Source organism: Lycium ferocissimum, chromosome 4 (genome assembly GCF_029784015.1).
Source record: "Lycium ferocissimum isolate CSIRO_LF1 chromosome 4, AGI_CSIRO_Lferr_CH_V1, whole genome shotgun sequence".
Lineage (NCBI taxonomy): Eukaryota > Viridiplantae > Streptophyta > Magnoliopsida > Solanales > Solanaceae > Lycium > Lycium ferocissimum.
In genome coordinates, this window is record NC_081345.1 from 42,923,948 (window position 1) to 42,984,895 (window position 60,948).

The following is a 60,948-nucleotide window of genomic DNA, read 5'->3' on the forward strand; positions in this document are numbered from 1 at the left end:
TGTATATGCAAAATTTACTAATAAACAGATATGCACTTGAGAGGAAATATAATACTTTAAAAGACTTAAAATACATGTCACACCTTCAGAATGTCTTAGCACTCCATATCCAACAACTTGTAACGTGTGGGTTTGATTTCCTCGAAAATGGATTCTTGAAAATAACCAAATGTGGCATATTACCGAAAATAACCACCTTCTGCCCTGCTAGTACTTCATAATTCTAGTCGAGTGCATGTTGTGACTATAATTTTAGATTTAGCCAATACACCGTTGGATAATTGCTAATCTGATATCGAACCAACCGGTATCTTATCGGTTGGCTAGCGGATTAAGACATTTAAAATCCAATAACCGATAGCCAAACCGTTAAGTGTAAATATCCGCCCGACAAGCAGCCCTATTTGTTACAGTGAAAAACATAGAAAAAACTAAGATCAAATTCCTTCTCATTTTCTTTTGTTGGGTTATCTACTTTTGTGAAATCTTTGCTAGATTCCGGCTTCTAGTTTTGTACTAGAAGAGTTTGTTGAATCCTGGGTGATACACCTATACTGAGTGAAATATCCTTGAGGACGTCTTAATTGACATGCCTCAAGCTATGTGAATTCTCTAAAGTGTTCGTGATCGAGTATTTTCCATAAGATTTCCAATATTAATTGGAGCGAGCTTCAACTCTAGTCTCCTCACTACGGCCTGTGTCACAAAATTGTGAGTCACTCCAGTGTCCACTAGTGCACGAGCGGCCTGGTAGTTAATGGTGAGGTCCATGTATGCGGTTTTTTATTCCTCCGTGGTTTTGCGATCTTGCTTCGTGGCCGTGCGCCATAGTACGATCCCAACCGTGCGGGGTCCGAACTCCGTCCCTTGTGTCACTCCTTTTCAGTACCACAGCGTGGGGGCTCTTTATGTCGGGGTGATTTTTGAAGCTATGCAGCTCTCCGCATACCTCTTTTCTCGTTTTGCACCTTCTTTTCGGCATAGCCCTAATGACCACTTGAATTTTTGCCGTTAAACTTGCTGGCATTTTAAGTCTTGGAGTATTGTTGTTGTGACTCCTTGCTTTTGTCACAGTCTTCCCCACTTTTAGAATTGCTACCTCTTGACTCATTACCTTTGTCTTTGTCGTGCTTGTTATGCCTGAAGTCCATCAAAGACTTGGCCTCCACTATGGCCTGGTTTATATGCCTGACTTGCCGGCATTGCAACTCCTGCTTAGCCCAGTTTTACAACCCGTTCATGAAGTGAAACAATAAGTCATTGCTGGCAAGGTTAGGTATTCGAAGCATAAGGGTGGTGGATAGGGGTGGGCACGGTACGTTATAGTACGGTATTTGAAACTTCAGTACGGTAATTTCGGTTTTCGTTTTCTAAAAATACTATACCATTACCGTACCAAATTAACTCGGTATGGTTCGGTATTTTAAAGTTCGGTTTGGGTATTTTACGGTACGGTAAATCGGTACCATAGTTTGTCCGACTTCGACTTACATATACTCATATCGTGGAGAATTATGACTTTTGCTACTTAAGAAACGTCTCAATATTATGTACTAAACACCTTACTCATTAAAAATATTCAAAATAAAATACAAGCAATCCCCTTCGTAAATTAATTACACAAAAAAGACATTTATATCAAGATAGAGTAGTCAAAATTCCAACGTTTAAATAATTAGTTTTCTAACAATACTAGTTTATATATTTGTTAGTATTATAATACTAAGATATATGAATTTTATATGTTATTATATACTTCGGTATGGTATTTGGTAGCTATCATACCATGCCCACCCCTAGTGGTGGACTCCTTGACATAGTCACGTATGCTCCATGTCCGCTTCAACTTTCTAAGTTTGCACCTTGCCTCGTACAAGACATTATTTGGGAAGAATTGTCGCTTGAACACGTTCTTGAACTGATCCCACGTGTTGATTGTGCATAAACTCTCTCAGCATCGGCGACCTTTATTCTCCACCATAGCATGGCAGTCTTTGATGTGTACTACACAACCTTCAAGAACGCTAATGGTGCCCTCCATTTTCCCCAGACGTTGGCTAAATATTTCGATGACGTCCGTTTTCACATTAACCCACATAATGCACTCCTTATCAAGCGATACATCCTCGAATAGGACCTCCACCTCATCCTCGCTCGCCTTAGTGGTAGATGGCTCTTGGGATGTAAGCCCTACGTTTGACACAACCTTTGGCGGCACCTCCTAGCTCTTGTTGGCGACATCCCTCTTTTTGTTAAGGCCCTTCTTGCTAGTGGCATCCTGGGTGACATTGGCTTGGATTTTAGCAGCGTTGATTTATCCATCGTTTCCTATTCCCTTTGTCACAACCTTTGCTCTGATACTACGTTGTCACGTCCTTAGTCTTTAACTAAGCGCACGTGCGGCAGTTAACAACTTGCTCACGATTTTGCTATGCTAAGTTAGCCTAGATCATTATACCTAAGATTGCTAAGACAATTGTAATAAGGAAGACAAGAGAAATTTGCTAAAGGAAGTATTTTGTATTAGAGAGAACTTGATTGATTTTGATTGATGGTTTTACAATGAATGGCCCTCTATTTATACTACTCAACTTGGGACTAATATGAAAATAATAATTATTGTACAAGTTCACAAATAAGCCTCTATGCTAGAAATCTCTACGCAACTAGAGTGTTCTAAGGACTTTCCATGCAAATTCATGGAATTCTAGGGTCTTCCAAGGGAATTCTCCATATGTCTCTAAAATCTTCCCATATTATCTAGTCTTCCTGTTATGTTACTATTCCACAAGGCAAATATATGTACCAAGTGGCACCTATGTGGCATGATGGCATGGTGGGTCATCACAGTAGGGTCTTTAATAGTTTAGGATTATGTAATTTAATGTTGTTTTTTTGAATCCTAGTTCAATGCATGATATATAACTTAGCAAATGATTATTATTGCAGTAAATTTAGTTATTCTTGTATTACTAGAAGAAATTCTATTCGGAGGATGATTGTTTTGCCAACGATGAATTTCGCATCACTTTTCAGAACCGACAACAACTTTATTGATGTAATTGCAGTAACACGTGCAGCTACTGGTCGCAGAGGCAGAGTCAGGATTTGAAGTTTGTGGGTTCGGGGTTCTAATTCTTTAAAGTTACTGGGTTCTAAATTAATAATTTGTACATATTTGACAAAAAATTTAATACAAATATATGGTTCGAACCAAAGCTACTGGGTTCGGTCGAACCCACACTCGAAAGGCTAGCTCCGCCCCTAATTGGTCGTATTATTAAAAGTGCCTCAGAAGTATTTGATCCACACAAATTCTATTTGGAGGTTATGATTGTTCTGCCAGTGATGAATTTTGTACCACATTTCAAAATCGATAGTAGCTTTCGTTGAAGTAATTGTACTAATTCATGCACCTATTGATTGTATAATTAAAAGTGTCTCAGAGGTCTTTGATCTACAGAATTCTATTTGGAGGTTTTGATTGTTTTGTCAATGATGTATTTCGCACCACTTTTCAAAATTGACAGCAACTCCCGCTGGCGTAATTGTAGTAACTCATGCACATATTGCTCACATTACTCGAAGTGTCTCAAAAGTATTTGATCCACACAAATTCTATTTGGAGGTTATACTTGTTTTGCCGATGAATTTCATACCACTTTTCAAAACCGACGGCAGCTCCCGCTAAATTAATTGTAGTAACTCATGCACCTATTGAGTTGCACCTTTTAACATTTCAAGTTTAGAATTCTACCTCACGCTTTTTCCATTACGGCAAAGCATAGGCTAGACAATTGGTACATTGAACACCACCCGATAGTGAGAAAAAAATTCTTGCAGGTACAAAAACTATAACACCTTTGGTTAACATATGCTTTGTTAGTTTTTTTTTTTTTTTTTAATATTACTTCGATTCAATAATTAAGAAAAAACTTTAAAAGGCTGAAGAATGTTGTTATGAACGTTCTCGTGAAATATACTAAGATCGGGGAGGGCGACGAGAGGATATTAGTTACGGGTTTGGACAAACCTTGTAACTTTTATTAAGATCATATATTCGTATTAAAAAATCATTAAATATGTAATTGCAAACTCAGTATACGATGATTATATATTCGGGCTAACATATCCCAATTCAAAGTTCAAAAGATAGGAATTCGAAAGTCACTATACTAGTTTGATATTCATCTTTACTATCCTGCTGGTCCTTTTTTACTTGTCATTTTTTTTTTTACGCCCCTTAAGAAAACATTAACTTATCTAATTCTCATTATTCTTAAATCTCAATTTAATACTATTCTCTTTTTCACCATATTAATCCCCTCTCCATATTTATTGATTAAGAGGGAAGCTTGAAACTAAAAATTAATTATATCTTGATTTTTTAAAATGACAACTATTTTGAATCATCTATTTTTAGTGAGCAGATCAATAAAATGGACTGGACGGAGTACTTTGTACAAATATACCTTGAGTTCCACAAGTATTATTTAGAGAAATAGAAGTAAATTTTGAATAAAGTACCAGAAAAATAATCCAAATTTTTAATGTTGCACCTATGCACGTGACTTAAATCCATTATTACTTCTCAAGGCTTAATAATACTGGAGGATGTCCTTTTCCCACTATGATATCCAAAAATTAAATAGGGGACTCATTTTGAATGAATTGAGAATCCTAAATATGATCTATAGTTTCCTTGGTAGGATAATGTAAACGAAGAACAATTATTTTATTAGGAACTTGACACTTACTTTATACAAGTCTAAAGAGTAATAAAATATATCATGTATTTATTAGTTTTACGCTGCGTAAGGAAAAACTTTTACCAATTGATTACCTAGTGGACAGCAAAATTTTAACTAATAAAAAAATATATCATGTATTTATTGATTTTACGCTGCATAAGGAATAAAATTCTGTCAATTAATTACCTTATGGCTAGGAAAATTGTAACCTAGATTCTATTAATGGTCGTTTGGTACGCGGGCAAAATTATCCCGATATTATAATTCTATGATTATAATCCTGGGACTAATTTATCCCATAAAAAATGACTAAGTTTTAAAAAGAATATGTTCCTTTCGGGAAAATATACCCCTCAAAGTTGAGGGGTATATTTGAACCTTTGCCCTTTGGGAAATTCTGAATATGAATTTAATAATTAAATTCCAGCTCAAACGTAGTTGAGCATCTTGTTTTGGAATCTTATTTTAAATTTGTTTACCCGAGGTATTTCATATTTGTACGCTTCTGGAAAACTTTGTTTTCGAGTTATCTAGAAACTTAACATCTTTAATACAGTAACTTGATAAACAATGTGTTACTACACGCAATTTGCATGCCTGGAAATAGTTTGGCTGCCAATTACAAACTCCAAGCACATTTTGCATACGATCCAATGTATAAGATAACTTCTATCCTTAACGAGGTTTCAAATTCAATCCACGGGCATGGTAAAAGTCCCGATAGAGAGCGGCTTCTCCATTTAATGAAAAACTCATTTATATTTTCGTAAAATAAGCACGTGACAATCCTATAATATGTATCCCAATAAATTGAGTACTTACTAGACATGAGATTTCACCGTACAATTTGTGTGGATGTTCTAATTCATTTGTTCCTAACAAATCAACTGCAAATGAACCAAAAAAGGATCTAACCAGTACATTTTCTGGGTAACATATCTTAATCTTATGCTTGGGACCAAAAAAAAAAAAAAAAAAAAATCTTAATCTTGTGCTTCAAAATAATTCAATGCAGCTCAATTTATGTTATAGACTGAATCACAATTATCTTCCAGGGGTTCCATTATGCTCAGATGTGTACAGCTGATAGCCTGTAGATGTGGACATATAACCCGAGCCACTACTGCTATTAACCGACCTCTCGATATCATCAAGATCTGCAATTAAAGAAATTGGTCTCTCTGGTATAAATGGAACTGGAGTGTCAGCCTCCAACATCTTTACGACTTGACCCATTGTTGGCCTCGCATACAATTGCGGGTGAGAACAAAGAACAGCTACCATAACATACTTTTCCTGAATTTCTTGATGACCCAAATCTGGAATATTGTCCTAAATAACATCTAAAGGTCTCCCTTCTCTAACCAATGACCACGCCTAATCAGTAACAAGTGTCGGCTTTCCATCATTAATTGCTATGACCGCCTTCTTCCCACTCAAAAGCTCAAGAAGTTCCGACTCCAAAGCTGTAAACGTAGCTCCTTTCTGTCAATTGACCATACAATGCATATTCAGGTGCTATGTAACCCATTGTCCCAGCAACACGAGTGCTCAGTTGGGTCATCCCCTAGGGGTTAAACTTTGCCAATCAAAAATCCGCAACCTTAGGCTCAAAATTCTCATCTAAAAGTATAATACTAGCCTTTATATCCCTATGAACGATAGCTGGTTGTGCAAGTAAGCTGAGCCTCTAGCCGTGCCAACTGCAAATTTCTGCCTAATAGGCCAACTCAATTTGTTGCATCTCAACCCAAATAAATGATTATATAGACTCCCATTTTTCACCAAATCACAAACAATAATCCTCTGGTGACCCTCTAAAGGGGATGTAGCAGTGCAATAGCCTCTCAAGTAGAAAGGATAGAAAGGAAAGAAGGAAAATTTCTAAGTTTTTCTCCTTAAGAAATGAGAAGTCAAGTTATCAGCTAAATCAAAGTAAAGAAGGCCAAGATATTTTCCTTTCTTCACTTATACCAAAAAAAAAGATGATTTTTGCATATATAAGAGATTTTTTATATCAACAAAAGATGAAAAAGAACAATACATGGCGAATAAGTTGAGCATTTAAGCAAACCCGCAGTCTAAAAACAGTATCTACAGAGCAAATAAACCTAAAATTTCAGCTCCATCGACTCCCTCATTTAGTGCTTGTGGAGGGTATAGTATCATCCATAATGTGGGGGGTCGTAAAGCTGAAGTCTTTGGTTGACAGCTCACTGAACTCAGGATTTTGCTGAAGAAAAGTACTCACGTCTGTAGTAGATCTAAGTGTCTTTCCCGAAGGAGTGAAATAATAAGCATCCATTTTTGAGTTATCCCTCCTAAGGCGCAATTCTCTCTTAAACCCTGTTGGGGTTTTAGGCTCATTGGGCTTGTCAATGACCCAAGTTCGCGAAGAATCGTACTCAAGGTCTGCTGGATCCTCACAAGAAACATTGGATTTGTTTTTGCAGTGAAACGGTTCTTCATTAAACTTAGACCTAATTTCCTCATACTCTTCTTGTGTTGAAATTTTCCTCCATTTGTAGCATTTCCCACATTGGGCTGCCCATATACTTATCGATGATTTACCTGCCCGCCTCGGTGATGCCTGTCACAAAACAAAATCGACTAATTTAACATAAATTCAGAAATTGCAGTCATTCTAAAAGGAAAATAAAAAAACACTACTACCAAAAAATCAAAGATAATGGTGACACTCGAGATCTCTGTTTCTGAAAAAATCCAGTAAAAACCAGAGGCACCCGTGTGTTTTCTATTATTTCATAACAGTAAATATATAGATATAACGTCTGCCACAAAATAAAAAGCTAGAACGTCCAATTTTATTTAAAGAACAAAAGAGTAGCAAATCATTCTAGAAATGAAAAATTAGCACTATTTCTACCAAAAAACCATTGAGGATGTGACGTGACATCCCAGATCTCTGTTTCTAATTATTAATTTTTTCAAGATTCAGCAAAACTCAGAAGTACTCATGTCATTTCAATTATTTCAAATCAGTAAATCGACAGAGAACTATAAAGAGGAATTATTCGTTAGAAATTTCAAGAAAAATTACCTTGGAAGTTTTTGGAGCCATTTCTGAATTCTGAGTGTAATCAAAACGACTAGCCCACTGTGTTATTTTTAATCTTTTGGTGAGAGAGCCGACTGTGTTACTTCCAAAATGGAGACTTGCTCTGATTTATATAGTGCTCCAACAAAGGACACACGTATGGAAATTACACAGTAGGGTCTTTAATAGTTTAGGATTATGTAATCTAATCCCATTTTTTGAATCCTACTTCAATGCTTGATATATAACTTAGCAAAAGATTGTTATTGTAGTAAATATAGCTGTTGTTCTATTACTGAAAGAAATTTTATTTGGAGGTTATGATTGTTTTGCCGATGATGGATTTCGCGCCATCTTTCAGAACCGGCAATAACTTCTGTTAAAGTAATTGCTGTAAATTATGCGTATATTGATCGTATTACTAGAAGTGTCTCAAAAGTATTTGATCCACATAAATTCTATTGGGAAGTTATAATTATTTTGCCAACATGGATTCGCGCCTCTTTTCAAGACTAACAGCAGCTCCTACTGAAGTGATTGTAGTAACTCATGCATCTTTTAACATTTTGAGTTCAGAATTCTAGCTTGCGCTTTTTCCATTATGATTTTCTCTTCGAAAATACGCGTTTCGTTGATTCTTTCCTGTGTTCGTTGTATTTTGGAAATAGAGATATTTATGCAAAGCATGGGCTAGACAAACCGTACACTGAATACCAACCCGATCTGGAGAAAAAAATTCTTGCATGTACGAAAATTATAACAGCTTATGTTAACAGATGCTTTGCCAGATTCTTTTTTATTTCAATTCAATAATTAAGAAAAAACTTTAAAAGGCTGAAGAATGTTGATATGAACATTCTTGTGAAATATACTAAGATCAGGGGCGACGGGAGGGTATTAGTTATGGGTTTGGAAAAATCCAATTACTTTTGTTAAGATCATATATTCGTATTAAAAATCCATTGAGTATATGTAAATATTTAATTGCAAACTCAGTATATGATGATTATGTATTTGGTCACAAGTTTTGAACCCAAAAACTCTAAATTCTGGTAAAATATCCTAATTCAACGTATTAAATTGACCCGGTGACGTGGCACTTTCCTAGGTCAGCATCTCTGTGTATCTTTATTTTCAAATTTTGCCTTTATCTTATATTTTAATTGTATTAATTAGTTGTCTCGCAAAAATTTATTCTTCCTATGGAGGTTCTAGAAGTGTATGCTACCTTTAGATGATGTGGTGAAAAAAATGGGATTTTCAATTGCCATCTAGATGTTTCTGTTGCCAAGTTCCAGAGGTGGAAAACTTCCATCATGTGTTTTTAAAGTCTCTAGTAGCACAGTTTGTGTGGAAACAGTTTTCTGCACCAGTGGTTATAAACATTCAGGGATTGCAGATTACTCAGGTGATTAATTCATGGTGGGAAGCTCCAATGAATCCTCATGTATATTTTATAAAGCTATTCATGCTATTATTTTATAGGAATTATGAAAGATGAGGAATGCTATCAAACATGGCGGGAAGATATCTCATGTTCAACTCATATACCAAATCATGCATAATTTTGTTCTATTCATGAAGGTAAGGAGTAGCAATTTTAAGTATGCCCCTTATAGGTGGAGAGATTTGGTACCAGTGCTACAATCTTATACCCCTAAATTCAGGATAAGGCAAGTGATGTGGCAACTCCTGATAGGGGATGGATAAAAAGGTAATACTGATGGTGCTTCAAGGGGTAATCTAGGAAGAAGTGCATGAGGTTTTTGTATAAAAGATGAAACAGGAAATATTATTCATGCTCAGGCAGAAGAGATGATTGATTATCAATGCACAAATACCCAAGCAAAAGCAATGGCTATTCTAAAAGCGCGAGATATTTAAGAAGCATACAATCACTGGTATTGGAAATAGTGATTCATAGGACTTGGGAAGAACCATGACAAATAGTGGCATTGATGAATGAGATTTGGGAGATACTAAGGGATATTAATGTCACTGTTACTTACACTCTTAAGGAAGGAAATAAAGTGGTTGATTATCTTGTCAATATAGCTTTAGATCATGGAAGAGTATGCATTAATTATTTTCAACATATGGAGGTGGAGGGGAGAAGATTAATCAACAATGATAAGCTGCTAGTACCATATTTGAGAAAGAAGTCATGCAAGGGATATGTAAAAGCTGGAATATTCAGCTTGAAAGTGAGACTCGGAGCTCAAATGGAACACCATCAATTGGAGTCAACGGCGGCGAGAAAGAAGATCCTATGATCTTAACTAAGAGCATTGGTTCTTCACTTTCCAATTAGGGTTTCCTAATCGCGGCTACTTTCCCCTTTTCCCACTTATAATTTGTTGCTTTCATTTATGTACAAATTCATTTTTATGTTTTATCTATATAAATATATAAAAGCGGGGACATGGCCCCGTGAACGGAAGTGTACAACCAAAACTCAGGAACTCTATTTATCTTTTTTTTTTTTATTATTTTTTTTTTTTATGCTTTTTTCCCTCTTTTATGGATTTTAGAAAAAACCTGTTGTTCCTGTAAAAAGGAAACACATCGTTACGGAAAAGAAGCACCGCTTTCGAAAAGATAAATGCTTTCACCAACTTCTTAAATTAAAACTTCCCGTCAAACCTCCTGTTATTTGACCCACCACGTAATCTTCATCTTTCCATCTTCTCTAGCTCTCTTTTCATCTTTACCTGACATACTTTTCCCTTCCACTCACAAGATGATTGATGAATCTTCCAAAAGAAACAATCAAGAGTAGAATATACACAACCACAAAAAATCACTATTGAAGGTATTGAAGAAATATATCAGAAAGTGTAATGATATTTTCCTGCTCACGTTCGCTGCCCATTTTTTCTAATTACCGGTCAAGGAAATAACAATACAATGTTGAGTTAAGTTTTTGTGCAGGAATCTATGCACGCATGGCTGCGTCATGACAAGAGAACATGGACTTTCTTTTAGCTTCTTATGTTTAAATCATAGGTATTCTCTTTATTTTCCTTTTCACTTACATTGTATTCATTCTTATTAGTTTCTTAATACATTAAAATATTACCATAATGATCCCATTAGCATATTTTCAGTTACTAATCTATTCTTTAAATTTTATATAGTCTTTCTCATTTTTCATGAGTAGTAAAAGGCCTTCCAGATATTTGAAAGTGGAAGTTTTCCTTAACAAATTTTCAAATTGAAGGTCGAGATCACCTGGGGATTCTAAGAGGATAAAGTACTTAATTGTTCAAAGACTGAAGAGATATAAGGCAACTCTTGAGGTTCTTGATGTAATGTTATAATCACAAAAAGTCCATAATACAATTCTAGGACGACTGTTATATTGTTTTTATCTTTATGTAGATTCACAGATCTATCTACATAAGAAAAATTAAAGATGACTCTTATCTTTAAGATTTACGTTCCCTGTTTTTCTTTTGTTAATTTTTCCTTTTCTTTTGTTAGAAACAGTCTATCAATGAAGAAATAATGGAAGAAGGTGGAGTAGGAGAAAATGAAGGGCAGTAAAATCTGCTTATATCATATATTATGATATATCTCTTACTTCTTAGTAGCTATCTTTTTCCCAACAACTTCGTCGCCACTCGTTGAAAAACTAAAGTAATTTCATTTACAATAAAGATTATTTTGTCATAGATGAGTTTTAATAATATTTTAGGTTTCAAGTGATAGCTCAATAAAACAGTGGGCTGCATTTATGCTTTTATCTTTTAAAAATATCTAATTGAAACAAATAACATAATACCTTTTTTTTAATAAACTTTTTTTTTAATAAAACAACTAGCACAAGGCATAGTTGTGAATTTTATAAAATTAAACTTCTGTACAAAAAGAGTAAAGAAAGCAACAAGGCAAAAAGCAAAAAAGATTACAAGGCCAAAAGTGCCTAGAAATCAAAGGTAAAACAGCCTAAGTAGCTATATCTAGCCTAATGTATGCATGACCATTCCAAGCCTTGGCTTGATTCCATTTCAGTCACCTCAAGCTCTCACCAGGTGCTATGTAATCAAATGCCAACAGAAGTATCCTTCCAACTTGCAACTGTGCAAAATCAGGCCTTTTATGCTAGCCAAAGCTGTATATAATCTGAGTCTCCTGACCTTGAATATGAAAGTATTTGAATATGGCAGTTTATCTGTACTTATCCTCTATCACTAAGGAGATTCTTCCAACAGGATGAACATGAAGTTAATACCACACATTGGATAAAATTTTCTTAGTAACAAACTCAAGAGCAGATAAACTTGATCTTGAAATACCTCCACCTTAATATTCCTGTCAACAATGATCTGCAGCTTTTAGAGTTGCTGCATTTGAACTTTTGAGTTGCATGCTTTAATCTGGCTCCCTAGGAATTACTGTTTTAAATCTGAAGCTTGGCAGATGCATTTTATCCATGTTTACAAGTCTTCTAGCTGCAGTTGGTAAATCAGTAAATATCTCAAAATTAAAAGTACCTGCAAAATAAAAAACATAGTTAGTTAAAAAATCAGCAAGCTGGTTGCCCTCCCTCAGCACATGTTTAACTTGTATCAGCCCCTTCTTCCTCCATTCTCTAATCTTCTGCACCTCCATACTAATACTCCATGGAACTTCCCAGTCCCCTTCTACTATCTTCATTAAACCAAGTGAATCTGTCTCCAATATCAGTGGTAGATGCTGTTGTGTTACACAAAATATAATGCCATCATGCATTGCTTTTGCTTCTGCACACAGACAGGTTGTATCTGCAACCCTACTAGCAGTAGCACGAATGAACTCTCCTTCATGATTTGTCACACAAAATGCAGATGCACTAGGACCAGGATTTCCCTGGAGGCACCATCACTATTACATTTGAACTATCCTGCGGGAGGGCTAATCCGTTGAACCAGTATGTACTGTATCTGAGGCCTATATTGTTCCAAATGTTGTACCAGCTGAGGCCAAGAGTTTGGCAGATTTGTCATCCATGGATATCTAGTTTTGGCCAGTTGAATGAGATTAAGATTAATCTTATATATGACCTTATGCCTAGACATATTGCCACTATGTAAAACTGTGTTTCTTCTTTTCCAAAGTTGCCAGAGTATGATTACGGGGAGCTCGCTTGGTATAAAGGTTTCACTTTGAAGAACACTTTGTGTCCCACCATTTCTTGATAGTTTGATTAACTTGAATAAAGGGCCTTGCACACTGCCTTCGCCGAGAACATCTTCCATATATCTCAAAGATATCGACCGTGTCACAAACATATGGTTCATTGTTTCTTGGTGGGGCCGAGCACAACACCGTATATAGACACAATAGATATCCCCATCTTTGCAAGTACATCATCAATGTAACTTCGCTTCCACACTCTCCACAAGAAGAAAGCAATCTTGAAAGGCAAACCTTTTGTCCAAACTGCTTATAACACCAACAGGTACCCTTTGTCTTATTACTTCCTATGCACTACTAACGGTGTACTTACCACTACTAGTGAGCATCCACCATGCCTTATCCATATTTTCTTCGAGGAGTGTCAATGTGCATTTCCTTTCTTATATGATCAATAATATCTTCTGGCACAGTTTGTTGCAATGTCTGATAATTCCAAGTCCCATTCTCCATCACATTTGCAACCTCCTGAATACTGTCATCCATAGGGAAATTAGTCGGGCATAATGGTGGCAAAGGACCAAGTTTAGTCCAAATTGTCAAACCAAAAGTTAGAACCATTTCTTGAATTGTTCCCACTAGATCTCCTTCTATAGCATCTCTTGATTCTAGCATCTTCTTCCATAATTGCGAGCCTCCTTTCCATTGAACCCTGGTTGGAATATGTTTCTTACGTACTTATTCCACATGAATGTTGACCACAAGGTACCGTGTTTTGAATCTCCACCATAGCTTAGTGAATAAAGCTTTTGATACATCAAAAAGGACCTAAATCCCAATCCTCCCTCCCGTTTGGAACACACACTTTCACCAAGCCGATCGGTGTCTACTCTTGCCTTCTTCCTTATTACTCCAATAAAATCTTGCAAAGATTTTATGCGATTCATTTAGTGTGTACTTAGTAGGTGCCATTGCACAGAAGGTACATTGGCATACTTTGTAAGACACTGTTGATAAGAACTGCCTTCCTTCCAAATGATAACAACCTTCCTTTCCAGTTCTGTAGCCTATCTTTCACCCTCTTAATTAGATCATTATAATAAACTTTCCTTTTTCTAAAGTGGAAGATAGACAACAAGATATTTGAAGGAAACATGCCTCTTGTAAAACCAGTTACCTGCTCAACTTCTTGACATAACTGCACCGTTGATTTCTGATACATGTAAAAGAAACTTTTCTCTCTATTTATCAATTGACCTGACAACTTTTCATAATCTCTCAAAACATTCATAGTCAGATCCAATGATAGTTTATCAGTTGATGCAAAGATGATGGTATCATCAGCATAAGCAAGATGATTAAGGTTTGCACTCCATTTAGGCATACCAAAGCACTTATACTGATCATGCTCAAATAAAGAATTAAGTGCTCTAGATAGCACTTCTGCTGAAAGTATAAATAGAGCAGGTGACAATGGATCACCTTGCTTCACCCCCCTTGTAAAGTGGAAAAAACCATAAGATTGGCCATTCAACAAAACTGAATACCAATTATTTGCCAACAACCTCCATATCTGATTCATAAAAATTTCTGCAAATCCCATTCTTCTCAGCACCCTAGTTAAATATAGCCAGGACACTCTATCATATGCCTTAGCCATATCTAACTTAATCACCACATTTGCCGGTTTACCTCTCCTTCTAATATCTGTGACAGTTTCTTGAGTGAGCAAAACATTCTCAATAATGCTTCTTCCCTTCACAAAAAAGATCGGTTGCTAGAGATCAAACCTGGTAGAATCTTATCCAGTCTTCCATGAACCACTCTTGAAATGACCTTGTTTATGAAGTTACTCAAACTTATTGGTCTGAGATCCCCAAAAGTGTGAACTTCTGATTTCTTAGGGATCAACACCAAATTAGTATGAGTTGCGATTTTGGGAGAGTATGACCTTCATAGAAAGCCTGAACCATTACGAATACATCCATTCCTACAATGTCCCAACATGAATGAAAGAAAGTTCCTGATAATCCATCAGGACCACAAGCACTCTCTCCTTTAAGTTCAAAAACAACATTCTTTACTTCTTCTAGGGATGGAAGTGCACAAAGCAAATCATTGCTTTCAGAAGAGACCATCTGTGGAATGTGCTTCAACATGCCAAAATCTAGAGCCTCTTCCTCTTGAGAGAATTGTTGTTGGAAGAAACTAACTGCTTCTGCTGCAAGCTTCTCCTTATCTTCTATCCACTCACCATCAAATATTTGAATTCTATTCACCTGTAACCTTTTTCTCCTTCTATTTACTAAATTGTGGAAAAACCTGGTGTTTCTATCATCTTTAGAGAACCAAGTGTATCCTGATTTTTGTCTCTAAAACTCTTCCTCATAATGTAAATACTTCCTCAGTTCAGCCTGAGCAAGCTGCAAGATTATACTTCTATTTTTTGTTGTTGTTGGATTGTGCGTGCGTATGATCATCTTCAAATTGAATTGCTTTTCCTTAATTCTCACTATATCTTCCCCGATGATAAGTTGTTTGAAGATATCTCCAAAAGCCGCCTACTCCAAGCAGAGAAGAGAGCCCTTTTACTTTCTTGATCTTCTGTTTAAAAACCAAAAAGGATTGCCAATACTCTAAGTCTCTCATACCAATTCAAATTTACTATGTCCAAGAAATCTTTATGCTCATTCCAAAATTTCAAAAACCAGAATGGTTTTATGAAAGTCTGAACTTCCTCACCCAAAGTGATAAGAAGTGGGGCATGATCAGATCCAGTCCTGGATAAATGCTCCACTTCAATGTGACCAAACCATTGTTGAAACAGTGAGTTAAAGAAGATTTTGTCCAATCTTTCAAATATACAATCATCACCAGCCCTGCCATTCCACCATGTAAAAGGACTTCCTTTAAAACCTGTTTCAAATAAATCACATAAGTTGATACAAAAGGTAAAATCCTCATAGTCCTAAAGGACTACAGGGACTCCACTTATTTTCTCCTCTTCATTCATCACTACATTAAAATCTCCCCCAACCAGCCAAGGCATGTCATAGGAGCCAGCTAACTGATAAATACTATCCCAAAGAGGCATTCTTTCTACTTCATCACATTTAGCATAGACCAAAGTTGTTATAAGAGATCTATTGTGCTTCTAAAGAAACAGTTTCAAGGTGATTTGCTGTGCAGTATCAGATAAAATTTCCATATCTACATTCTCCTCTACAAAAAACCAAATCTTTCCACTACAGTTTGCACCAACCTGATGCATCCCTAACCTCCTTTTGAATTTCTGTATCTGCCTAACATGTTGAAAAGGCTCCATTAAGGCAACTAACATAAACCTGTGATGTCTATGTAACATTTGAAGTCCGTGAAAAGCTTGTTGTGTTTTACCGATCTAATATTCCAAATGAATGTTTTAATCATCATTTAAAACTTTGACTTATTATGATCTCTTTGGCACAACCCTGGTAGGTTGTTGTGGCTCTGCACCTAATGGCTTCTTTCCTTCTATCTGTTTCTTGCCTTTCCTTCCACCTTTGCCCTTTGATGTTGGAGAAATATCTACTTGTTTGCATATTTGCTCAAGCTTCTACTCAACAGACTCCTCCAGGTCATCCTCATTAATGTGACAATTCTCTTTTTCCTCCAAATGAACTTTAACATTTTCAGCATTATGGGAAATAATATCATGTAATCTCTACGCAGGGAATCAATCTTTAATAATTGTAAAGGCTCAGCCAATGGACTACTGAGAACAATAGCATTTTCAGTAGTTGGTTGAGGTGAATAGAGTCCACCTCCACCTGGATCATCTATGCCAACACTATCTCCATTCACCACATCTCCTCCCATATCCTTTTCCTCATCCACCCTGTCCGCCCATTTATTAGAAGGAGAAACTTCTAATAAACCATCATGATCTACTACCACCTCCTCTAGATTACTGTGAACTTTTACAGTTTCCCTTTTGTTCTCAGCTTCCTCTCTGTGTACTATGATCTCCTCCTCTTTGTCTATTCCTTCTTCTATATTGGATGTACCTATAGGTGGCACAACTTCTTGAACTTGGTCTGCTGCATTATGGACTATATCAAACTTTTCAGCCTTGTCCTCCTTCTCCTTGACTTCAGTTGCAGGAGAACTATCTTCCACTATATTAGCATTCAACCCCACAGTGTTAACTTCCACCTTCTCTACTTGCAGTGTTAGTTCATCCTCCATAGGTTCTACTCCTTGTTCCATAACCCCTTCATTCTGCAAAGCTTCAAAAGCATTTTGAGTTTGAACTTCTGCTAAATTCCCATTTATAGGTCTCCCATCTATAAACTTGTCTGGATTCTTTTCTTTTGTAAACACCCTCTTATCTTTGACGATTTCCAATCTTCGGTCCTCCACCATATCTCCCCCTAGTCTTCTAAAATTCCTATAATGTCCCCTTATTTGGCCGAGCATCGAGGTTCTCGTTAATCTTGCCCTTGTCTTCTTTTTCTACATGTACCACTCTCGATTACGGATGTAAATCCGCAACCTTTTTCATTATGACCTTGCAACTTACACCTTGTGCAGTATTTGGGTAATACATCATACTGAATTTGTACCTTGACAATCCTAGAAATACCAGATTTCTCATCTGTGATCTTCATGTTAACTACTTTTGGGAGATTAGCAGCAAGATCTACTATAACTTTAACTCTAGCACGGTTGGTCGAGTTTTATTAATAGTGGCCATATCCGGATGCAATGGTTTACCAACTGCCGATGCTAGAGAGAATAAGAGTTCTTCACAAAAAAAAGTTGGCAGTAAATTTGGAAAGGATATCCAAGCCATCGCCATTGTAGTTTCCTCATCAATTTTGAATCTAGTATCATATAACAAAGGCCTCATCTGGTACATTCCTCCATCTCTCGACTTAATGTAATGAGCCGTCTTTGCCATCATCTGTAGGTAGTCTTCAAACCTCATAAAAATATGTCTATTTCTAAATAATCCAATACGACAGTCTCCTTTGATCCCACACTGCAATGGGATCCGAGTTCTCAATTCTTCAAGTTCCGGCCAGCCATATGAGAACTTACCAATGACAAAGATATTGGAGCTTCTCAATTATGTTCATACGTTCAACTTCTGTTTCTGTCCATTCCACCACACGTTCTCCTTCAACTATGTCAACTGATTTGATTGGAATAGGCTCAATGACATTTTCCATCGTCTGCATGGTGTCATTACCATCTTTATTCACTATTGTTGCAAAGTTCTTAGTAATTGTCATCGTTTCTGCATGGTTTTCATGGCTGTTAGGGTTAGGGTTATTAGGGTTTATAGGGTTTATGGAGGAAGATGCTGCCATGTGAGGGTTCGTGGATGAAGAAAGGGTGGTCAAAGGAGGGAATTGTAGTGTAGAGGAAATTTCCAAAGGCTGGTCAGCCACCGCTTTGGTGGCTGACCAGTGGTCGGGGCTGCCATGAAGGTTTAGAATAAGGTTAGGGTTTGCATGGGAATAGGAGAGAGAAGAGAGATGACCTTTTTTTAATAAACACGTTACACTTTATTCATTTAGATTCGAAGTCTAAATTACCTTTTTAAATAAACAAATGCTTAGAACCATGAAATTCACTTCTTATATTTTGCCTCATTAAATCACTACAAAAGAATAAGTAATTTGTAGAGGTTGAAAGTTGCAATTCGCGGAGGTTTTGACCTCTTTTAGCAACTAGCGGAGGCTAAAACCTCCACGAATTGCAACTTTCAACCTCCGCAAATTATCCTCTTTTTTTTTCTTTTTTTTTTTGTAGTGAATTCTTCTCTAATTTGAATCTTTTATCTCGAATTCAGGGAGTAGATAAAAAGTGAAGAGCAAATTTCAACCTGGTACTTCCAGAGTTACTCATTTCAACTCATAGTTCAGTTTGATTCGCGTGTTCTCTCACCTACAAAGAGGTTAAAGGTCACATGAAAGTATTACATATATTGAATTGATTGACTCTTGGAGTTATGGAGACCAGGCATATGCCATCGATAGTAAGAAAGGGCCCATTATGCTTTAATTTACTACGAGTCTACGAACATAAAGCTGAGCAATAGTAAAGCGATGAATCCTCTTATTTTTTTCTCATTTTTTTGTCCTCATTTTTTCAATTTGGTGCTCATTTATATTTTTATGGTGAAATTTGAGAAGATTAACGTTGAAAAGTCTAAAGGTCTCTAATTAAATATTTAAACTAATTACAGCTTCAATGACCTTTATAACTCCTCAAGAGTTAAGGTACTCATTATTTACTACTCCCTCCAGTTTAAAATAGATGTGCCTTTTTGACATTCATTAAGAAAACAATTAGCTTCTAAAAAAATAGGTATTTTAATTAAACTATCCTTATTTAATAAGACTCTTGCTTATTTATTGTCTTGAGTAAATATGAGTAAATCTTGAAAAATGAAGTTGGTTTTTTCTTAATTTTAGAAGTGGACACTTACTTTGAACAAAAATAGAAAAGCTGAGTGGAGACGTGTTTTGAACCAGAGTTAGTATTTGAATATGACCACTGTCGCTTCTTGTGAGAAATCAATGAAACAAATTAAAACATCAATTCATTAGAGGCTTTGCAATACGAATTATTGAAGTTCAAGTTTCAGAGAATTTATATGGACTTCCATTAGCTTTCTTTGTCAATATTTTGTTCTCTTCTCTTTTAGTAAAAATTGACTGCAACGTGATGCATTTTGGACAGGGGCGGATCTACTTGGGGGCCAGGGTGTTCACCCGAACACCCTCGGCAAAAAATTACAGTATATATATAGGGTAAACTTTCTGTGTTTATGTGCATATATTAACTTTTGAATACCCTCGGCAAAAAATTACAGTGTATATTTAGCTTCTTCTTTTTTTCCGAACACCCTGAATGAAAATTCTAGATCCGCCACTGATTTTGGATATTATTTTTTGATGATATCTTTTCACAAAAAAAATTCATATATATTTGATATCCTACTTTTTTTCTTGTGAATGTCACACACTATATATTTATATTAAAATTCAATTTCTATTTCTTCCACGTTAACTACATCCTAAAAAAATAAGTTCAAACCCGCTTGAAGCGCGGACACATTAACTAGTTAAATAATAAAATAGCCCTTTATTGTGTGCCTTGTCTTTAAAAAAAAAAAAAATAGTATGTAGTTGTCAAAATTTGTCTTCTTCTCCTGAGTAGTGAGTAGTTACTGAATTAATCCCCACAGATTTCTATTCCCACGTTCCTTTTCCATTCAATGTCATTACTTTGTTACTTTTTATTCTTCCATTTCAATTGTCCATTACTTCCAAAATTGAAGACTTCATTTGCCTTTTAAGTTGTCATCCTAGATATCAATATAAAGTTTCTTTCTCTTTCTTTAACCTAATTATTACTAGTTTATGTTCTGATTTTTAATACTCTGACTTCCATTAATTCATGGGTATTTTCTTTTTTATCTTCTGTTCCGGTATTTCTTTTTTTCTTCCATACTTTTAATTATTTATAGGAATGATAAGAGGAACTAATCAAAAAAATGAAAGTGTTTTTTATAGTTTCTTGATTTTGCAGAAACATGAGAATTTTGCTAAAGAAATTAGAGGAGAAAAACTAGGGATTGAATATTTTCGGTTGAAAGCTTCTTCTTTTTTTACCGTAAATGGATAGAATACTGTATATTAGGCCTATGTCTATGATCTTCAGTTATTTTTATTATTGTCACATTGTTTCCTAGAAAATATTGTTCATTTTTAGTTCATGCAAATATATAGTCGTTCCAATAATCATCTTTATGGCAAGTCATTAAGTGTAACTTTCCTGATGAATAATGTACTTCCGTAACCTGTAATGAGAATGTGACTTATGTGGGAATGTGACTTATGTGCATTTGACCACTTGAATTGCCATGGCTAAACTTAAGGTGCAGGTAATAGAATGATAATAGTGGTCCCTCTACAGAACAAGAAGATAATAAAGAAAATACCGAAGAAGCACTGTCAAGGTATCATTATATCATTTTTTAGCACCACTTTTTTTTTCTTTTTTTTTTAATGGAAGCTTCGATTAAATATGTTTATTTAGTAATCTTAAAAGTTCATGAAAATAAAGTTGTCTTTTGAGACGCATTAAAATCTCTATGAAAGTATTATTTTGATATTGTACACAACCTTTTTAAAATTTAAGCTTGATCTAAATCTTATTATCCAATAATAACACAAAAGTTTTACTTTTATTTGTAGAATTAGGATAAAAGTTGGTTTAACTTATTTGCTATTACTATTTACTAAATCTTTTTGTATATTAAAATAGGAAAGGGAAAAAATGATAATTATTGTCGTCCATACTCTTTATGTACACAAAAATATGTCAAGGACAAATTTTATAATCAAAGAATATATAGAAGATAAAAGAAATTGATCAAAGAAAAATATTTTTATATACTATCTAAACTTTTTGAAGTAAAAATATTAACATTTTTAATTTTTACGAGAATCTACCTTTTATTCTTTTCATATTAATTTTATGTTGGAACATTCTTAATATTTCTAATTTTTATAAGAATTTCAAATATGAAAAGGATTAGTAGCAAGTTTAATGAAGTCATTCAAGCCCGACATATTTCCTAGTTTAACAACTAAATTCCAGCTCAAAAGTAGTTGAGCATCTTGTTTTGGAATCTTATTTTGAATTTGTGTACCGGAGGTATTTATTCGCTTCCGCAAAACTTTATTTTCGAGTGATCTAGAAACTTAATATCTTTATTAACTTGATAAACAATGTGTTACTACACGCATTTTGCGTGCCTGGAAATAGTTAGGCTGCCAATTACGAACTCCGGACACGTTTTGCATACGTTGAATATACAATAAGGAAAATTACAGATAAATACCTTTCATCTAGTTTATAAAATATGTACAAAGTATATAGATAGTGTATAAAGTATAGTAAATATGTTTATATAATATACATGCCTATACATATAATATACATACCTATACGGCCGAACTACATAGGCAGTGAATACTTCGGGCATGCTTGGTAAACTAAGTGTACATTTAGGTAAGTTTCCCTGTATAATACTAGTAATTCTTTCATCCTTAACGGGAGGTTTTGAGTTCGAGCCTTTGGTGTGTGTGGGCGTGTATATATATATATTTTTGATAACCATGGTGTCCCGGCCAGCTTGCGCGCACCTCGACTAAATCAACGGGATACTTGCCACCTCCACCATCAATAAGTACCAAGTAACTCTATCAACAAGGCTAGGACTGATGAAAAGAATCACCCAGTGTTTTTGTCTCTACTGGATTTGAACCTGAGACTTCATGATTCTCAACCCACTTCATTGACTACTAAGCCACATCCTTGGGTGTATTCGAGCCTTTAGTATATGAAAATCTCGTAGAGAGCACTTCCTCAGTCAATGGGCAGCTCGTTTATATGGTCGTAAAATAAGCACATGACAATACTGAAATTTGTATCTCAAAATTGAGTACTTGCGAGACATGCATATTCACTGTACAATTTGTGTGGATGTTCTATTTCATTTGTTCCTAACAAATCAACTGCAATGAACCAAAAAAGGATCTAACAAGTATATTTGCTGGGTAACATATCTAATCAGATGCTTCAAAATAATTCACTGCAGCTCAATTTATGTTAGAACCACAATTATCTACCAGGGGTTCCATTATGCTCAAATGTATATAGCTGATAACCTGTAGATGTGGACATATAACCCGAGCCACTACTGCTATTAACGGACCTCTCGATATCATCAGGATCTGCAATGAGAGGAATTGGTCTCTCAGGTATAATTGGAACTGGAATGTCAGCCTCCAACATCTTTACTACTTGATCAATCGTTGGCCTCGCATACAATTGCGGGTGAGAACAAAGAACAGCTACCATAACATACTTCTCCAGAATTTCTCGATCACCCAAATCCGGAATATTGTCCTCAATAACATCTATTGGTCTCCCTTCTCTAACCAGTGACCATGCCCAATCAGTAACAAGTGTCGGTTGTCCATCATTAACTGCTATGAGCGCCTTCTTCCCACTCAAAAGCTCAAAAAGTACGACTCCAAAGCTGTAAACGTCGCTCCTTTCTGTCAATTGACCATACAATGCATATTCAGGTGCTACGTAACCCATTGTCCCTGCAACACGAGTGGTCAGGTGGGTCATCCCCTCGACCTCGAGGTTAAACTTTGCCAATCCAAAATCCGCAACCTTAGGCTCAAAATTCTCATTTAAAAGTATATTACTAGTCTTTATATCCCTATGAATGATAGCAGGTTGTGCTCCGTAATGCAAGTAAGCTAAACCTCTAGCCATGCCTATAGCAAATTTCTGCCTAACAGGCCAACTCAATTTGTTACATCTCAACCCAAATGAACGATCATATAGACTCCCATTTTAGCAATTATCCTCTGGTGACCCTCTAAAGGGGATGTAGCAGTGCAATAGCCTTTCAAACCTAACAGATTAACATTCCTAACATTGGCAATTACCTCCATTTCATGATTAAAACTTGAATCTCCACCTGCTGAACAATTCTTGAATCTCTCAAAGCTACTTCACATCCACTGAGCAATACGCCTTTGTACACATTCCCGTACCCTCGTAGCCCAATAATATTTGCCCTTGCGAAATTTCTCATAGCTGATTTAATTTCATCAAAAGTGGAGCTAACCAGAGTTGTGTTTCCTCTCATTGAAGAAGCCAAATTACTATCAACTCTGATATTTTCCCACTTGCAGCTCAATTTGTTTCTCTGCCTCAAAAACCAATAACCGCGCACACACAGAATAATAAAAACCAAACCACATACTACAACCATCACAATGATGATAAAATTGCTCTTACTGTTACTACTTTGATTGGAAGTAACTGCAGTAATATCAGAAGCAAACAAGCATTTTGCAGTACGTGTATTGGTGGGCCCAAAGTGATTGGCGAATGCAGCAGTATACATAAACGCGTAACCTGTACAATTAACAGAAAGGCTAGCAAGTATGTTGGAGAGGCTGGTGATACGGGGGGCACTGTTCTCAAGAGAACGGTTACAATAAGAAACAAGATCAGACAGGGCGAAGGGTGAGAGTTTAGATTCGAATTGGGAGTGGGTTGTGATATTCATACATCGAGGAGTGATCCAAGAGGTAATGTTGAAGCCGCAGGAACGGGTGATGTTGAAGTTGGGGATGAAGTCGTCGACGAGGCCCTGGTAGGTGTTCCAGCAAGACTCGGAGGAGTTAAGGGGAGGAAAAAAAGGAATTGTTGGTGTGGCGGAGGTAATCGGATTGTACTAAACGAAGGCCGTGACGAATGTAGTGGCATTGGTTGGTGAAATTTGAAGTAAGAGGTTGATGGGAAGTAGTCTGATGGATCATTCTACGAAAAGCATCAAAATCAAAAGGACATAGAGAGGATGAGGTGGAGGAGTTTTTACTGGCCGGTTGCGGTTGCTGGAGGAGTGTCCAATGGGATAATGATGTATATGTAGTGGCGGAGAAACAAGGAAATGATAAATGGAGAAAGAGGAAGGAATATAAAACTGGAGACATTTTTTTTATGACCGCTTTAGAGCTGAAAGTGGAGCTGATTAATTATGACATCTATCATGTGTAACATAATGTTATAGTATTACCATAGCAAGTCAATGTGGAGTATTTGCAATTGGAAAAGAAGCAGCAGAGTAGGCTCTGCGGAAGTACTAGTGTCATTCTCAGTGGGGTCGGATCCAGAATTTTTAGTTTACAAGTTTTGGATCACAATCCTTATATTAACTGAGTTGTGGATAGATCTGTGTTTAAGCGAAAATTATTGAATTTTACCAAACCTGTAACTGTAATGGTGGCTCCATCCAAATTCTCAGAGACATGTACAGGTTGAGAACGGACAACTATAGAGGGGGTCGAGGTATAATTGCTTTTTCTATGTATTTGTATATTGTTTATTAGTCAGAGGCTCTAAAAGTCCGTAAATTTACTATTCCCCATGATTATCTGCTAAGTCTTGTCACTTCTCATTTGAATCCATATTGTTTTGGCATGGTCATATTTTAAAGCTGCGTGTAGCTTCTTCATTTAGTCATTTGCTAAAGGTTAAGAAACAATTAGGCATGCACAACAAATCACGGGGAATATTTAATCAACGGACAGAGTCTATAGGTGGGGGCGAGAGTTGCAAGATGTGCAGGTAATAGTAGTTGAGTTTTTTTCACTTTAGACAGAAAAAGGAAATCTCAGCCCCCTAAAATAATCTCTGAGAAAGACATTGGTAATTTCTCAGAACCTACACTGCTGGTCTTGCCATGAACTCCATCTTGGCTTGCTAGTTGGAGTATATGATAGAATGCAATAATCAGCTCAAAAACTCAAATATTTTTCTCTCGTTTCCAACTTCCAACCTTGCACTTTCACTAGCTCCCTCAAGTCAAGCCTCATGTGGCATTGGCCATAAAACTGTTATTTTCCATTGATTAACTGCCGATTCACCGCCCCTCTCAAACATGTCTGTAGTTCTATATACTTTACTCTTTCTGCACATATCATTTCCTTGTTACTATGCTACCTATACATCATCATCCCCCCTGAGTACTCTCCTCCGGCAACAACCTCAACCGGGTGAAAACTCCTCCTCTTCTTCTAGATCTCCATGTCCTCTTGATTTTGATGCCTTCCGTAGGAAGTTTGAGAGTACCAGACGTCATAGTTTGAATATCAGCAACCAGTGCCATTATATCAGACAAGGCCTCCGTCTAGTCCAATCGGACTACCTCCGTCGGACCAACTCCTTTTTTCCTCCCATTAACACAACCGAGTCTTGCAAGAACTCCTATCAATCTCTAGTCAACCACTTCATCCCTAACTTCAACATTAGCCGTTCCTGTGGCATCGACACCTCTTGTATTTCTCTGCATTGTATGAATATCACCACGCGCTCTGAGTTTGAGTCTAAACTGTCTCCTCGCGCCCTATCCAATATCATCTCTTCTTGTAACCGTTCTCTTGAGAATTATCCCTCCTGCGACAACTGCACCAGAAGCCTCTACGAGGTAATGGCTAGCCCTTCCGTCGCCAAAGTCTCCGATTGTTTAGTCTACGTGTTTAATTACGCTGCTGCCTTCGCCAATCATCTTGGGCCCACTAATAAGGGTACTGCAAAATGCTTGTTTGCTTCCCACGTTCATACAGCAGCTACTTCCAGCAAAGGTAAGAAGAATAATTCTACCTACATCATTGTGATAGCGGTAGCAAGTACATTGGTTTTTATTCTAGGTGTGTCTGGTTGTTGCTGGTTTTTGTGGCGGAGGAGGAGAAACAAGTTGAGTTGCAAGCGGACAAGTGCCAGAAGCGAAAGTAATTTGGCTTCCCGTTTTGATTTAATGAGAGGAAGCGCTGCTCTTGTTAGTTTTACTTTTGATGAAATCAAAGCTGCCACCAAAAATTTCTCAAATGAGCATATTATTGGGAGAGGAGGGTATGGGAATGTGTACAAGGGTGTCTTGCCAGGTGGATCTGAGGTTGCCTTGAAGAGGTTCAAGAATTGTTCAGCTGGTGGACATTCAGATTTTATTCATGAATTGGAGGTAATTGCCAGTGTTAGGCATGTGAATTTGCTAGGCTTGAGGGGCTATTGCACTGCCACATCCCCTTTAGAGGGTCACCAGAGGATAATTGTTTGTGATTTGGTGAAAAATGGGAGTCTATATGATCATTTATTTGGGTTGAGATGCAACAGATTGAGTTGGCCTATTAGGCAGAAAATTGCAATTGGCACGGCTAGAGGCTTGGCTTACTTGCATTATGGAGCACAACCGGCTATTATTCATAGGGATATAAAAGCTAATAATATACTTTTAGATGAGAATTTTGAGCCTAAGGTTGCGGATTTTGGATTGGCAAAGTTTAACCCCGAGGGGATGACCCACCTGAGCACTCGCGTAGCAGGGACAATGGGATACGTAGCGCCTGAATATGCATTGTATGGTCAATTGACAGAAAGGAGCGATGTGTACAGCTTTGGAGTCGTGCTTCTTGAGCTTTTGAGCGGGAAGAAAGCGCTTATAGCAGTTAATGATGGAAAGCCAACGCTCATGACAGATTGGGCATGGTCAGCGGTTAAAGAAGGGAAACCATTAGATGTTGTAGAGGACAATATTCCAGATTTGGCTCATCCAGAAATTTTGGAGAAGTATGTTATGGTAGCTGTTCTTTGTTCTCACCCGCAATTGTATGCTAGGCCAACGATGGATCAAGTCGTAAAGATGTTGGAGGCTGACATGCCAATTCCAAATATACCAGAGAGGCCAATTCCTTTCATAGCTGATCTTGATGATATTGAGAGACCGGGTAGCACTAGCAGTAATGGCTCAGGTAATATGTCCATATCCGCAAGTTTAACCCTTGGAAGATGAGTGGTTCTGTTATACAACATTAGCTAATATAATTGAGCTGCATTGAATTATTTTGAAGTGTTTGATTTGATGTACTATCCCTAAAATGTACTACTACTAGTTAATTAGATCATTCTTGGTTCATTTGCAATGGATTTGTTTTGTCAAGATGAAATAGACAACTCATAAACCATGAGGGGTATATATACATTTTTCCTTTTTCGTTCCTTGTTTAAAGAAGATGCAGGAGCAATGAGCATTTAAAGTAAGAGTCCATATAGATTAACAAAGATTAATGCATGATTGGTCCTGCTTATGTCTTAACAGATCTACTGATTTTCACTCTGCGTTGAGACTTTAACATATCTTGGTGAGAGGATTAGTTGTGGTCTTCCTCTTAATTAATTATATTTCTGTTAGTAGGGCATTGGCTTTACTTGTTAAGGCAAGTGGAAAAACAATAAGAGATCTAGCTCTTCCACTTTAACAAATTATAATCAAATAATCAATCTACTAGTACTACTTTTCAATCTTCAAATTATAATTAAAGAATTCGTAAAAAGTTCCCACACTCATATTGCACCTAAGACAAATAAAGAAATCATGTGAAGTAGACTTTTGTTTACAAAAAAGATCCTTTTTCCAGTAATTGAGGCTAGCCAAGACAGGGGAAATTAAACTATTTTTAATCCAATAAACATAAGCACGTGAGCTATAAGCTACGCGTGGTCCAAAAATAATAAGCGAGCACACCTTAGCTTGGGCCTTGGAGAAACGATTTTTTTTTTAACAAGCATGTGGCATGCATAATCTCGTCAAGGTGGCTGGAGCCCTCAGCGTAGTCCCCACTCCCCACAGATGGAGTAAAACTTACACTTCTGGCATTTAGCTTTTTTAGCCGGGAGTTGAGTCGCATTGGTAGAAAGCATTTTACCTTCAAAGCGAAATTTTAAATTTGGTTTAGTTGGATTTCTGTACGAATATTTTTCATAATGAGAAAGGAAGGAAATATGGAATTAAATATGGCATTCTTTAACAAACACATGTTTGGATTAGGTTTTGGTTAATTAGGTCGTTTCTAGAAACAGTTGCCGCCTTAGCTCTCTACCAAAGGAAGTGGATAAAATCCTTTTTCCTTTAAATAGGAGTAATATAGCTTTCGATTCAATTTCTGACAATGAAGAAATGATTTTCCTACTTTTGTAGCCTTGTACTTAGGGGTGTTCAAATGAGACCGAAAAACTGATCCGAATCGGTAAACCGAGTCAAACCGACTTAATAAATCAAAAATCGGTTCGGTTCGATTTGATTTGGTTTAAAATTTTAAGAAACCGATAACATTTAGTTTGATTTGGTATTGAACAAAAAAACAAAAACTGAACCAAACTGATATATATATATATATATATATTACACCAATTAAAATTTATGTATCTTCTTCATAATTTGGGTCCTTCCAAGTCCAATACTAATTCAAATACTAACTAGAAAGAAAAGTTTAGCTCAAAAATGGACTCTATCGCGAACCCTTTCGTCAGTCAGTACCCCCTCTCTTTTAATTTGTACCCCCTCTCTTTTAATTTGTTTAATTATACAATGTTTGTGTTAGAAAAGATCTTGCTCAAAATTCCCAGAAAGATGAGTCTGTATAGGTGAATTTTATTATGTGATTGAAACTGATTTTTTTTATTTTTTTATTTTTTATGAGGCTATTTCTTTACCTATTAGCACGCTTCTTGTTTAATCTACTGATGCTATATCTTTTAGGTGGAGAAAGGAAGAAGAATTTGGGGAATTTCGAGTGATGAGTGGACTTGATTATTTGTTAGGAATTGATTTACCAATTTCCTATCTGTTGACTTCCTTTTGGATTCTTGAGTGGTGTTCTTGTTTCGTTTCCCCCATTTTCTTAGGGGAATGAAGCTAAGAGCTTTTTTTAATAAAGATAATGAGGCAAATTTGTGTAGTATTTGCTTGCATTTTGGTTATGTTACCTCACTTATCAATTTCTAATAGATTCTTAAACCTGAAAAAACCGCAAAACCCGAACCAAACCGATAAAATCGATAAATCCGAATTCAATAAAATTTATACTATAATGGTTTAGTTTGGTTTGACTATTAAAAAGATTGACTTAATTGTTTTGGTTTGATTTTAACTAAAAATCGAGTCAAACTGGACCACAAACATCCCCAGTTGTACCTTGGTGCGAATATTTTGATTTAGTATTCATCCTTAGTCCGCACAGTAGCAATCAATTCCTTCTTCTTTTTTTCGCTAGGATTGCCTTCTTTTGGGGTGGTCTTTAATTTTTATCCCTCGAATTGTTGGTCTTTAATTCTTACCCTTTGCTTAAAAAGGTGGCCGAAAATACCCCGAGATTATGGGTTCGAACCCCACCTCAATAAAAAAAATAAAAAAATCGCAAGGCTCCAGCAGACTTTTTGATATACCTTAAGGCAAAGTCTGCCGCAAAAGGCAATTTTTTTGCAAACCCTTGCCTTGCGGATTTTTATTTTTATTTTTATGATTAAACCGGGGTTCGAACCCAGAACCTCGGGGTTTTTTAGGCAAAGGGCAAAAATTAATGACCAGTAATTTGAGGGCAAAAATTAAAGACCTGCAAATTGCCCATCAATTCTAAAAGGATCTTCTTTACGGTCGGATCTTTTCCTTTACTCGGAGGGCCAAGGAGCGATATTAACCCATAATAATTAAAAAAAAATTAAAAACAAAACGAAGTAGCTGGTTTTTCTTCTTTTTAACTTGTCAAACATTTCTTATAACCAAGCACCACATTCATAGAAAAGATACGTTTATGGGATAAAATCCATCATTGGCAAAAGAAATAAAATGGTACAAGTTGAAATATAGACGCCAACTACAAAGTATTCATAACGTTGACGCAACTTATATCTTATCATAAGACTATAATCCATTGAAAATGATCATGACGAATTTGTTCCAAATCTCAGTGAAGATATTGCCTTTTCTTTGTTTGCCAAACAAGCTAGCGCGGTGAAGATATATAAAGCACAATGCTTAATTTGCAGTTTGTACTCATTATAATTAGTAGGTCGTTTTTGGTTTGTATTCCACGATTCCTCAGCTCCTACTAATATTTGTGAACTCTACACTATCTTTTGTCATTATGGACAAATGGTGGACTATATATACATGATCAATTACTTCATCGTCACTTGGAAACAAAAAAAAAAAAAAAAATCATTAAATCTTTTACGTGGGACGTTGAGCATCTGATAGTTGAATCTCATCTCTCTTTTTGTAAATTAAAAATCATACATAACATTATTACGGCGTAATATATTATACTATACATAGTTATTGATTTAAAGTGTCAGATTCATATCTTACAAAGCGATGAATATATGTAATGACACATTTTTGAAATTGTGATCCTTCCGTTCGTATTATTTATAAAACAAAAGTGATAGTAGTAGAATGGAAGATATCTAGCCCCGGTAAAAAAATTCTTTTATTAGACGTATAATGCAGACATAATGCATCTACATTATTAGCTCTTGTTAGAATGACATACCTACCGTAGAGTAGAGGAGCCGCAATTAATGCGATAAAAGCTACGTATTTTGCAAACATTTCTTATTGACTACGCTTTCATCATTCTTTCCCTCATAAAAATCTTCAGCTGCTTCTATTTCATCCTTCTTTACTATTTCCCCTTCCATTCTTTTGTTCTTTCTCCACCCCCGGTTCACAGTCTTCCCCTTATTTTGGGGTAAAAATTCACATGCATATGATATTAATTTGCCATCAAAATTGAATAAATACCAAAATATACATTTTTATATGCACGTTTATCACTTAATAACTAAGGTTAAATAATACCTATTTTAATTTTAATTATTAACTGCTAAGCTTAATTAATTATTTAATTTGGAGTAAATTCTTACCTTATTTTTAAACTTTCTTTTCATGGTTGGCGAGAAATGGAGTATGTTAGCTTGTTTTGGAAGAAAATAAAGCATCTGTCTACATACCAATTGTGTATTTCAATAATTATAATAACCAAAAACCATAAAAGGAATTACATTTTTGAAATTAAAGATCGGAGGCAAACTTGAATTCCTTTAGGGCCTGTTTGGAAAGCCACCTAGGTAATTGGAATTGGGTGTAATTACACAATGTATTTAGGCTTTGTTTGTTTGACGGGTAATTACACAGTTAGATGGGAATTGGGTGTAATTGAGAGGCTGAGAATTCAGTATAATTACACCATGTAATTACACGGTTACTTTTTACTTTATTTCTTTTTAATTTATTTTAATTTGTTTTCTTTATTTTTTATTTCTATTATTTAATTATTTTTTAATTTTTTTAATTTTTTTTCTTTTCTAATTTCTTTTTTATTTCTATTATTTAATTTCTTTTTTATTTTTCCTTTTTAATCATTTGTATTTCTTAAAATATATTTTTCTTTTTATAGAATTTATATTTCATTTCCTTTCTTCTCATTCCCAACCTTTACTTCTTGTGGTTCCATGTAATTGATCGTATTTTTTTTTAATTTTTTATTTTATTCATTTAGAATAACTGTGTTAATATTCTAATTTTTTAAACTACATCTCTTAATATTAGAAAGAATGAGTCATTAGCAAACTTGGCATATAAAAAGTGACGTTATTAAAGTAGAATTTCGTTGTGAATGAGGTTATTGACTTATATTTTCCCTTTCCTTTGAATTATAGGAGTATTTATTTATATTATGTTGAAACTTACTTATGTAACGTTAGAATTTGACATAAGAGTAGTATGTTAAAAATATTCTTTCGGATTTTGAATTTAAGTTATATTTTCGATTTTAAAAATATTTGCTTTAATACTATTGACTTGTTATTTCGCATTGCATGTTGTTTATTTTTCATTTACAGTTGATAGAATTATTGTTAAACATTTGAATAGTGTTATGGCATTATATTTATAAATATTCTTTTTTTGTCAAACATCCAATCCCATGATGTTCTCACAAAAAAGGTATGCTTTAATTTTTATAATCAATTAAAATTAAAATATTATTAATTTGAAGTTATATATCAATTATTTTTTACAATATTAGTTACAAATATATGATTATTAATTAACATATTTTCAAGAAACAATGTATTATAAAATAAATAATTTAATATCATTTATAAAGGCACATATTTTTTAAATATTAATTTTAAATTTTTTATAATTAAATTTTAGTTTTAAATTAAACTACCTGTGTAATTACACTTGTGTATCCAAACAGCACGTTTGTAATTACACTGTAATTACATTATTATAAACAAACATGTCGTTGTAATTATAATACTGTGTAATTATTAGACTGTGTAATTGCTAGGGTAGTAATTACACCAATTCCAATTACCAGGTGGCTTTCTAAACAGGCTCTTATTTAAAACACTCACAGATATAAAAGTGGAAAAAGAAAAGCCAACCAATTAAAGACTGTTCATGTTACCAATTATACCTTTTTCCCTTCCTTTTTTCCCCTCCTTTTTACCTTTTTTCCTTTCTTCGTTTCGTTTCTGTTCTAACAGTAGCAGCGAAAATATATACTGTATAATTTAAAAAAAAAAAAAAACTTACTACAAATTAAGCAGCTGCCATCTACGTCTCTTGGTAATTTGTGAGCTCCATTCTTTTTCTCTTTCTTCCACCATTCAGTGGAGTTCTCTTTTTCATAATCCCTGAAAATCTTCGTCCGTTTTTTCTGCGTTATGGGTACGTTGTCATCATGCATGTGATTTAGTTTACCCTATAAATCTTTAATTTTCTGTGATACTTTGTTCCTCTTAGTACTTCACAAGTTCACAATCTTTATGAATTGACAATTGTGGGACTATGTGTTTCGTTTATATTTATGGTGTTGCAGATAACTTCGTTCAGTTTCTGTTTTCTTGTACTTCTTCTGTTTCTAAAGACATACTATAGATTTCGTCGCTTTATTTGCAAATTATGAATGATTGGTCATCTTAAAAGCTTCTCTTTATTTCAGTTTTCTGGTGTTGAAACAAAACCATTCAGGATTTAAATGATTGCATCTCATATTCTCCTTTTCTTTGGTATGCATGATTCGGATAATTATAAGTGATAGTTTTTGTTACTTTCTCAGTTCCATTTTATTAATTATATATGATAGTCTAATAGAGAAGACAGATGTAAATTTTATGAAATCAGTCTTTTAAATGATTGCATCTCATATTCTCCTTTTCTTTGGTATGCATGATTCGGATAATTATAAGTGATAGTATTTGTTACTTTCTCAGTTCCATTTTATTAATTATATATGATAGTCTAATAGAGAAGACAGATTTAAATTTTATGAATTCAGTCTTTTAAGGTTCTAGTGTTGAGCCCGTTATATTTTTAAAACTATCAGTTCAGACCTACTATTTGTTGCAATTTTTGTGAATTTCTATACATAAATTTATGCTCGTCATTAAAAGTACTGGCTTATGAACCTTTCCTGCATGCTACATCCGCCACCGGAAGAAGTAGCACCTCAAAGTTAAAATTTTGAATATTTTAATAAATATGAATTCTTGAAAGTAGACATTTTGAAACACTCTGCAACTCTCTGCAAGGTATTTGAATTTCTAGACATGGACAACGAAAAGGTAAACGGTTCTCCTGACACTGTTTTGGAGGATTTTTTAAGGGTTGCAGTGTCAGAATCAGACTCTTCAAAAGCCAGCACTTCAGACTTGGAAGTTGCAAAGAATCAGAGAGGTGCTTCAAGATGGGCTGGATTTTTCGAGCTATTTCGAGCGAAATCGAAGAGATACTTGGCTAAAGATCCTCTAAATTCTCTTAAACTATCTAGTAAAAGATTTAGCAGCAGCATGAGAGAGTTTGTTGGGATTGTGAAAAATCCCATTGTTGATGATGATTTGAGTTACTTCAAGCCTCAGTGGAGGAATTTCACCCTCTCTGAGCTACAGGCTGCAACAAACAGTTTCCACCAAGGTTGGTAATCACTTCTCAATTCGATTCGCTTTATATCTTATTTCCAGAGGCAAAGCTAGGATTTTGAGTTTATAGGTTATGAATTTTAGAAAATGCTATAAGGTTCTTGATAAACTATTTATAAATACTTAATGGATCTTAAAACACACAAAAAAAGGGGTTTGAGCTAAAGCTACTAACGCTCTAACTCCGCCCCTGCTAAAACACCTTTTAAAGTAAAAGAAAAAGATCTATATAGAGGATACCAATTAGTTGATTATGTTTTCCAGGAATCTTTTAATCTTGTTAGAGATTTGTATACCAGTAGAAAATTTGGATAACTTCTGGTACTTTTTGCTTTTGTTTTTCAAAATTTTCTAACAAGTTGGTTTGAGATGAGCTTAGGATCAACATTATCAGTGATGATTCATATACACGACCCAAAAGATGATTGGGATTGAGGCGTAGTTCTTGTTGTGTTCTTAATGTTAATGTTGCTAACATAATAACTTAAAAGATACTCAATTGTGTACTCTCTAATGGTCAAATTCTGCACTTTTTTATGTAGAAAACTTGATAGGAAAGGGTGGTTATGCGGAAGTTTACAAAGGATGTTTAAGAAATGGAACATTTGTTGCGATTAAGCAGCTAACAAAGGGACCTCAAGATGAGAGAACAGGGGATTTTTTATCGGAGCTTGGGATAATGGCTCATGTCAACCATCCAAACACTGCTAAGTTGATTGGTTATGCAGTTGAAGGTGGACTCTTTCTTGTTCTTGAACTTTCTCCTAATGGAAGCTTGGCCAATATGTTTCAGAGTTAGTGCCTCTCATAGTCCCAAATTTGGCATCTAATCTTTTTCTTTTACTAGTAGTATATATCTTTACTTATTTGTTTAGTGTTTTAAAGTGTCAAAGCAGAAACTAGACTGGAAAATCAGGTATAAGGTAGCTATAGGAATAGCTGAAGGACTTCAATATCTTCATGAGGGTGGTCAAAGAAGAATTATCCACAGAGATATTAAGGCTGCAAATATATTACTTACAAAGGACTTTGAGCCTCAGGTACTATATTTGCTTTAAGCATCTAATCATAGAGCTAATAAAGTGGGCCACACTACTGAGATAGCTCATAAAAGCCGGGTGCTTGAACGTCTACAATTTTCTGGTTTCCGTTTCAGATTTGTGATTTTGGCCTTGCAAAATGGTTGCCAGAGCGATGGACCCACCTCACTATATCCAAGTTTGAAGGCACATTTGGGTTGGTATACTATTTAGGACTTCATCATTTTGTGTCTTGCTAATTCTTCTCATTAACCTTGCAATTGAGGCTGCAGCTACCTTGCTCCGGAGTTCTTAATGCATGGCATAGTTGATGAAAAAACCGATGTTTTTGCTTTCGGAGTGCTAATCTTGGAACTTATCACTGGACGCCGAGCTCTTGATTTCTCACAGCAAAGCCTTGTCATATGGGTATGCATTGACTCTCCTGCATAGTTTACTATGTCGGAGACAGAATCTGAAATATTTCTTCTTTGCGTTAATGTAGGCCAAACCCCTGCTGAAGAAGAACAAAATTAGAGAGCTTGTTGATCCTTTACTTGCTGATGACTACAACTTATTACAGATGAACCTCATGGTCTTGGTTGCTTCTTTGTGTATACATCAATCTTCCATCAGACGTCCACGGTTAAGTCAGGCAAATGCATGCTGAACACTGCTTGATCAATTTAAATTTCTAGTCTACATACGCAAGGCTATTTGGACATGTTTCTGATCAAACCACTCCTATCAGTTGAATTATTAACTTAACCCTGTATACAGGTTCTGCAGCTTCTTAAAGGCAACCGTGGCAGCCTAGATATTATCAGGAGATGCCGAAAATCATCCCATTGGACGAGGCACTATGAAGAACTCTTTAGTGCAGAAGAATGCAAAATGACCAGAGGTTTAAGTATGCGGGAACAAATACCAATTGAAGTCTGAGATGGCTCAAAACTGTCATATCAGATTGACAAAACTAGCAACACCGACCTTCACTTTTCTTCTCATGATTAATGGGAAGCATGGAGTTATGCCTCTGCTCTTGTTTCCGTGCCCTAAAGTACGAAAGCAAGTATCTACAGTCGGTCCGTGACCAACCCCTGGATACCAAAGTCATCCTCTAGATATTGGCAAGGGTAAACCATTGTCATTCTTCACACATTACATGGAGATCAATAAAGAGGTGACAATAGTCACTATACTTATGCGAAAGAATTTCTCATTTCTAAATCCTATGATGCAATTGGAGCTTTTCAGCAGAAACGAACAACACGATTCATGGAAAAGAAGCTTGAGAGCATAGATGTGCTCATATGCCTATGCAAGAGCTATGATCGATGCGATAATGTGGAAGACCAGGGAAACAAAAGCTATAAAATGCAGAAAAATTTAGCAAGAGTGGATTCACATCAGTAAACTATAAATGCTGTTGATTTACTCCCAGTCTCCCAGGCTGTGAATAGTTATGGTAGTTTATTCATTAGAATCACAAGCTAGAAATAAGCCCAAGAATGTTTCTTAAATTCGCTGGTGAGATACACACAAAAATACATGCAGAATCATCACTAGGTTGATGAATTGAGCATATTAACCTACCAAAGTTGGCTAGAGTTGTTATGTATTGAACAAAAATAAATGCATCACTAACGGTCAAACATAGTAAAAAGTCATAACAAACCCAATAGTTACTTGTACTAAAAACTAGTAAGCGTAATTCCTCTAAATAATCAAATATATTGATGTGGGAGGACTTATAGAATGGCATTAACATTGGCCTAACACATACTGAATAATCAAATATATTGATGTGGGGAGGAACTTATAGTAACATTGGCCTAACACATACTACTGAATACTAGTGCGCTAATTATAAGCAACTTTCTTAATTTAATGGAATATGAATTTTTTTCTGGCTATAATGACTTTACAAAACCTGCCTCTTACATCCAGCACTAATATATACTCCTAACAAAAAGTTATATCCTCCCTTATTTTTTTCTCTCCTAGGATTCATCCTTGAATATGAAATGAGCAAGTCCAAATATTATGTCTAAACCAAAAATTTATCTACCTATATTGCAAATTAAAATATTTTATTGGCTAACGTATTTTTATAAAAAATTACACGTTCAATGTATTTTAACTAGTGTAGACACTCTTTTTCATGTCAATGAGTTGATGCTTAAAGTAAACTTTTACTTACGATTCAATGTTATGATAAATATAAAAACTTTAACTCCATGTTGAATATTTTAATGAAATAAAGGCAATTGTTTGACAATGGTTGACAATTGTTTGATTCTTTCTAGCGAGAAAGGATTAAATTAAATCAACTCATTCTTTTAGACATAAAAAATTTGCGATAATACGAGTTATTATTAGGACAAAAAGTGAAATTTCTTTAATTGTATTTTTTCTAACATATTAATCATAATGAATGGGCCTTCTTTTTACGAAGTCAATTCCATCTTTAGAATAAAGTTCCTTCTCTACGCCTTTTCTCACTTATTTGCAATTTAATATTACTATATGAAATCTGTAGGTCTACTGCATCTGCTAGATCTGCAATTCTTGAAGTTACGAGTTTAAAGTTGGAGTTTTCAGTAAGTAAAATAAACCCAAATCATGGAAATTGTAGGGAAATTGCAGAAACAGTTTGCGGAGTTCATTTCAGCTTTATACCGTGAGGTAAAAATTTTTTCTTTTTCTCAATTTGTTTTGCATTTCTTTTATCTTGATTTACTTGTTGAGGCTTTTTCTGATGTGGGATTCTTTTTGCTTGTTCAAAAAACGTTTTTTTAATTAAAAAAAATAGGGTTTCTTGGATGATCAGTTTCTTCAACTTCAGAAACTGCAAGATGAGAGCAACCCAGATTTTGTATTTGAAGTAGTGTCACTTTTCTTTGAAGATTCAGAAAAACTTATCAACAATCTGGCAGCAGCTCTGTGAGAAATACTAAGTGTCTTCTTATAATTTTATTTTGTTTACTTGAAGTTGAACTATTGGATCATTAGTTTTTTTTTCTTTTGTGGTTCAATTGTACAGTCAACAACAGGTTGTGGATTTTAAGCAAGTTGATTCTCATGTCCACCAGTTCAAGGGTAGCAGTTCTAGGTATTCAATTTTTCCTTGGTCCCTTACACTGTTAGGTCTTTGTCATTGACTAAAAACTAAAATTGATGCTTGAAGAAAAATTTTATTTGGACTATTGTTTGAATATTTAGTCCTAGTGAATTTATTGTGATCAAAGATTAACCTACTTTAGATCATGTAGTAATTAGGTGATTGAATTGAAGTATTTCAGGAATTGTTAGTATCACGATTAGTTTGTTGATCTGAGTCTTTGTTATATTTTGCAGCATAGGTGCACAAAGAGTAAAGAACGCTTGTATGTCTTTCAAAACCTTCTGTGAAGGGAAAAACATTGAAGGGTGAGTTTTGCTTAACGCTTTTACAATTTTTGTCTTACTCTATCTAGCTGAATTAGGTTTGGGGTTTTCGGAAAATTTACATAAACAGATTTGGCTGCTTAGATATTTAGAAACAAATGTTGGAAATTTTGTTTTCTACCATGTACATCACATGTCATTGTGTTTTCATTAACTCATTGGTAAATTGCATAGTGATAAAGTGGTTAATAGGTATCAATGCATAGAAAACGTGATATTAGATATACCAATGATCACGTGGTATATTCTTGGTCATATGGAATATATGTTTATAGGGCATTGGCTAACTCAGATATTCTTTGATGCTAATATAGCTTTTCATTTTCGAGGGTCTATGTCTAGAACTTTCCAATATCTCTTTTTCAGATATGTACACTCTATTATAATTGCAATCACCAGTGTTTGTCGCGTCTCGCTGGCCCCACCCCAAACATTCTGTTATCTTTGTGTTTCTGTCTCTCTAATTCACCTTGTTGCAGTAACTTAACAAAATGAATCATGTCTTCTGGGAGTTTTATATATACAGTCTCGGCAGGTATAAGCAAACAAACAGATTTGAGCAGAGATGTTTCTGGCTGGTAAAAGATAAATTGAATTAACATGCCACTCCATTCTTGTTTATCTCTTATTAGTGAAGTTAGCAAGTCACAATAATAGACCACCTTCGCTAGTGAGTCTCTAAATTTTTACTAAATTATCGTTGCCCCTTAGGACAACGCCATTATCTGCGATCTGTGCGTAGATCTTTAAAAGTAGCATTGGCACTTGTTTCTGGCTCACGTTTGGTAAAGCTTGCATTATTTTCTTAAGCATTTTAAGTTCTCTTTTTCAACAATTTGAATACGAATGCCAACTTCATTGAAGCTTCTAATGGTAAAATCTGGGTCTTTTTGTTAAAGAACTCATTTAATTACTATTTTAGTATTATAGTGGATGAAATATTGTGCTTTTATACATGCCATTCTCAAAACAAAACAAAACAAAAAAAAACAAAAAAAAAATTGGAGAAACTTTTGAAAATACATGTATCAAGTGCTGTCTAAATACCAGTCACATAAGTCAGCTAGTAAGACCAATACAGGGGAAATAGGTAAATACATTTTGATGCACTTTCCTCATAGGAACTTTCAAACTCCATGAGATAACGTAAAAAGTTAAAGCCTCTAATTTATTAATTGCTTCCAAACATAGCATAATATCATCGAAATGGTTGTAAGAAACGACCAGCCCCATATTGTAACCTTGGTTTACTTGGGATTCAAGTGTTCATGCTGTCTTGTTATTGTGTTTGTTGCGTCTAAGTATGATTCTTTGTTTCTTGGGATGTACATGTGCCGATGAGACTGGACACGCTTTGGCCTTGTATAATTTTCTTCCTTTTGCAGATGTGTGCAATGTCTGCAGCACGTGAAACATGAATACTTTCTTGTGAAGAACAAACTTGAAACCTTGTTAAGGGTAAGTATTCTTTTTATGAATGCAAAGGATTTCCAAGTCTAAGTACCATTTTATTGAAGAAAATGCTACTGATTAATACTAGAAGTTCACTGAGTCACCACGGGGTTTCTGATGCTCAAACATCAAAAGATCTTTCACAAAGTATTTCATGATATAGTGGGACAGGATAAGTGTAATAATAGGTCATAGTATTTGATGATTTAGAACATGAGATTTGCCCTAGAGGCCAGTGTTTGATGAGATAGTGAAACTAACGAATTATCAGTATTGCCTTATTTGATTTAATGTTTGAAGTTTCCGACTCGTAAGTCGTAACTGCCTGGAAAAAATAGTCTTCTTGTCACTTACTCCTAGCCCTTTAACACTAGATCTCTAACATTGAATTCTCTTCCACGTGAAGAATATGGTTCAAATCTTCTTAGTCTTCGTTAGAAGATTTTGATTCCCTGAAGTCATATGCGTTTCCCAATAAGTTAAAGCTTTTAGCACCTTGTCTTTGATTTTCTTCACATTACCAAAGATTTCCCTCATCATTTTCCATATATCAATAGTTATTTAATGAAAAAAGTTTTTTCTTTTTCTTCCCGAAGTTTATAAAATCAGCTAAATTGTAGTTTTTTTTTTTTCCACAAAATTGCAGCTGGAGCAGCAAATCTTGGCGGCTGGTGGTAGGATTCCTGACCTGTCATAGGTGCTAATGATTTGACCACCACATACCTGGGACAAAGATAGTAGAGGGGAACATTATCATTGCAAATGAATTTCAAGATTTTGTGAGCTACTTTAATTGCTGGATTCTAATAGTTGTAGTCTTGTAGATGCAAAGAATTTTATGTGAATAACAGATTTCCCATATTGTGACATCAAAATTCCTTTCGACTTTTAGGTGTTGAGCTATCTATTGTGTTCTAGCTGACGAACACTTTTCTCCTTCAATGTTTATCGCAATTCACTTGGTAAAAGCTTCAGCCATTATTGAGTACTAGAACTTGAGGTGTTCACCTTGTTATATTGTAATGACAAAGTTGATGCACATGGGAGTCGTTGTTTTACTGATCTGAAACTTTTCATTCAACTTATTCTTTTAATTGAAATTGAGATTTTTGCCAATATCCTATTTTATTTTGCTAATTTTGAGTGTTGATACACCTGAGAGTAGTTGCTTTGACCCAGAATTTTAGCAAAGACGAATTCAGAATCTAAAACAGGTGGAATTAGACTGAACAGTGAACAACATCTTATGATATGTATCACTTTTAAATCTTTTTGTGTATGTATACATAGTTCGTGGCGAAAGCAATGAATTCAATTGAATGCGTCCGGAACCCACCTCTCCCGAAGGCAGAGTGGCAGACTAGTTGGAAGAAAGGGATTTGGATCCCCTCCAGTAGGGATCTGTCAAGTTCCTCCAGTGGTCCCCTAAAAAGAATTACACGTGTCCATTAATTATCTAATGATCATTTTTTGTTAACCAAATAACATTAACTTTCACAAGATTTCTCTCTCCTCTCTTCCTCTTCCTTTTCTTTTTCTTTATCTCCGCCAATCCCAATTTTTTTCCGGAAACAGGTTAGTTTACCATGTGCATGAACAAATAGGAGGAATTTCAAAAAGAATCTTATGATATGTAACCTCAATTTTAATACAAGAACAACAACATGTGTAGTGGATTTCATACAAAAAACTCAATTTCGTCCATGTGTATCCACCATTTTTCGTTCTTTGTCTTGTAGTGGGCCTTTTATAATTTTAAAGAATTCCCAAATTGAAAAGTTTTTCGTTCCAAAGAAGACGGAACGCTATTGCTGTCAAGCTTCAACACTCTCCTTATCTTTGAAATTTTATAACCCAAGTGCATCTTTTGAATTTTGTTCTCCTCTTCTTAAAAATCTTGGGATGATTTTTTCTTTAAAAAAATTGAATAGCGTCGGGTTTAGAAGAGCTTTTGTTTGGCGGGAGAAGAAAGGGCGGAAGTGAAGCCTATGGTTAATACCAATTAGTTAACACAATAAATCTAGTCCATTAAATAATTGAAGGGAAGGCACTGGAGGAACAGATCCCCTACTGGAGGGGATCCAAATCCGGAAGAAAGAGACGTGATATCTAAGTTTCATAAATGCGCACATTCCTGTTTTTAATTCCTTTACACTGTTGTCTGTACAAAGTAGGCTCATCTATCCAAAATTGATCACCTTAATATTGGTCCACAACCCTCATCTTAATTGACTGCAAAAATGTCCCACGGTTGTTGGGGTTGGTGCAATCTAAACACACACCTCTCCATGCATTTACTAATTCAGTTATCATCTAGCTATGTTTCGAATAAGTTGGCATATTTTTAGCACAGATATTTTGATCTTAAAAAGGCAAGTTACATATCTGAATCTTGAAGTATTTCAAGTGAAATGTTAAAGAGTACTTATAACTACAAGTAATTGTTCATAAAAAATGGGATTAGTTACTTAGCAATTAAACCTATTACACTATGTTAAAGTACATCGCTAATGTCAAAAAATTTGCACTTTCAGTTAAATACATATATTCCAAATTGAATGAAGGGTTTGGTAACATGAGTCACTGTAAAGACTACGTAATACATATATTTATAGAATTGTGTTAATTAGCAGCTCTGAATATATTAACCATGGCTATAATAAGTAATTAATGCCCATTTTGCACTTTGCTGGTTTATATAAAAAAAAGAACCCTTTTTAGGTAACACTGTAATGATGGGGAAAGTGGTTTGCCTTCATAATGAGAAACTGCTTATTTTTTTCGTTGAAACTTAAAGATGACTACTGATCAGTAGTAGTATTTTCTTAACAATTGCAGGTAGAAATAATCATAGCATTGTTATACTCAATTCATATTTCTGGCCAATGTCGGTTTATCCCGAGGAATGATCTTACAAAATCTTTTATATTTATTTACAGATTTTTGCATATTATATTTTATTAATTTCCCGAAGGATTATATGACAAAAATAATTTATAATGGACTACAAAATCATATCTTCTGTATGTGCCTGCAGTAAGTGTCCACAATTAGACTTTTGTTTGCCAAACATGATTCTTTTTCTTTTGTCCTTCTCTTTGTACCCTCGGCTAGTGGCGGAGTCCCCTTTCCAACGGACCGTCAATTAACACTTCTTCACAGAAAAATTACACTGCATAAAAAGATTAAAACAATAATAATGTACATATCTTATGTGTTAAATTCCATTATAAATTAGCTTTTGTTCGTGAGTTTACTTTTTTTTTTTTTTCCTTTTGATAAAAATCCTAACTCTCGTGCTATTTGATAAGGACAGTATTCTGTGAGGTGCCCTCTGTTTATGATACAATAAAAAATAGGGGATGATATCAAAGAAAATAAATTCGGTAAAAGTAATAATCTATTTGGCTAAAATTAGAAAACGCAATAGTGTTACGTGTTTTGTTTTCTTTTTTGTTGCTTGTAAAGCTTGTAAAGCACAAGCATTATATGATCCACAATATATTCCATCTGATGAAAGATGAAAGGAAGGGTGCTCTATTTTTTGTTTTTCTAACATTTATATTGATTTCTACATACGTGCGTAGTGTCCATTCTTTTCATCTTCCTTTATTTCAGTGTGAAGTATCTCCAAATCTTGGGCATCTTTGGCTTTTGTAAAAGCAAATGTCTGATAGCTCGATAATTGTAGAATTGGGCATGAAATTATTATTAGTCAATGATATAGTTGCAAATTGGGACATATTCATCATCTACTTATATCAGCCACCATTTATTAGCGACCTTTATACTTATTCTTTTCGAGAAAAAGAAAGAAAAAGAGGCTTTTGTTTGATTTAAGAATATTGGAAAAAGACGTTTCTGCTCTTTTTCTCATACGAAAAAGAATCATTTTGAAACTACTACTTTGCTTTGGCTTTAAACATTGAAACAACTTAAAAGGAAATGGTGGGGGATGGGAACCATAATACCATAACAACTTCTATTATGAAGAGTGACGTTTCATATCTTATGAAAAGCAAATATCATTAGTTCATTACCATATAATATGTGCTTGGGCCACATAATTAACTTATTATTAGCCGCTTTAGAATCTATTTTAATGCGACTCTCCCCTACTTCATCCCACACCACTAATAAAAACGGATTCATAATTTAAATTTTATAAGTTCGAACTCGAAATTTTATCACACCCAGTATAATTTGTTAGTTTCAAAATTTGTTTTTTCTATATTTATCTAGTAGATCTTTTAATACATAAAAACTAAGCTAAACTTGCTTAGTTCAGATGAACCCATAGGTTTAACACTAAAGCCGTCCATGTTTTTTAATTCTTAAAATATGACTTTCCGTTTGTTGCTCCTAAACGCACATGAAAGTATACGTGGTCGTACAAGTAATATAGACTGTTAAGTCCAGTTATCGATCTCACAGAGACTTAGATTCTACTGTTAAACTAATTCAAATCCGAATAAAACTATTCAAGAAATTGAAAATCAAGGTGTTTCTTGTGACTAAACTAAAACTGGAAAGTAAACAATTTATGATGGGTGTTTTTGTGACTGAGAGTATTTTGACAAAGACTGTAAGATTTATCAGATGAGAGAAAGTTCTAGGGTCATGGCTTTCGACAATCCAGTTGATCTTTGGACAATTCCACCTATTTTATTTCCTGGGTTACTAGTTGACAGGTTAATTATAACTTTATGAGTATCTTCTGAGTTGCTCACAAGCCTGTAGATGCTACTATAACGCCTATATTCCTATGGTCGTCAGAGGTAACAAGAACGCATTTACTTCTCGGTATTCAACTAAGCAAGGCTAAAGGGTATATTTCTATCCTCATTAGTGAAACGATTATATCGAACAAGCCCTATTTATTTTTATTACGCATGCAAATTCCCTATCTCTAGTTCAAATCACGCGCCACAGATAGTGTCTAACTATTGGCCAGATAATCAAACAATTAAGATCAAGAATAAATAAGCAACCCAAAATATGGAAATTTAATTGATAGAAATAGTCGTCAAACCAACTATCATGTCTTTCACCACAACCCTAGAATTAAGAAGTTTAGCTACTAATGAATCTTAATGAACAACAAGAATTCATGAATAATCTAGGGTTCAAAAGATGAAAATAAAATAAAATCTAGACAGAAAGTAATATGACGGCTTACAAGTCTTGGAATAATCCCAGCACGTCATTAAAAACGAACAAAACATCTATTTATAGTTTAGGGTTGTTAATCAAATAAAAGGGTCTTAATCCTACTTAAAATCGGACAAAAGTGGACATTCCCGCTTTGGCCACGCGTCGCGGGTCCAACACGGGATCTTCAGTGATTTTGCATCTTGAATTGTCTTTGAGCATAGCCCGAACAGCCATACGGGTGACCGTCTATTGTTATTTGCGTCATCTCTCTAAGTGCCACTCCGTGTTGCATCCAGACGCCGCGCAACGCGGTGCTCAATTCTTCCGAAGTGTCACAAGCTCCTGCTTGTTCACTCGTGCACAAGATCACCTCCGAATCAACCAAAGCGCTCGGTTTCCGTCTTAAATCGTACCTACACACATGAAATATAGCGACATAAGCTCAAATACGACGATTTCATCATAGATTAAGCGATAAAAGTCTTAAGAATGGGATGTAAAATGACACGAAACATAGATATTTGTGCCAAATATCACCGTTGTCTACAAATCTACCTGTTTATGTTACCTAAAGATGATAAATCTCCTCGTGCTCTGCCATAAGAACTTGGAGTCCGTATCATGGTGAAGATAAGGTAAGTTGATTCTTGCTCAAAAAAACGGACTTCGAGTTATTGGCTCGTCACAACCGGCGGGGCTCTGTCCCGGATTCACTGATTCAAGGGTTTTAGATGGGAAAATTCTCGATCCCAGACCAGGCTCCGATCAAGGCTTATAAAAGCATCAACCTCATCCTAAAAGGACTCCTTTAGCTTTGGGGTTGATTTACGTGGCTCAAGACTTTGAGTCAAGAGGCGCGGACTCCGCGATCTCTGGGTCGCCGAGGTTCCTTTTCTTCCGCCTCTTAAGAGTTGGGGATAGAAGACCCGCCGCTTTACCTTGAAATTGGAATCGGAAAGGGCGTAATCGAAGAAATTTCAATCACAAGAAAGAAAGCCCGAACGAAAGAAAGGGATGTAAAACGGTCCGCCTGGCCACTATGAATGAATATTACGTCAATAGAGTAAGTTGTTCTTTAAGCCCAAAATGGCATAACCAAATAATTGTTTTGCCAATGATGGGAAATCAACAGCGATGTCTTGGCATGTATTGAAAAAAGAGAGGCAGACTTTATTGATAACGGGCATCTCCTACGATGTTTGCACTCTCTTTAACAATTCAATGAATTCAACATAAAATAATATTGAAATCATCGTACAAACTAATGTTAATATTGGTAAATATCAAAAGTGAAATGATATTAAAACGCAGTAATATAGAGTTTTATGCTGAACGGCTTTACGCAAATGTCCTTTTTTTAATTACCATTTAACATTTGTCCTTATGTTTTAAAGTGTGTAAATATATATAGTCCTTGAGATAGAAGACTAACTCCTACAAAATTTTAGGCCGTTGCCTACTGTTTTCTTATAAAAAAAAATTTGTCTTCTCAAAATGAATTTTTTGACCGTAATTTAAAAGATCTATAAATTGAAGAAAAAAATGATCATATACTAAACCTTATCCCAAAAAGAAATAATTGGCAAAAATTTCTGAAAATTATTTTCCTAACCTCGATAATGAAACGATATCCCATGGAACTACTCCACGAAGAAGGCCGTAGGGCCCATTTTAAATTGGGGCCCAAAGAGTGGAGGCCCTAGCAAGAAAGTCAAAAAGACAAGAGGTCCTTCAAACTGCAACAAATCTCACCCTCCGTCAACTGCCCCTTTGCTTTTATTCCCACACAGTTCCTCCTTCTTGTTGACTGCAAGGCTACGACTGTACTCTAACCGCCATACTTATTGCATGCTTCTTATACCACTAAATCAAATTTGACTGGCAGCTTCTATATCAATAAAAATTTATCTGTATTCGATGTTAATATGGGGAGTCATAGTTTCGCTTACTAATTTGGTAGAACTCATAGTTTTAGCTCAAATCTTATAATTATGTTTAAACTTTCATTTAATATATATAGGGATAAGCACATTTAATATATATAATTCTACTATATAGTTTTAGCCAAATCTTATAATATAAACTTATTTAATATATATAATAAAAGAGAGTAATTTTATAAAAAAGGGGAAAAATTAATATTTTTTTCTTAAAAATCCAATTTTCTTAAAAATTTGAAAATAAATCTAGCCACATTTAGTTTTTAAAAACGGGTTTTCCACATGTTAAGAAAATAATTAATTTTTTTCAAATTTTTATAAAAATTCAGTTTTTTTTTCACATTTTGGCAAGAAAAACATTTTTCCGGATTTTATTTGAAAAATAAAAGTGTCCATTTTAAAAAATAATCAAGTTTTCCATATTTTTAACAAATCCATTTTTCCATATTTAAAAAAAAAATCATTTTTCAGTTTTTTTTTTCTTTTTCAAAAACGTTTATTTTTTTTTTTTAAAAAGGGTCAAATCATATCAACAAATTATTATATTTTAAAAAAATTAATGATTAAAAAAAAAAAGAAAACAAATAAATACACATGTAGCAAGGAGAGTGTATGTCACTCCTCCCAAGGTGAGCGTTTAGGGGGTAATTATTCCGTTTTAAATAAGTTTAGGTAACTAACTAAGGTGTGTACATTTATTGACCATGTATATATAGTGATAAAATAAAATATGTATATCAAATCATATCAACTTATTATATTTAATGATGTAATAAGGTGATAACTAACTAGCATTTATTGACCATGTTTAAGTGATAAAAATATATGTACAAATACTGGTTATATATCTATTGATTTGATGTAAATATCATGTTTAAGCTTCTAATTTATAGTGGAAAATGAAGACATGGAATATGGAGTTTCATCTCCTTTTTACTTAATTTGTGTAAGCATCCCAACCATGAACCCTTTACTTTTATGACAACTACCACTGGGAAATCTTTTGTGGTCCAAACTACCACTAGGAAATCAAAAAATTGAAAACTACACGTAAATTTCTGTCCTTTTTTTTTCAGTTTTTAATATGACAACGAGAGTGTAACTACACATTTATACCGAGGATAGTGATAAGATTACTATAAAAAATTGTTGACTTAAGTGTGCAATTTCTGAAGGGATTGAATCCAGGAGTGAGAGATTGTGGAGGTTCTAGAGTTATGACAAATTTAATTTAATCTAGATGTAATCTGATAATACATATGATCGAGTAAGGTTAAGTTGAACAAATACACAAAATCAATGCAATTAATGGAACAAATATTGCCCAAAGTTGAGTACACATGTAACATTTTGCTAAACATACACAGAGACTAGAGACGAGAGTAGATATGGAAACTATTGGAAAGCTAGTCATTTGGCAGAAATTAAAGACATAAGATTATTTAATTGACTAAAACTAAATACTATGTCAGTAGTCCACAAATTTATTTAAATTTTAATTTCAAATATGTTTGTTTTACTTTAACCCAATAATTGTCCAAACGGATACTTGAGGAATATCTTAACTATACTATTATTAGTACTAGGGAAAACTATAATAAAAACACACACAAAATGAAATACAAAGAGGGTTAAAAAAAACCTACAGTTTGATGATTGTGCAAGCTCAAGTTCACGTGGACCTCGTCTGAGTCACCTCAATGCCCCGAACCTGCTGATCTGTCAATCCGAACTCCAGCCTCGTGAGTTCCAGCTAGGCTCATATAACCGTTTGGCCTTCCCTCTTCCCGATAAACAAAACACAACACAACATTAACTATATCCAAAAAATAAGTAGAAAAACATTAACTCTGTACCTCCTGTCTTGTAAAGAGCAGAAAGTGACCGTAGAAAAACTATCTGCTAGTCAATTTCATTCACCTTCTTCTCTCCTAAGCCACCCAAAAAAAAAAAAAAAAAAACCAAATTTCTTATAGCAATTGTGTTGAAGAAGATTCAGCCATTACCAAAAAGCTTTTGCTTGTCTGTGAAGTTTTTTTTTTTGCCTTTTCTGTTGGTTTCCATTAAAGCTTTTGACACGAGAAGTTGTTGGCAAACCAAATAAAGTTTCAATCTTTACCTTATATAAGCCCCTTTGTATCATTCTTCTCTTCAGCTATACGGTAAATATGATACCATTCTTTGTTTTTTTGACTCCCCTGTTTTTCCTTCTGCAAAATAGTTTCTTTGTACATGGGATTTTAGACCCAATTGATTTCTTAGCTTTACAAGCGATTCGGAAAAGCTTAGATGATTTACCAGGTTCGAAATATTTTGCTTCATGGGATTTCACCTCTGAGCCATGTGACTTCGCTGGAGTTTACTGCAGTGGAAATAAAGTGATCGCACTGAATCTTGGTGATCCAAGAGCCGGGTCACCGGGTTTAACCGGAAATTTGGATCCTTCTATTGGGAAACTCTCTGATCTTGCGGAGTTTACAGTGGTTCCGGGTCGGATAACGGGTCCATTACCCGAAAGTATTTCTCAGTTGAAAAACCTGAGGTTTCTTGGAGTTAGCCGGAATTTTCTTTCCGGTGATATTCCGGCTTCATTAGGCCAACTTAGGGGGTTACAAACACTTGACCTTAGTTTTAATCAGCTTACTGGTAATATCCCTTGGGCTATTGGAGCACTTCCAACATTGTCCAACGTTATATTATGTCACAACCATTTGTCTGGTTCAATACCACCTTTTGTGTCCCAAAGATTAACCCGTTTAGACCTTAAACACAACGAACTTTCTGGTACCCTTTTGCCTAATTCACTTCCTTCATCACTTGAATACTTGTCATTGTCATGGAACCAGTTATCAGGTCCAGTTGATTATCTTTTAACTCGGTTGAACCAGTTGAACTACCTTGATCTTAGCTTGAACCGGTTCACTGGCTGCATTCCAGGAATCTTGTTTACTTTCCCACTCACAAATCTTCAACTACAAAGGAATTTATTTACTGGTCCGGTTTTACCCATGTCACAAGTGACAATACCAACGGTGGATATCAGTTTTAACAGGTTTTTTGGGGAGATATCACCATTGTTGTCTAATGTGCAGAATTTGTATCTGAATAATAACCGGTTCACTGGTCAGGTTCCAGCGGTTTTGGTGGACCGTTTGTTAGCAGCAGGGATACAGGTTTTGTATTTACAGCATAATTTTCTGACAGGGATTGAGATTAAACCAACGGTGGAGATTCCGGTTAGCAGTTCACTGTGTTTGCAGTATAATTGCATGATTCCGCCGGTTCAGACCGCTTGTCCGTTGAAAGCCGGGAAGCAGAAGAGTAGGCCTACAAATCAGTGTGTGGAGTGGAAGGGGCAAAAGGGTGAAAAAACAAACAATATTAAAGGATAAATTATGGTTTGATTGTTCTTTTTTATTTGATTCATTATTTAATTTTTTCCTGTTTGTGGTGAAATTATTATGGGGTTAAAAAATAAGAAAGTAAATGTGCATAAAGGAGAGAAAATTCGAGTAAAAGTGGGGAAGGGTGGATTGACCGTCCTATTATTTTTATGTTATGTTTTCTATTAAGCTAAAAAAGTGTGACTAACAATTTTGGCATTTCTTTTTTGTAATTAGGTTATAATATTTTGCTGCATATTCAATTTATATTGGGTTCCCATTATATCCTTTATACGGTTTTCAAGTTCAAGGAAATTATTTCTATCCTTTTCAATTTTGTTGTTGACAAACAGATCAAGGGTTCCTTTTCAAGAATGATTGTTTTATGTGTACTCTCTGTGTATGTTATTGAGCTTTGGAGCAACAAAAAATGTCTTCGTGTGATTCAGGTCATGAATTTGAGTCGTAGAATCAGCAAGCTTGCGTACGTAGGCTAGTGGGAGACTCATGGATTTGAGCTATGAAATATACTTGTGTCATGATGGACTATCTACATCACGTTCTCTTGATGTGCGGCCCTTTTAGTTTTCTCTGATCTTGCATGAACCAGAAGCTTCGCCCACCCAGCTGCCCGTTCTCCAAAGATGTTATCTAACGTTCAAGACCTCAAGTGTTTGGTGGGGTATGTGTATGTGCCGGTCTAGTGTTGATGCTGTCTACCTTTTTCCTGTTTACAACAACAGAGAGAAGATATGCTTTTTCTAGGTTTACGTTTGTTTGGATACTCAACTGACACAGACAGACTATACGTTACAAGTCTACATAATTGGATATTTGGATTGACAGCCATGTCCATTAACATCTCATGTAATAATCGATTAAACATAAGTTCTCTCTTGTCTGCCTGTCTTAATTTCCTCTTCCCTTGGTGTAGGAGTTCTTTTTGGCTACTCTACTCATCTGGTGCCCGGAATTTACATTGGGATATGATTAAATTTGGATTAGTGCTGGAAAGTTCCCCAACAAGGGTAAAGCACTCTCTAATTGTGAATTCATACTGGGCTCGAATCAGAGACTTTTAAAGTAGAACTTACTATTCCATACCCTGACTAAATCGGGCTAGGAGTTTGGCCTTTGTAGGAGGGGCTGTTCCCTTGTAGACATGGTCTCTTTTTTGGTATTTTAAGGAAAACCTACACTCTCTTTATATATGTTAGTATTTGGTTTTAGTTTTTAATTTTATTATTCATTTTGTTTCACTTTGTTTGACATTAGTTCCTTATTGTTTGTTTAAAAAGATAGCACATTTCTATAGTTTTCTTAATGAGAAATTTCTAATCACTTAAATGTTATATGATATTTTTAAGATCACAAGTTTCAAAGTCTACTTGTTAAACTTCATGTCAAGTAAAACTGTGTCAAACAAAGTGAACGTTGGAGTAGAATATTTCACTATACTTGATGCCTTACTGTTAGGATTGACCAATTGAGGCTAGTTGTTTGTTTAGGTTGGTAAAATTGAGGTTAGGCCCTTATGAGTACCACGTTGCGGCTTTGCATCTATTTCAAGGTAGGCCAACTCATTCATTTTCAGCCCATTTATGCAGCATTCTGTAATTTCTCAGAAATTGCTTACATAAACAATCTTCACATTCTGCGTTATTTTGTTGCTACATATGAAAAGTACCAAAGGCGTGGTGTTTCAGCTAAATAGACATGCTGATTTTTTGTGTATTTGGGGATCAATTTTACGCAATGCATCATAATTACACGATAGGTACAGTCCATGAGAAATTAATCAGAGTCACGCAACGCCATAAATGCTTCAAGGAACACATACTACACCAACCTGATGTGTAAACAATACAGAAGATCTTTTGAACAATTATGTTACTGAGTGTCAAAAAATAAATATTGGATGGTTCTTATAATCCTATCCAAGATTAGCAGCATGTTTTCTTCTTCTGTCGATCCAAAACTTAGTACTCCCTCCATCTCATAACTTGTTCACATTACTAAGAATATACGTTCCAAATTACTTGTCAATTTACAAAACCAAGATAGCATTTATTAAATCTTTCCCATCTTACCCTTAATATTAGGTGTTCTTAAAAACAATCAGTATTTATTAGAGTGTAATTTCTTGGAGAGCGATAAGGGTAAGGTAAGAAACTACACTTTTTATTTATGAGTTCTTAAAAGGAGTGTAAAGGGGAAAATGGACAATTAATATAGGACGGAGGAGTACCAAAACAGCTGCTTTTACATAGGATAGAGAAGGATCCCGACTATAAGGTCAATAACTTATAAGTGGCCTCTGATTGTTGCTTCGAATCTAGTCTATTCAACTTAATCCCACTACTATAATAACTTGTAAACAGCCAATTACATGTTTATTACAAATGTGGAAAATGCTTACTGAAAAATGTGCAGTATTATCTATGCTAATTGTTAAATGTGATGTATCCTGACAGTTTTAAGTTTTAAAAGTGTGGTGATGAATAGGCTTTAGAATTGTAATTACAAATCCAATATGGGGTTGCAATGGGCTAAAGCCAACTTAGCAATTCCTAGGGTTGCAATGGGCTAAAGGCAACTTAGCAATTCCTGGTCCCTGGACAACTAGTTTCTATGAATAATATCACTCGTCTTGGCTGATTTACGCAAATGTAGCTTTTAGAAAATTACCTTTTTAATCAGCTTTAGACTTGAGTGTAATGTTTGCCCATATATTTTTCAACCTTACACACAAAATATTATATTATGATCAAACGTTTGTTGTAGGGCCAATTTGCAGGATTGGCCTTTGCTGGGGTGGTCTTTAATTTTTGTCCCTCAAATTGGTGATTTAAAAATCCCTTGGTTTCGGGTTAGAACCCCCGCTCAGTTAAAAATTAAAAGAAATTCGCAAGGCAGAGTTTGGATTCGCAAGGCAAAGTTTTGCATGCTTCAGGCAAAATTTCAAACTTGGGCAAAATTCTGTCTTGCAAATCGAAACCTCTAGACCTTGCGAAATTTCTTCCTTTTTTTTTTTTTTTTTTGAGCTGGGGTCGAACCCGTAATCTTTAATATTGTGAGTGCGGTCAAAAATTAAAGTTAATTCACCCCAAAAGAAGGACAATCCACGCAAAAAAATGTTGTTATAGTTTCTCCAACTTTAGACGAATGAGAAAAACATTGGGCCTATGCAAACCGAATGTGGACAGCAGATTAATCATTGGGCTTTGCATAGATGAAGTTGAATGGGCTGAAGTCAGATAGATTGAACTGTACTACTAAATTATTTCCTTTTCGAAATTTATCTACCTTTTTTGTTGTTTTTCATGTTGTGTTAACATTATCGTCAAAATCAATGATGTGGAGGTCTTGACTCTTTAGCTCTTGGAAAGCATAATTAGGCTCCATTAATCTCTTAGTTATAACTCTTTCTTGGTTTTATAAGATCTATTTATCTAAGTCAAAATGCCTTCGGATCTAGAAAGCAATTATGCAGTGAATACATTAGAGAACTTGAATAGAAAAAGACCAACTTAAGTTACAGTGATTCTTTTGCATCGTTGCTGGAAACTGGATAATAGAGGATTCTTGATGAACTAATACAGATGAGGTACATAGGTGAGTGATTAATCACCGGGATTTGTGAGACTAGAAAGGCGCAATCTTTAAGTGATGAGAAAGAAAATTAAAAAGAAAATAAAATAGCTTTTGTATTTTAGAGAACAAAAAAACTTAAGAAAATTTTGATAACCTGTTGTGGGAGGTAAATGTTACCTGATAGTGTAGAAAAATTGTACGCTGAAAGTGCACAAAACTTAAACTCTTCGGCATAATGGTAGATTTGAATATAATGTTTGCTTATTTGTTACTCAAATCTTACAAACAAAGTATTATTGCCGTCTAAGAATCTTTGTACAGTGATCCAAATGATCAACAAATTGTACATATATGGTCATTTTACTAAACTGTTGTTCCGAAAAGGAATCATCCACGAAAATTTCACAATTTCAACTGGGGACATGAGTCACATGACCATGTGCATAGAATATATCCTTCCGCAGTTTTTACCTTGAAAGCAATAAATATAATTGAATTATTTAAAAATATGTATTTATGTTAAATTACATGGCATAAAAGTCAAGGAAATAATGAAATACAAGTAATTATATTGATGCTCTATGCTCATTAACTTAAAATATTTGGTGGCTTTATGTGTGAAGGCGAAGGTAAGGGTCAGGACTCAGGACATAAGAAAATCCAAAGGTCGGACAAGCAATTCAACAACATTATTCTTATTTGTCAACATTAGCTGCTACCATTAATAAGCACAAACAAAAAGACCTTTTGATGACAATGACTTCACCTTGTCCGTAACCCACGTTTATGTAAACTTACTTATTCAACATCCAGCTGTTAATCCCTCACAAGGCGACAACAATGAGCTATTTATCAGTTTCAAGATATCAAATCGAATGAGTTTTGGCAGCATTTGAGGTTCGATCGAAGCTTTTATTCCATACAAGAAACCTCTAAGCAAGAAGCACGTTATCACTAAACTACTGCTAATTAATTGTACATTAAAAGAGCAATCAAGTGCAGTAAGCTCCCATTATACACGGGTCAGGAGAATCACCGGATCTTATTAAATATGTATGCGGTCTTGGGATAACTAGGGGAAGTATGGAACCCTGTAAAATATATGTTTGGTGCCTTACTCTGAATTTTGACGAAAAGATATTTTGGCGACTTGAACCGCTGAGCTCCTAATAACACATCGGCAACTTTTACCAAGAAATTAGGAAAAGATAGCATCATCTATTTTTGTCCAATCATCGGAGGATAAAAATTTACTGATACCCGGTATTTTCACCAGCTTAATAAATATATAACGTGTGCCTTCACAACACTAAGTATCACTAAACTACCATTATTAATCAGTATATACGTACAAGGCAACTACCAGCAAGAACTCTTCACATGCTATGCAGACGTTAGGAAGAAGAATCAAACCACATTGCTTATGTACGCAAACTTACTTTGAGTTTCTATAAGTAGGTGTTTTTGATGCATACCGTGACCTCCTAATCACACAATGATAATTTATACCGTTACATTAAGACTTCCTTTCTACTATTAATTAAGACGCACAATCTTCTTAATTTATCACTTAATCTTGATAAATTAATATCGTTTAGTGAAAATATCAAGTACAGATAAATTTTGGGGAGTATACTACAAGCCTACAACCAAAAATCTCAAATAAATACCGTTTTTAAAGTCTCTTGTCTAAACCCCAACGTACGTATTCCATATTCCGAAAAGACCCATACAAAAACAACACCAAGATATGACAAGAAAATGAGTCCATCAACGTCAAGAATGGCAGGAAGTTCATTAATGATGACAACAACTATGAATCATACTCCTCCAATCACTTATTTTTGCATAATATATACAAAAGTACACTTATTTTGGTCCACCACTCAACCCCCAAAATTTGGGCGTCGCCTTTATGCTGCTGCACGATAGCAACTTATAATCCTTAGTGGGATACAAAAAGCAAGTATTTTCTTCTCTTTTCCTAAAAAAGAAAAAAAAAAAATACTTACACGCGTCCAATTTTAGCTACTACAAATTAATAATTTCACCTAAAGGGTGTGGTTGTTGTGAAGGAAAATGATTTTCGAAAAATAAGCGTTTGCTAACTTTCTTGTGTTCGGTAGATAAGCAGACAATACTATTCAAAGAGTACTAGTACATAATCTAGGCATATACTATTGAGGTGCGGTAAGGTGTGGGGGTAGGGTGTATTGGAAGATAGAAAGAGATTGTGGAACTTGTTTTTTCAAGTTCCACCGAGATCAGGGAAGTCATTTTCCTCATTCTTAGTAAAAAAATGATTTTCCAACAAAATTATTTTTCAAAAATTTTAAGTAAAACCATGGGAAAATTGGAGAACGATTTCTGAAAAATATTGTCTTCCAATACCAAACACATAAGAGTCTTAAATTAAAGTGAGAACATGAATCTCTTAGCCATGATTAAGTGCTAAAAAATTATGTCAAAGACAGTCTTATATTTAATGTTTTGGTTCAAGAGAGCTGAAGGATCAAACTATGACTAACAGAGAGAACAAAATGTTTATATTACATCTCTAGAGCACAAGTATAACATACAAAGTAAGTTGCCACAGCATGAATTTTCCAATTCATCTGAAGTAATAGCCAGATGCTGAAACCAAGAAAGCTACTACCTTACCAATACTACCACTTCAACCCCATTACTACAGAAATTCCCCAAGTAAGCTCAAAACAAGATGCTTCTTGGAATCACTCTAAGTCACAATTCTAAGGAACCAGATTTGGCTGACTTTCTCACTAAATACCTTCACAGCTTTTACGACAAGAAGACCATAGAACTGATCCATAAGGTGCAGGTAGTCGTGTTAACACAAAGGTCGACGAGCAAGGGTGAGAAGTATCTACGTAAATCGTCTAATATACACGATATATATACTAGTACTAGTCAAGTTCTGATATGTATTAGCTGCCTGTGATTGAAGTTAGGTAAACCTATGAACAGACAGGATGGATGAAGCTGGTTATCTCCTTCATTAGGCAGCGAAAATGGTCATTATTAGGCAAGAAGTAGAAACCAATTGTTGCTAGCTTTAGATATAGTAGATTCACCTCATGCCCTAATTCCTGCAAACCTTTAACATAAGCCAATTGCCAATCTTGAACAAGATCCAAACCAGCCACCACAACTAGGCTCTTTGGGAATTTAAGTCCTTCGAGGCTTGTACCTCTTGGGCCAAATATATTACATGCTGGATGGTCTCTATCTTCCCCTTCTGGTAAATATGCCCTCCAGTACCAATCCCTGTCTTGAACTGTAACAAAAAATTTCTCATCCAATCTCTTTTCTGATTCAGTCCTTTTTTCCCCACCAAACATCGGATGAAGAAGAATATTACCCGATACTTCGACCTGATCTTCAGCAGCCCTTACAGCAACATGGTGAGCGATGTTACCACCAGAACTATCACCAGCTAAGTAGACATGAACTTTTCCACCCTTCCCACTTCGAAGCCACGTTCTTGATTTTACCCATTTAAGAGCAGCCCATCCATCATCATATGCACAAGGGTATCGATGTTCAGGCGATCTTCTATAGTTCACAGAAACAACCACAGCCTTACAAATGCTAACAAGGCGACGACAGAATGTGTCGTAAATAGCACTATTAGCTGAAGAATGAGTAAAACTTCCACCATGAAAGAAAACAATAACCGGAACAATTTCTGTGGTGCTCAATGGTTTTTCAAGCTCTACTTTACCCCATTCATCCTCATTGTCAGGAGCGGGTCTATAGACACGGTTAAGCAAGCTTGTCGCCCTATCAACTACATCAAAAGAGTAAACCCCATCAACTGGAAACGAGTTCGCAGAGACCTTACGCTCTAAGAACTCAGCTAAATCGCGATTGAATGTTCCATCAGGCCGGCGAAGCATGTTGTAAGCCAGTTTGAAATTGGAGATGAGAATCCATGTATTAAGTGGAACCAGCCTCTGTCAAAAGGGACTTAAAGTCTTAGTCTTTAATACATTACAAAACAACTACTACTGCTTAAATGACCAGTATTTGTTCCTTTCCTTCCTGCTTATGTCAGTTTTAATCTTTAAAAATGCCGACGTTTGCAAGGTAACTCTAAAAGAGACATTTTTGAGGATCCGATGGGCGATAAAGATTTTAGAGAGTCCGAGCAACATGGCTCTAGGGTACTAGAAACAGATTGATCAAAGCAAATGCACCTTTTGCAATCCACAAATAGTTATTAGCAACAAAAAAGCATTTGAAAAAATATTTCTTTTTTGCATAGCCAGAAAAGGGAGGTGTGCTAGATTGGGGGGGAAAATCAACCTAGAAACCTCAATAAGAGAAGAACAAAAAAAAAAGGAAGGATAATTTTGTAAAGGGAGATAAATCGGTACAAATATGCCAAAAACATAAAATTGAAACAGACACATCCATAAGCAAAGCTCATATCCAGAAATCAACGTTAAAGATTCATACTTTTAGCCGAATCAGAGTTTGGGTTCTCAGAAAACAAGAGGTTTTATCTAAACTCTTTGGTAAAGATTCAAATAAAAACGTGAATTGTACATGAAATGATCCTTCAATTAGAAAAACTAACAAAACACACAACACTGCAAGAAATTATGCAAAGAAAAGGTCGGTAATAGATACTTAGAACATAACAATTTGAACTTTCTTTAAAAATACCTTAGATTCAGCAGCGTTAACTTCATTACCACCTGCCATGGCTACTATGCAAGAATAAATCTTTAGAGACACTTAAAAGGGGGCACTAATACTTAAAAAGATTAGCTTTTGAGGGATCATAATGCAAAAGAGAGACAAGGGGTCAAATCGAGTGACTCCTTTTAACTGTTGGTTCGTTTTGGGTTCCAAAATAACAGTTCTGAGACAAGAACAGAGTCCCAAGAAAAGCTAAGGCTAGTGAAACACAGAGCTTATAATAGAAAAGAATCGAGAAATATTACGTAGAAACTGAAATATATAAAAAGAGAGGGAGACAGAGAGGTGAAAGAGGGAGAGATAAGGGAAGTAAAGACAGTTAACAACATACAAAAAAAAAGGGATTACAAGGAGAGAGAGAGAGATGGGCATGGAGTCAAAAAGCAAAGAGACGATACACAACAGAAACGACAAAACAGGATGCCAAAATATACACTGTTTAATATGACTCACCATTTCTTTTCGTTTTTTATACGTATATGGTATCGTGAATATTATTGACTCGATTAATTAACCTGAAAGGATGGAGATAACTAAAGAGCTTCCTTGGATTGGCTTATTTTAGGTGCTTTAAAAGTCAAAATAGTTTTTAAGCATTTTTATACTATTTGGTGAGATACAAAATATTTTTAAACACTTATTTTTAAGCTAAAATAAATAAGTTAAAAGTCATTAGTTAGAATTCCTAATTTAAGTCAAAAATCATAAGTCTATCCAAACAAGATATAGTTCTCATCCAAAAAACTTGCTCGATTAATTCAGATGCTTTTAGCTTTCTTTATTCCTAGAAGTAGAATTCAAAATTTCACATTTCACCATACCTTTTAATAATGACCCACCCATTAATTTAAACACATTTTAAAATAAATCCTCTCATCTTATTTATGGTAATTTAAAAGAATGATTTTGAGAGTGGATGGTGTTGAATTTTTAACTCAGGTTATTTTATGAGTAATTTAAATTTTAACAAGTTTTGGCTTTCCACCTTAGAAAATTTGCTCTTGAAACAAGAAGGGTTAAAAATTCAAGATGACCCATTTTTCCATGATCATTGGCTGTAATTTCCAGTCTTTATCTCTGCTGAACAAGGAAAGAACAAGAGAGAAAATAATTTCTTTCTTTTTTCCTTTTTAGTGGCAGGGAAGAGTAATTTCACTATCATTTTCCTCATATATATATATATATTAAATAGACCCAAGCTTGGAATCAGGAATCATAAATCAATTTTGAAACTCAGGTATATAAAAATTAAGATACTAGTAATATATATGGAATTTATAATATAACTTATATAAGAATAAGAATGCGACACATACAATAAGATGGTCCAATCCAAACAAGCTGTAACTCTAGCTTTCCTTGCGTGCGGCCGACGCCATGGCACATGGTGACAAAATGTCATCACTCTCTTCTCGCCTGGTTGTTGTTCATTGACCAAACTACCCTAACTATCTCAATCAAACTACTTTCGAGTATGACACATGTTTTGTCATTTAGCGTGAAGAGAGAGAGACTATGAGCCCGTTTGACGGCTTTTTATAAGTTTATTAACGTTTTCACTTTTTTTGAAATTTATCACTACTGAAATTAGAAATTTTTGCTGCTTAAAATAAAGTTTCAAAAAATAATCGACTCCATTTAACTTACGTTATCTAAAAGAAATTATAATTAAAAATGCTTATTTCAAAAAAAAATGTTTGATCACCCCAACTTATTTTTTTTCAACTTATGTTCGCAAAGTAAACAGGTTTATGCCCAATCCAAACGCCTATATGGATTTTGTCGTCCTTTCCGTCTATGCATTTAAAATAATCTACTCCTTTTTATCTCAAAAGCCACCGGCACGTGTCAGCTCTTTAGGGTCCCACCATAGAACACTAGGATGGG

General features: G+C 35.0%; 6 protein-coding genes and 2 pseudogenes across 6 annotated transcripts; 4 read left to right on the top strand and 4 right to left on the bottom strand.

Annotated features, from left to right (window-relative positions):
- Positions 1-5,379: 5,379 nt before the first annotated feature.
- On the bottom strand, positions 5,380-6,749 carry LOC132054073 (probable LRR receptor-like serine/threonine-protein kinase RKF3; annotated as a pseudogene).
- LOC132054745 (methyl-CpG-binding domain-containing protein 4-like) lies at positions 6,617-8,029 on the bottom strand. Its single transcript, XM_059446713.1, has 2 exons — positions 7,813-8,029; positions 6,617-7,341 (listed from the first exon to the last, which is right to left on the bottom strand). Exons 1-2 carry the CDS (start codon positions 7,831-7,833, stop codon positions 6,889-6,891), a joined length of 474 nt encoding a protein of 157 aa, XP_059302696.1. The 5' UTR covers positions 7,834-8,029; the 3' UTR covers positions 6,617-6,888.
- A 13,880-nt stretch (positions 8,030-21,909) lies between these two features.
- On the bottom strand, positions 21,910-24,372 carry LOC132053098 (probable LRR receptor-like serine/threonine-protein kinase RKF3; annotated as a pseudogene).
- A 138-nt stretch (positions 24,373-24,510) lies between these two features.
- LOC132053097 (probable LRR receptor-like serine/threonine-protein kinase RKF3) lies at positions 24,511-27,628 on the top strand. Its single transcript, XM_059444942.1, has one exon. The coding sequence runs from the start codon at positions 25,460-25,462 to the stop codon at positions 27,365-27,367; it is 1,908 nt and encodes a 635-aa protein (XP_059300925.1). The 5' UTR covers positions 24,511-25,459; the 3' UTR covers positions 27,368-27,628.
- A 5,931-nt stretch (positions 27,629-33,559) lies between these two features.
- LOC132053100 (receptor-like cytosolic serine/threonine-protein kinase RBK2) lies at positions 33,560-36,969 on the top strand. The gene is made up of 7 exons (XM_059444944.1): positions 33,560-34,339; positions 34,887-35,138; positions 35,230-35,384; positions 35,501-35,580; positions 35,657-35,792; positions 35,869-36,018; positions 36,144-36,969. Exons 1-7 carry the CDS (start codon positions 33,976-33,978, stop codon positions 36,303-36,305), a joined length of 1,299 nt encoding a protein of 432 aa, XP_059300927.1. The 5' UTR covers positions 33,560-33,975; the 3' UTR covers positions 36,306-36,969.
- Positions 36,970-37,803: 834 nt separating this feature from the next.
- LOC132053099 (histidine-containing phosphotransfer protein 1-like) lies at positions 37,804-41,379 on the top strand. The gene is made up of 6 exons (XM_059444943.1): positions 37,804-38,051; positions 38,179-38,309; positions 38,410-38,478; positions 38,724-38,795; positions 40,199-40,271; positions 40,912-41,379. Exons 1-6 carry the CDS (start codon positions 37,989-37,991, stop codon positions 40,960-40,962), a joined length of 459 nt encoding a protein of 152 aa, XP_059300926.1. The 5' UTR covers positions 37,804-37,988; the 3' UTR covers positions 40,963-41,379.
- Positions 41,380-49,175: 7,796 nt separating this feature from the next.
- LOC132053102 (LRR receptor-like serine/threonine-protein kinase ERL1) lies at positions 49,176-51,692 on the top strand. The gene has a single exon (XM_059444945.1). The coding sequence runs from the start codon at positions 49,528-49,530 to the stop codon at positions 50,749-50,751; it is 1,224 nt and encodes a 407-aa protein (XP_059300928.1). The 5' UTR covers positions 49,176-49,527; the 3' UTR covers positions 50,752-51,692.
- A 5,149-nt stretch (positions 51,693-56,841) lies between these two features.
- LOC132053103 (gibberellin receptor GID1B-like) lies at positions 56,842-59,167 on the bottom strand. The gene is made up of 2 exons (XM_059444946.1): positions 59,026-59,167; positions 56,842-58,310 (listed from the first exon to the last, which is right to left on the bottom strand). Exons 1-2 carry the CDS (start codon positions 59,062-59,064, stop codon positions 57,312-57,314), a joined length of 1,038 nt encoding a protein of 345 aa, XP_059300929.1. The 5' UTR covers positions 59,065-59,167; the 3' UTR covers positions 56,842-57,311.
- Between the last annotated feature and the right edge of the window lie 1,781 nt (positions 59,168-60,948).

Excerpts from the sequence above, each read along its gene's own strand:
- LOC132053100 (XM_059444944.1), top strand. The coding sequence starts at position 33,976 with ATGGACAACGAAAAGGTAAACGGTTCTCCTGACACTGTTTTGGAGGAT. Across the intron at positions 35,793-35,868 it reads AGCAAAGCCTTGTCATATGG|GCCAAACCCCTGCTGAAGAA; the intron begins GTATGCATTGAC and ends GCGTTAATGTAG. Across the intron at positions 36,019-36,143 it reads GACGTCCACGGTTAAGTCAG|GTTCTGCAGCTTCTTAAAGG; the intron begins GCAAATGCATGC and ends CCCTGTATACAG.
- LOC132054745 (XM_059446713.1), bottom strand. The coding sequence starts at position 7,833 with ATGGCTCCAAAAACTTCCAAG. Across the intron at positions 7,342-7,812 it reads TGGCTCCAAAAACTTCCAAG|GCATCACCGAGGCGGGCAGG; the intron begins GTAATTTTTCTT and ends GTTTTGTGACAG.
- LOC132053099 (XM_059444943.1), top strand. The coding sequence starts at position 37,989 with ATGGAAATTGTAGGGAAATTGCAGAAACAGTTTGCGGAGTTCATTTCA. Across the intron at positions 38,052-38,178 it reads TTTCAGCTTTATACCGTGAG|GGTTTCTTGGATGATCAGTT; the intron begins GTAAAAATTTTT and ends TAAAAAAAATAG. Across the intron at positions 38,310-38,409 it reads AACAATCTGGCAGCAGCTCT|TCAACAACAGGTTGTGGATT; the intron begins GTGAGAAATACT and ends TCAATTGTACAG.
- LOC132053102 (XM_059444945.1), top strand. The coding sequence starts at position 49,528 with ATGATACCATTCTTTGTTTTTTTGACTCCCCTGTTTTTCCTTCTGCAA.
- LOC132053103 (XM_059444946.1), bottom strand. The coding sequence starts at position 59,064 with ATGGCAGGTGGTAATGAAGTTAACGCTGCTGAATCTAAG. Across the intron at positions 58,311-59,025 it reads TTAACGCTGCTGAATCTAAG|AGGCTGGTTCCACTTAATAC; the intron begins GTATTTTTAAAG and ends CCCTTTTGACAG.
- LOC132053097 (XM_059444942.1), top strand. The coding sequence starts at position 25,460 with ATGTCTGTAGTTCTATATACTTTACTCTTTCTGCACATATCATTTCCT.